This window comes from Cupressus sempervirens, chromosome 4 (genome assembly GCF_028749045.1).
Source record: "Cupressus sempervirens isolate cs-2001-9-10 chromosome 4, ASM2874904v1, whole genome shotgun sequence".
NCBI classification, from domain to species: domain Eukaryota; kingdom Viridiplantae; phylum Streptophyta; class Pinopsida; order Cupressales; family Cupressaceae; genus Cupressus; species Cupressus sempervirens.
Window position 1 is genome coordinate 727,179,552 of NC_143121.1, and position 72,089 is coordinate 727,251,640.

At 32.9% G+C, this 72,089-nt stretch overlaps 3 protein-coding genes across 3 annotated transcripts; all 3 read right to left on the bottom strand.

Annotated features, from left to right (window-relative positions):
* Window positions 1-29,930: 29,930 nt before the first annotated feature.
* LOC149563337 (uncharacterized) lies at window positions 29,931-31,018 on the bottom strand. Its single transcript, XM_089824002.1, has 2 exons — window positions 30,804-31,018; window positions 29,931-30,708 (listed from the first exon to the last, which is right to left on the bottom strand). Exons 1-2 carry the CDS (start codon window positions 30,922-30,924, stop codon window positions 30,377-30,379), a joined length of 453 nt encoding a protein of 150 aa, XP_089680128.1. The 5' UTR covers window positions 30,925-31,018; the 3' UTR covers window positions 29,931-30,376.
* Window positions 31,019-31,393: 375 nt separating this feature from the next.
* On the bottom strand, window positions 31,394-33,137 carry LOC149563338 (uncharacterized). The gene is made up of 3 exons (XM_089824003.1): window positions 32,407-33,137; window positions 31,963-32,261; window positions 31,394-31,820 (listed from the first exon to the last, which is right to left on the bottom strand). The coding sequence occupies exons 1-3, from the start codon at window positions 32,505-32,507 to the stop codon at window positions 31,783-31,785; spliced, it is 438 nt and encodes a 145-aa protein (XP_089680129.1). The 5' UTR covers window positions 32,508-33,137; the 3' UTR covers window positions 31,394-31,782.
* A 3,284-nt stretch (window positions 33,138-36,421) lies between these two features.
* Window positions 36,422-50,588, bottom strand: LOC149563339 (26S proteasome regulatory subunit 6B homolog). The gene is made up of 5 exons (XM_089826686.1): window positions 49,795-50,588; window positions 37,510-37,668; window positions 37,277-37,429; window positions 37,009-37,092; window positions 36,422-36,852 (listed from the first exon to the last, which is right to left on the bottom strand). The coding sequence occupies exons 1-5, from the start codon at window positions 50,512-50,514 to the stop codon at window positions 36,718-36,720; spliced, it is 1,251 nt and encodes a 416-aa protein (XP_089682812.1). The 5' UTR covers window positions 50,515-50,588; the 3' UTR covers window positions 36,422-36,717.
* Window positions 50,589-72,089: the final 21,501 nt, after the last annotated feature.

A 72,089-nucleotide genomic window follows, 5' to 3' on the forward strand; every position in this document is an offset into this window, starting at 1 on the left:
CTTGCTCCTTTTGAATATTTTCTTCTTCTGTACTTGGAGGCAGGGGATTAGCAGAGCCTTTATCGATAACTAAAACTAGCAATGGAGATGAAGGAGTTATCTTAGGACCCTATGATTCTGGTGACATTTGAGTCTAGTCTTCCTATTGGGGCTCATTTATTAGGGTATCCCTAATTTTGTCTCCCACTAATTCTGTCCCTACAGGCATAAAATCAAAATCTAACATCTTAAATATGTCAGTACCCTCCACATTTTGCTCATCAATCTATTGTTGCATTTCATCCTTTGATGTAGTTATCTGCAGAGGTTCTTCTGGAATTGGTGGCAATGTAGTAGAGGAATTTCTTCTTCTTTCTTGTTCTATGGCTCTTGCTAGCTGGGTTCTCCTATTTAAAGATATGTTGTCCTCATCATCCTCTTCTTCCTCTTCTTAGGGAATAGGTTTTGGAATAGATGGGAAAGGAACTACCCTCCTGATCACCCTTTGCCTCTTCTTGACCAGAGTCTTAATCTTTCTTCCTTTCTTGGGCATAGAAGGGGATGCCTATTCTATTTACTGCGGTGGAGAGACCTCTTGAACCTCAACTTCTATTTCTATTTGGCTAGGTGTAGCAGCTAGTGGCAATTTTGGTTCATCTTGAACTTGTGATGCCCCAATATCCTTAGACCCTTGTACATTTACTTCCTCTTTTTGTGGGGGTGTCGAGATTTCACCTTCTTCTGGCTCAATTCTTTGAAGAGAACTCCTTTTTATTTTTCCCTTTCCTTTTCTCTCCTAAGGGTGATAGAATCCAATTGGTCTATCAAGTTGGTATACCATTTTAGGCCTTATTGGTGACTGAGCTACAAAGGTATGGATGGTGACTTTCTTCCCTCTACCTTTGGTTGGGTAGGCCTACGCATGGAAAATCATTGTCTCAGGTATTGGATCAAGTTTAAATGGTTTCTTAGTCCAATCCTACATCATTTTGATGATGTGCCTCATCCTAATGTTAGAGTTCTCTTCTCTCTCAACCTCAGCATTCATTATGGATCTTTCCCCAATTTTATCTGTGTTGAACAAAGGATCAAGTAGCTATCCTGCGTCTTGTTGCAATGTCTTCAATGGAATCTTTATCTTTAGGGTCTTTTCTTCCAAGTACAAAGTCATCCTACAATAATCCCTTATTTGGACATCATAGTCATTTGTAGCATTCACCAATGATCTTCAATGGCTTCTTCATGTTGGAATTCCTTGCCTGACAGATATTGTACTCTCTCGATATTATGAAAACATGGCCATGGAGAATTGTACTCTTCTAAGGGATATTGATATCATTCACACTTAAAAGAAGGAATATCTTGCTTTTGTTTCACTTGAAAAGGTCCTATGGTTAAAGGCCACGTCCAACAACGTTTGTGTTATTTTATGACCCTTTTGTATGCAGACTCAATTGGTCAAGCAATCTCCAAGAGGACGAGTCTATCACAAGGGTACCTTGGAAGCTTCTTTGGGTTGACAGTGGTACCAACTACCCTTAGATATGTAAATTTTTTTAAGTGAATGTAGTATGCTTTGAGTACTATAATATATGCCACTACATTCTCTGATAACCACTTTGCATAATCTCCTTCTATGAATTGGATGATGGAAAATATAAATGCATCGTTCATAATTCTGTACTCTTTACTTTTCTCTGAGAGCTTCTTCTTCACCAACTAAGGGTAGATGATGTATGGCCATGTGTTTGGATCTTGCATGCTACCTCTTATGTACAACCTTGGATAATCTATTGCCCTTGTAGCTAAGTATACTAGATATGAGGTCATATAAAACTTCTTTTTATTCTTTATCTCCTCCAACTATTCACATAAATTTTCAATCAAAGTAGAGGCCCAATCAAGTGGCATTTTTTCCATCTTGATGGTCTCGATGAAATGCACCATGAAGATGTTTAAATGTTTGGCTCCTGGCAGACCCATAACTCTACTCAAAAGTATGATTGAGTACCCAATGTCTTCCTTCATATATCCTCTGGTCATGTCTACTTTGTTGGTTGTCTTTCCCAAAGGAGTCTTCTGTACAAGGTAAGAAGATTGGATGACCTTAGAAGCCTCTTTTAAGTGTTCTTTGTACCACCTTTCTGATACCTCATAAGTTATCTTGATAAATTGATCTGCATGTGGGAGATAGAATACCCTCTCAATGTTGTCAATTCAGAGATCGAGGACAATTTCTCCAGTCACACTCTTCACCATCCTTTCCTCTAGGAACAAGTGTTCTACAAGTGTCATCACGAGCTCTAAAGATTGCATTGATATTGGGTGTGATGCTACATTTACTAGTCCTAATCAGATAAGTGTTGAGACCATAGTGAACGTCTCAGTGGGTTTGTTGCAAATCTTAAGAAATTCTCCCAAATTTTTGTGTCCCAATTTCGTGTCTTTTATCTCTGAGTAATCATCCTAGAATCTCAATTTTGATGGAACTCCTTGGTACTTGAAGACTACAAGTTTCAATGCTATTTTCTCACCTAAAGGAGTTGAAGAGGATGTCATTATATTGTTATCTACATGAAAAGACATCCATTAGTCTATGATTGGAGGAAAAATGAATTAATGAAACCCTAAAGCTAGTCCCAAAAATTAGACATTCTAAAAAAACCTAAAGATCTTGTTTAACCCCTAGAATACCAAAACTTAGTGCACCTGGTGCACCTAGGAGGTGTGCCTGATGCACAAATCTTTGTTGGTTTTAAAGTTTTCTTTTAAAATCTAGGTGTGCACTAGCATACCTAGTTAAGTGTGCTAGTGCACTCCTAAATTGCAACGCAGGTATGTTTTTAGTTTTGTGTTTTGTTTTTAATATTTTGGGGTGCGCATCAGCACACCTGGGAAGGTGCACTGATGCACACCCATCTTCAGGGGTCTACAAGTTTTTAAAGTTTTTTTATGTTTTTAAAACAAAATTAGATGCGCATTAGTGCACCTTGGTAATTGTGCTAATGCGCACCTATTTTTGTGTGTGTTATGTTTCCTTTTATGAAATGGGGAGAGGGAAAAAAATGGTGCACATCAACACACCTAGGGAGGTGGACTGATGCACACCATGTTTTGGTGTTTTGTTTTTTATGTTAGTGGAGCGAGGAGAGAAGATGGGGAAGCTCACAGCGTACCGAGTGCACAGCTACAGAGATAGTGGGTGTGAGAAAAGACCAAAGAAAAAGGGATCACAAAAGTGATCAAAAAGAAACCAAGAGACAAGGTGAGGAGGGGGGATGCCCTCCCTTAAATAGATTATGCACACCTTTGGTGTAGCTACGCAGGTGTGCTATTGTGCAATTGTGTAGCTAAGCATTTTAAACAATTTCCTCCTTTTTGGGTGCACTAACACACCTTATGTGGTGTGCTTAGTGTGCCAAAACTTTCAATATTTAGCCTTTTTTATTGAATTTTTGATTGATTTTGATCTTTGAGCTTTTTGGCAGGACCTGGACATGAACTAGGGGTTCGTGAGGAACTTCAAGATGACTAAGATCCTGATTTTAGAAGTCCAAAAACCTTTGAAAAGTAGGCAGTCCCCATTTCTTGACAGGAAATGGGGTGTGTGTTATAGAACTACAACACCTCATTACCCATCCTATCAACAATCACATTTCCCTCATGGTAAACATGTGACACAAAGACCCTTTCAAAGGAAAGAAAAATATTTTTTGTTTCCTCCATCATATTCTTAATACTCCATGATGGAGGATTTTCTCCCCCTAGGTATTTAATAATAATATTTGAGTCCCCCTCCAACCATAGACATTTGAACCCTACCTCTTTAGCCAATTTAGTAATTTGAAGGGTGGCACAAGCCTCTGCATAATGATTTGTTTGGTATCCCAGGGGGAAAGTAACCACTGCAATACCATGCCCATGACTATATCTGATCACCCCTCTACATACCACCACTCTTGGGTTGCCTTTTGCTACACCATTAAAGTTGGCTTTTTGCCAACCTTCCGAGGGTAAAGACCAATGACACTCCTTTCTTCTTATCTGAGTATCAATACTTCTACCAATACCTGTGAAAGGGTTAGATCCTTTAATAAACATATAGTTTTCCATGAGGATATTTTGAATTTTACCAAACACAATTCTATTAGGAAAGCTAGCATCCCTAAAGATTCAATTATTGCATTCCTTCCATATACCCCATCCAAAATGAGACAAGGCCCATTTACTTATAGTTTAAAGCCTAGTTCCCTGCAAAGAATTATCCCTCTACCTAAAGAATTCAATAGTCAAGTTAGGAGCACACCAACTCAACCCAAAAGCTTGACTAAAAAAAGACCAAACCTCTCTAGTGAAGGAGCAATGTATAAACAGATGATCCATTGTCTTAGCCTGGTGTTTGCAAAGGACACATCTATTAGGAATAGGAAGACCCCTTTTGGTCAAGTTTTCTATAGTTAATATCCTATTCTAGAGTAAAATCCAAAAGAAAATATTGATTTTAGAGATAAGACTAGAGAACCAAGCCTTAGCCCAGTCTGGTCTTGAATCCTATATCATAATAGCTTGGTATCCTAAGGCCAAAAAATAGGTACCATCTAAATTATTCTCCCAAACAAGCTGGTCCTAATCCTTATTCATAGCCATAGAGTAAAGAATAGTCACTAGAGGTTTTAGGTCCTCTAATATGGTAGTAAGATCCCTCCAACCTTGGCCTTGTCTGTAATCAATTACAAATCTTCCAAACCTCTAGATGCAAATGCATGCCCATCTTTCAAAATTAGGAATGATGATAAGAAGTGATGCAATGGATGGTGGTGAGTTACAAGGTCCAAACAGAAAGAGCAAGGAATATGCAAGTTTCACAATGTTTTCAATAGAATGGAATAACCTACAAAGCCTCCAACACCTAAAATGCTTAACCAAAACCTATGCCCTATTTTGAGGTGATTGAAATGGTCTTAAGACATCAAATGTAAGATTATTCACCAGATTTTAGGGCCCTCAACAAAACCCAACACTCCAAACCCAAAACTAGCCTTTATAGGCGTTAAACCTTAAATCATAATAGCAGCAATGGTTTTTAGCCCTTAACTCCAAAGGACTTGGAAAATAAAAACCAGATTTAGATACCCTTTTCAAAGATACATAACATACATAAAAATTAAGGGTGGTTTTTTTGGACCAATATGGTTGTTCTTAACAATAGCCTTGTCTTTAAACACACAAAATAGGTCACTTTACAAAGGAAGTATATGATAAACATATCCCAAAAAATTTAAACCTTCTAAAGTCTCATAAAATTAGTTCAATCAAAATAATCTACAATCAATTTGACTCAATAAACCCTACAAGTGCAAAAGCCCCAAATTGGGCTTCAAAACCCTCAAAAACTAGGGCTTCTTAAATCTACACTTCCCCAACATTTTCTCTAGCAATTGATGGATGGAACACCTTCTCTTCAGCATATGTAGACACAATACAACATAAAAATAGCCCCTCCTTAAGGCCAAACTCCTACTATTGCAGCAAACCAAGAAATTTTAATGTTAAATGCTTCAAATCAGCATGGTGATCATCATTAAACTCTATCTCCTTCCTTCAAAATGCATGTCATAGGGTTAGTAAAGTATAATACAGATATAGTTAATGTCATTCCATGAGAACTAGGCAAAAATTCATGGAATGACCATCCTTGCAAGGGTTTTGTCAAGTTTCATTAAGAAAATCTGAAAATGTTGTTTGCAATCAGCACCAAGGAATGCAAGAATAATGAAAAGCTTCCAAACCAAGTGTGTAATGAAGTGTAGTAACACCAAAAAATGTCCTTGATTCATGCAAGGTTCAATAGCCTTCAAAAAACACACAAAACCAAGAAATAACTCATGAAAACAGTAGGGCATTCAGATGTAGGGTCGGGAGGAGAGGGCATTCAGATAAGGGCCTTCATTGGAGATTTCCTTTCAAATCTGTGATAGCCCATACAATGGCTTTTTTTCTTCTTCTTTTTCTGACATACAAAATGAGTTCTCTATAATATATAATATTCATTATAACCTTCCTAACCACCCTTGGTCATTTTAGGAATGGTTAGGAGCCTAAAAATAAAGAAAATAACTTTCCTTCCTAAATCCAACTAACCATTGTAATTCAAAAATCTGAATTTACAACATAATAAATTTTGGATTTTTAAATCATTTAAACTAATCTAACCTTGCCAAATGACTTATATAGTCTTATTGAGCATTCATAAATAGTAATCTATCCTGTTATGATCCCTTTTACATCCTTATGTCCATTTAGTCTCTTTTTGAGCCTTTAGGACCTAGGATTTATATATTTTGCAATTTTATGCCATAATAGGCTTTAAAACTCTTAGTTGATTCCACCATGATATAATTGGTTTGTCTTCATGCTTGGAGTCTTCTAGTTGTACTTGTTTCCCTAAAGTGCCCCTACACCAAGAAGCCCCTAAATCAACCAATTGTCCTACCAGAAAAGGGTATCCTTACCATTCACAAGACTCTATTTCACCCTACTATTAGCAACTTCTCTGGTGCATAGAAAACCATTCCATCTATTAGATCCTTTGGGAATAGACTCACCAAAGAGTAAGTTTTCAAAAGAAGCTCTTCAAAGGTATTTTTCTTCCGTGATGTCCATCCAGTCCCCCTTGCTAGAAAAGATTCTCCAAACCTATTTAGCTTAGAGGACTTTTTTGAAAGGTCACAATTTCCTTATCCCCAATACACCATTCTATTTTGGGAGGCACACATTATCCCACACCATCAAGGGTAAACACTTGTTGCCTTCTAATCCTAACCAAAGAAATTTTCATTGGATCTTCTCCAAGAGATCTACATACTTGCTTGGAATCCCAAAGAGACTTAACACATAGGTTGGAAGATTCTAAAGGGTAGATTTGACCAATTGAATCTGGCTATCTTGGTTAAGAGTGACTCCTTTCCAACCTACCAATTTTTTATTAAACCTATCTACTTTTTTATTCTAGAAATTTTCAAGGGGTCTTAGACCCATGGGGAGAACCAACTAATCAGAAGATAGGCTTCTGATTTTACAGCCCAAAATAGTAGCAATCTTCATCTAATGCTCAATTGGAGTATTCATGAAGAAAATAGAGCTCTTGTTCTAGTTGATAAGCTTCCTCGAGTCCCTAGAGTATGAGCTCAAGATCTTTTGCACCACCCTAGCTTCACCAACTGTGGTATTCCCTCCCTTTATAGTATCATCAAAAAAAAATTGGTAGGAGACAACTAGGGGGGTAAAAGATGGTTTGATTCCAAACAAAGCACCCAAAATTTTGTTTACAGAAACCATCCTTCCAAAATAGTAAGCCAAAATAATGAAAAGAATGGGAGAGATTGGATCTCCTTGCCTAATACCTCTGGAAGGTTTGAGAAAAGTTCAAGGGGAGCCATTGACTAGCACAACTAGGGAGGTTGTTGTCACCAACTAGCCAATAAGTTTGATGACCCTTGAATTAAACCCAAATGCCCTAAGAACATTGAAAAGAAAGGCCTAGTCCATACAATCATAAGCCTTAGACATTTCAAGCTTGAGGATGAAACCTTCATTCTTACCTTCTTCCAAAGAGTAGATAACTTCATGAATAGTCATAATAGAATCCAAGATTTGTTGCCTCTAGAAAAAACTAGATTGTTGAGGTGCTATTATGGAAGGGAGAAGCTTGATGATCCTTGAAGCTAGCACTTTAGAGGCAATATTCTAAAAAGAGTTATGCAGGCTTATAGGTTTCAATTGGTCCATAGAATGTGCCCCTACCACCTTTGGGATAATCACTAGGAAAATGGCATTGACCTCCTTGAGAAGACTTCTTGCACCAAAGTGTTCTTGTACTACTTTAGTGACATCCTATTGAACCACTTTCTAGAAAATCTAAAAGAAAAAAGATAGAAACCCATCCGAACCCGGGGAATTTTTAGCTACAATAGAAAATATAGCCTATTCAACTTCCTAAGGGGAGGGAATAGCCCCAATCATTGCATTCTCCTCAAGTTGGATCAGAGTTAGAATATTCAATAAGATTTCTAACTAATCTTGTTCCACTAGATTTAGGTCTTTCACAAAAAGATTAGTGAAGAAGGAAATAGCCTCAGCAACTATTTTATTTTCCTCTTCCATTACAACATCCCCCTTCTTGATGTTGGTAATTTTGTTATGAACTCTGATGCTTCAAAGTAGAGGTGTGGAAGAACCTAGTATTCTTATTGTTAGAGTAATTATTTGTTCTAACTTATTAATTAAATCACTTTGATTTAATTAATTAAGTTGCCTATTACTCTAGTTTTCTTAAGCTATCTTGTAGGTGCATATAATTAATATTTTATTAATTATATTGTGCAACCCTAGCTTTCTTAGGCTTTAGTTTCCCTTTTCGGGTTTCATGATTCCTTAATAAGGATTCACCTCTTTGTATTTTATTGATTCACTTATTGGATTATATGAGATATTGCTATTTGCATGTCCATAAGATGGATCTAGCTTTTTGGCCTCCTTGATTTTTCCTTGCCTCTGTTCTTTGCTTCATCCATGTGACAGGTTTTTGCATGCAGGTGTTCTTGGGAGATTAGTTTTTCACCTAATCTAACACTTATCCCCCTATTTCAACCAGATAGCCCTCGATCTTTGTTTCCAATAGGCCTCCTCTTGACTAATAACATTATGAAGTATAGAAAGGATAGATTTTTCCACCTCCAACCTCTCTTCATTATACCCTCCTTCTAAATAGCATGTTGAATGATGCCTAGGTCCTTCAAGATCTTGGCTTTGGAGTGAAAGATATTACCAAAATTAGACTTGTTCCACTTCCTAATGTTCAATTTAACATTTCTTAGTTTCTTAGCCAACTTGAACATAGCAGACCCCTCTATATGGATTTTCTACCATTCCAAGATATAGAGAGTGGGAGGTCCACATTTTCTCAAATTTGAAAGGGAAGTTACATTTGATATCAATTGGGTCTAAAGTGAGAGAAATGGGCGAGTAATATGGAACAGTCTTGGCCATTAAAGAAAGATTGCAATTATAAGAAGACATCTAGTCTAAAGAGATGAGAGCTCTATCCAAATGAACTTGAATGCAATCTCTTCCCTCTCTTCTATTAGACCAAGTGAAGAAACCTCCCTAAAGGTCAACATCCATAAAATCCAAATCATTGATAAAGTCGGAAAGGTCCAGCCTGTTGTCTAGATCTGGAGGCAAACCTCCTTGTTTTTCATCCTCCCTTAAAGGGGCATTGAAGTCCCCCAATACAATACACATTCCCACTTGGAATCTAATGAGGAGAATATTACCTTTACCATATAAAAATTAAGACTTGAAAAGATATGAGCTATAGAGAGTAAGAAAACCTCCCGAAGCCCCTTTCAATTTCATTGCAAAGCCCTCCAATCTACTACTAAAAGAGATTCTTTCCACCACTTCCTTTTTCATTTTTGTTTCTTGTATAAGGATGAAATTTGGCCTATGATCCCTTATCATATTTCTTGTTACCTCTTTTTTGTAGGGTCTATTTAGCCCACTTATGTTCTAGGATATGACCTTCATTTTTTATTTAATAGGTAGGTCTCTTGGATGGTCCTTTAGCTCACATCTACTAGGTTCCTTCTAGTCTCCTCTTTCTTGTTCTGACTATTACTATTTCTTCTAAGAGTCTTAGATTTTGCTCCAACATCAGCCTTCACTCTACTTCTTGTTACAACTAGGGAGACTGGGGAAGGGTCTTGACTCTTCTTTTTCTTTGTTATAGATGTCCATTTCCCCTAGCATTCATCAATACATGTCACAAACAAAGCCTCCATAAAAGTAAGTTGCCCTAGTGAAGAGGATCTAACCATTTCCACCACTCTTGAGATCTTCCCAAGACAAGCAATCCCCATACTGAGATTACCACCTCCCTTGAGGATTAAACCACCTGAGAGAGCTTCCTCCTCCCTCTCACCCCTAGCTTGGGTCATGGGGACATAAGATATATCCCTGCCTTTTTCTGGGTTAGCACCTGCTTTCCTAGGTTGATCCTCTTGGAATAATTCCCCCATAGGGCATGATTGACTTAAGTTTCCTAAATCATATAGCTTAGATGCCATCCTCTGCTTCTCAAACATTGGCCTTTTTTATTCCTCAAAAAAAGTTTTGGTGTCCATAGTTTTTGTCCCTGGGACTCCCTCATTTGCCAAAGAAGGAGCAACCTTTTTTTTCTCCTACCACTACTCTAAAACTAATTCCTTGTTAGTTATTTCCTTCAGTTTCCACACTTATTCTCTCTCTTTAGAGCTATCAATTTTGTCATTTATTATTCCCTTGGCCTTCCTTTTATTCTAATTTTGTTTCTTGGCTTTCTCCACCAAGACCCTAGGGCAAAGCTTGGCTACATGACCTACCTTCTTGCAATGAGAACAAGAAAATGGGACACTTTCAAAATCTAGCTTTTGAATATGGGTGCCCATCTTAGAGTGGAGGTACACCACTTCTAGCATATCTCTTCCTTTATTAACTCCAATGCATATTCTTGTATAAGTTAATCAGCTCCTCAACACCGTGACAAGATCTATAGATAAGAGCTCCCCAAAAAATTTATCTATGCCATTGAAAACATCCTCATACCAAAATTCAATTGGTAGTTCAGGTAAATGGACCTAGACAAGCACTTGAATAAAGAAGGAATCATTTAGATCCAGCTTTGAAGTCCATTTTTGCAAGGCTAGCGTCAAATGTCCAAAGGACCAGGATCCAACACACAGAATCCTTGTGAGATCCTCCACACATGAGAGCTCAAAGGAGAGGAATCCCTTATCCATAGCCACTATCTCCACATACCCTTTTAGTTCCCATTTGTTTCTCACATGGGTCCTCACAATGTCTATATTTGGCCTAGGGCCAATGAACTTCACAACTAGAGAGGACACCATAGAAGCTATGTTATGATCTACTAGTTCATCTAGGATTTTAATAGCAAACATACCCTTTTCTTTGTCTGAGATTTCTTTTATCTCTAAGAAGGAAGACTTACCTATAGGTTTTATCCCAAAGAGATAAGACCATCAACCTCGCAAACCCAAGATAGGGATCTTTTGAGCATTTTGCATGCCCAACATTGTCTGACCAAATTCCAAATCCTCCTTCCCTAGGGCCTGCCTTAATTCTCGTGAGCCCTTGTTCCCTGAGGGAAAAATATTCCCCAAGTCTTCCTCCTCCCAGCAAGCCCTAGAACCCTTCTCTACTCCATCTTGTATAGAACCACTTGATGTTGAATTCAAATTTCCTATCTATCCAATTCCTGCTCCCTCACCATGTGCCATTTAGAATTACCACACTTTTGGTTGTTTATACCAATTATTCATTAACATTTTTGGATGAAATTGATCCTAATGAAGTTATTTTGTTTTTGAAACTTGTTATAGGATTGGGATGAAACATCATTTTAATCATCTAGAGCCATAAGAATGGTGTTTTCAAATTTACTCACTTGAAGATGATAATTATGAAGTATTTATACACAATTGAATAAAAAAAGAAAAATCTTAGCTCTAATGTTTTTTTTGTAAATTAGAAATAAAAATATGTTGCACATTAATATTAGGCACATGATAACAAATATGAGCATGAAAATGCTTAAATCCACCAATGAAATTAGTCACTTGTTTTCAATGCATTGAATTAGTCAAACAATATTAGAACCAATATTATTTTGAAATTTGTTGGATGAAAGCATTAGAAATCTTTTGAAATGAGCCAATTGCATAAGAAGTATGGCATTGAAAGGAATCATCTTGAAAGGTTCTAGTAAACAATTTAGCCAGGAGAGAAATCACTCCACAATGTTTCAAAATCTTTCACAAAGGTCAAAGGATCACCTTTACTATTATACATCTCTAGGAAAGGAATTTCCATATATTAAGAAACACATCATGAATGTCCAACGACAAAAGACTATCAATGTCACAACTAGGAATGTTGAATTTGGATTGAGTCATGGATACAATTTGTTGTTGCAACAAAGATATGGTTTGAGCCAAACTACAAATTGTATAATTAGTAGAAAAAGTGGTAGGAGATATGTAATGCCCTACCCAGAGATCCTTGGAAAAAAGGATTAATATAAGACTATATATATATATATATATATATATATATATATATATATATATATATATATATATATATATATATATATATATATATATATATATATATATATATATATATATATATATATATATATATATATATATATATATATATATATATATATATATATAAACAAGTAAGAATGCACATTACATACAACTTACGAGGATCACAAAGATCACAACGGAAGACTAAACAACCATCCATATCACAATGGATCTCCAAATGCCACTATTGACTAAAAAGGAAAACCACGGAAGGATGCAAATAAATACAAATATGAAAATATACCAAATTTGAAATGAAACTCCAAGGTATTCAAGAACACCATAAAGGGTATCCAAAACACCTCTAAAAAACATTCAAACAAATTTAAATTTGTCTGTTGTTTGCACAAATAGGATTTTCCAAAACTTAGGCAATACTTTAAATCAGTATAGCATGATACTTTCCAGTATCGTATGATCTTTCTAATGAAGGCATGTAATACAATTAGGGTTTGGGAAACACTTCTCAAGAAGGTGTGCAATACTTTACAAGAATCATATGACCTTTCTTTAATAGGCATGCAATACTTTCTAGTATCACATGATATTACTCTAAGAGCCATGCAATACTTAAAAGTATCACCCAATGTTGATGCATGATTTCCAAGGAATAACAAGAATTACTCTAAGGATGAACCAAGGGATAAAACAAGAACTAAAAACCTCCATAGTATGGAGTACTAGATCCATAGTCGAGGTATAGGCACTTGAACACAATAGCTATAAGACAGAACTACATCTAACCATCTAACATAGTAGAGAAGGGAAAGTACAGAAGGAAACATTGCGGTGTACTAAAAAACATCACAATAAAATGAAACAACATCACAATGAACAAAACAACCAAACTAAGTATGCAATTCCTCCCAACCATAATAGTGTCATAAGACCATCATGGGTCCTAGCCATCCCCCACACGTACCATCCCAAACTACCAACCAGATCGTCAGTGCTATCTTATGAGGACATCACTACTAAAACATACTACAACATAAGAATAAGGAAATTTAACATGCAAGAAGTAAAGCATAAGATAATCCTACAAGTCAAACTCATCATCTACCATATACTTAACATTAAAATAAGGAAATGTGTCAATACTAAAATCATCTAACATGATATACAAGCATTCTAATGAAAAAATAAATCACAAGAAAGAATACTCTAAAACCTGAAGTACCAAGTGAAAACATCTAGCAACAGTCACACTGGGATAGTAGACCATCTCTGTACACTAGTCCCTGACAATGGTGAAGGTAACTATGCCTCCCAACCACGTGGAACATATAGGTCCACTCCCACTATGTTGATGGAGATAATGATCCAACCACAAACACACAATAAAGAAAACATCCATGGCTAACACTCACGTTAGACAATATGATGACTAAAACCAAGATCATAGACGATGCATAAACTATAGGTCCTGGTCAAACACTTAATGGGCTATTAAGTAGGGGCTAACATTTGAGTGTCTAACATCATGGAGAGTCACTTGGCATCGATAAGCCCAAGCTCAAATCATGCAACTCAACTCCTCAATAGAAGGCTCTTGCACATACATTTTATTATCTTAAGTTTTATTGTTGCTCTCAGATTGGTTTTGATAAGTGAGTGTCAACACACTTGAGTTATTTACTTAGTTCATGCCAAACAAGTAATATATGTTGAGCACAACATGTATAATAGATCATGATGAGTCCACAGTGAGTGTCAAGCCACTCAAGTGTCAAGTAGATGGTGTATGATGAGTGATTCAAGAGCCGAGTGAATAGTGGATGTCGAGTGATGCAGATGTTGAGTCACAGTAGAAAGATTAACCTATGTCAAGCATCAGAGCTTTAAATGTCGAGTAAGACAATTTTGACATATTTTTATGTAAAAGGCACAAACAACGATGTAAATTATTTTTGAGCTGATTTAAGGATGAATTACAATATTTTGGAGATAAGGACAAATCTCAAGTTGGATTCCCTATGTAATTACATGCAGCCAATTAGAAAATGGGAAGGATTAAGTGGAAAAATGGATGAATCTTAGTTGTAGATTCATACCCAACCCTAAGTCACCAAAGTCTTCTTAAGGAGGAAAAACCCTAAATTTTCAATAAATGTTGGAGCGTAGAGAGAAGTTTGTATGCAGAGAATTAATGGTGACTAAGGAGCTATGAAGTGAGACTACATTGCAGAATCAATAAGAGCAGAATAGAGGACAGAGAAGTGTATACAACAAAGAGACATCTGATCAAGAAGGATAAAGAAGACAATTGTTTAGAGGTGATCTGTTATCAAGCAATCAAGTGCTAACCATAGGATCAAAACTGAGACATTTTAACAGGTGATTTTAGTCAAAATCTCTTAACATAGTAGTCCTAACAGGCTGTATTGAAATCCTTTAGCAAGGTGTTTACTTAGTTGTAAGTTAAAGTCCTTTAGCAAGTCACACTTCTAACAGGGTGTTGAAATCCTCTAACAAGGTGAGACCTAATAGTCTTTGTAAGCCTTTAATAGGGTAGACCTTTCACAGGGTAGATCATGTTTCATGGTCAAAACATTGTAACCTTAATTGGATACACTTTATTACTGTTGTAGTGAAGATTTGTGGGTGTCATCCCCACCCTAGTTTTACCTTCTCACTTGGAGGGTTTTTGGGTAATCATATCTGGTGTTATATGTGTATGAATGTTTACTTTCTTACATGATTTAGATGTATGTGATTTACATGTTATTTTAGTTTACACATTGAATGCATGAGATGGATGTGTGGTGAAAGTTTTATGGGTCAAAGTTTAAACTGCTGATTCACACCCCCCCCCCCCCCCCCCCCCCCCCGTCTTAGAAGTTTACCTTTCCTATTGTAATTCCAACATTTATTACTACTGAGTATTTCTTTAAATATCACTTGATTAAAACTTTTGGGTGCCAACCCTCAGGAAATAGGCACTGAGTTATGGAAAAGAAGACCCCCTCTATATGCTACCCTACCCTACCCTACCCATCCTCATCCAACAATGAGTGCCCGTAGGCATGCATAGTCCCAACCCAACCCCAATAATCATAACTCTCAGAAGTACCATGGAAGATCGGGCCTCACAAGTCACCCAAAAAATGTACACACACGTACTCATGTGTGGTGTACTACCATCACAAAGATCATAACACAAGGACTGGATGAGAATACAATGTAGAAATATGCTCAACAGAAAATAGACTCGAGAGGAAAGATGTGATACACATCCCAATGTAACATAAAAGTGCAAAAATAGTTTGACTAACATCCAAGTAGATGATCCAAGTCCACGACCAACATCATGCCAATAAAACCCAAGAAAATAGGTTGGCATGCAAAATGAGGTAAAAACCCTAAAATCTAGAAAACTTTGAAATTGAAACCCATTTGGTCTTTGGACACAAAAACCTCAAAAATCCAATAAAATTTGGGTTCGAATGCCGTATGCAAAAAATGGCTAGCATAATGGTGCGAAACCCCAAACCCCAATCCTAAAAATAGGGAAAATGTTCATACCTGACCAACCAGGCAAAACCAGCAAACAAAAATGGAGGGGAACACTAGTTCTCAACCTCCTAACAAACTACTACTAGAAGCAGAAGCTAAAATGAAGCAAAAAAAAGAAAATGGGAAAGCCCCACCTGACAACCAAAAGGGATAAAATAGAAAATAGCGAGGTAAAATAAATAACTCGCAGATACTACCAAAAAAGGCAAAGCAAGGTCTCCCCAAGTTGGATCCAATGAGTTTGTCCTCACAAAGATCCTAGGCCCATAGCTCTCACAAAAAATAGAAAACCAATCATTCATAAAAGGATTTCAGGAAAAAAAAAGCTCTCCAATTTCTACATTGCGAAATTGAAAAGTGAGAAAACAAATCCCTTTTTCAATACTTATTCACTTTTTGAGTGAATAATTGATTAGGGCAAATAGCCAGTTAGACTAGCTAAACTCCAAATCAACCCAAACAAAAATAAGTTATCCCTCATAATAGGAATTCACCTAAGGCAAAGCTGCCAGAAATTAAATTTAATAAAATTTAAAACCCAAAAACCCAAAATCACTGAAATCTTATTAACACTTTCACAGTAATGCGAACCTCTAAAATGCACAGACATGCTCACTAGTCAAATCACATAATGCATATGAGTTTAGATTTAATAATCACCAAAAGGTTTAATCTAAATAATTAATTAAGGATATGTCGACCATACAAGGACAACATTTGTAAAATATGAATAGCTGAAGCATTAACTCCATGTGCCACTGCCGGAGATACAAATCATGCACACTAAAACACATGATCAAGATCAATTGCATATAATAACATAGCTGAAATAGTAAATGCATTAAATAACTAATTTAACCATTTATTCAATTATACCTAAATAATCCATTTACATCACTCTCATTCACATAAAGAATAAAGAGATAAGAATGAAGTAAATAACCATAGCATAAAATCCATCACATAACCTAATCAGAAAATACGTCCAAATACTAGATAATCATATATCATCATAGACATATTGTCATCTCAAAATGGCATCAACATGAAAATATGATAAATTGAACAACATAGCAGTAAAGCATCTATGGTACTGAAATCAAAGTATAACATGTGACGCTCAGGTCATCTCAAAGTACATATAATAAGAGTAGCAAGTATCTCTCGAATCAAAATGAACAAGGTATAGACTGCAACGACGAGAAGCACTACAAGATATATATGAAATGTTTGGACCATTTTGATAAATAGAATGAATGGTTGAATATAAAACTGAAACATTATTATAAGTGGGAATTGATGAAGGTAAGGAAACACATGGAACACTTGAAAGAATAGTAGATATAATTAGATTAGGAATGTTAACATCTCTAGGATTGATATTTAGGATGGAAGTAGTGATGATGGGTGGAGCATGTAAGTGGACACACTAGAAATAAAGACAAAAATGGACATAGAGGTCTCGACACTAGTACTAGGTAGAATGAAACCTATGTCCTATGCATAATCTATAATAGTCTTGACATGTTATTAATGAGATGAGAGGTATTACATAATTATTAGCATTGTGTTCATTATTATGAATTATCTTCTTGAAACCCTCTGCAACAAAGATGAGCTTGAGATTATAGTTTTCTTCTCCTAATCATTGCTCAAATTTTTCTAAGTCATCAAAAAGTTTTTAAGCTTGCATAGGAGGGAATATTAAAGTCTCATCTTCATCACGCGGCGAGTGGTAATATTGGTTCTCAATTATAAGAGGAATATAATTAGTAGGCATGTTGGTCTCACCAAGAATCCTAGGAAATATGGAGGACGCAAAATCAAAGGAACCCACACATCTACAACTTATCCTAATCAAAGTACTATAAGTAGGACTCAAGTTAAATAACACTTATGTGCACATGAGAATTAGACAAATACAGATCTAATGAACATATAATATTTGAAAGAGATATGAAAATAACGAAGAAAAATTAATAAAAAACACATGTAAACATCAAGCATATTCATATGTAATGTAAGGGTAAAGCACAAACCTATGTTACCCTTTTGCAAAGGAAAAGGCTAACAAAAGTAGAATTGTGCACCTTCAATGACATAAAACTAGTATTATTATTTAGAATTTGAAAATGAAGTTCAAACTAATGAAATGTGTAGAAATGGATGAAGTTTAGGATTATAATTTTTAATAATTATTTGGACTAAGAATTGATATATTTTTCTAATTTTTTTAGATAATTTTTTAGTTGCTGAAAAATGCTAAAAAATAGGGGTTTAGTTCCCATCACGAAACTATATGGAAATAAACTTATTTCCATTTAAACTCAGACTATGTTATAGATAACATATATAGCTAGAATAATCAAAAATGATTTTAGACCTATATTTTCTCTTATATAATGATTCAAATTTCAACTTGCATGAAATTGACGGTTTTTATCTCTCACCACAGTTTTCAAAACAAATATATTCTAACCAGAAGGAAACCATATATTCTGAAAGATGACTCTCTCCTCTAGAACTTCATATAATATTTAAATTATTTTGATATGATTTAATATTTTTTCTTCTAAAAATTGACTTATTTTTTAGTATTAAAATACGTGCTTGTAGAATTTTTAATTACAATATATTATATCTAATTAAAACACTATAAATTATACATGAGAATATTCTTGACTATGAGCTCTATAAAATGGTGTTTATATGTTACTAAAATAATATCATAGAAAATAGTAAGAGTTATTGAAATGCCAGTTTTCTGAAATAATTTTATTTCTTTAGTAATTGGATACAAACTAGTATAAAACATGCATTTAATAAACATTTCTAATTGGAAGAGTGTGAGACCATATATAACTTAGCTAGAATGAATTTGTCTAGATCATATATTTGAGCAAAATTTATTTTTGGATAGAAATACTCAAATTCAATCGTTCTGATAAGTCAGCTTGAAAAGTACACAACTTTGTACTTTTACCTGTAAATCATAAAAATTAGATCCAAATGCATACAATAGAGATCATGTAAATAGGATCTGATATTAAAATTATTTGAGAAGGGACGACTTCACCAATAATTATGATTGAAAAAAAGAAGCGACACATATAGGTAAAATTGCCTTTCCTTTTTATAATCACACATTTGAAAGGAAGACACTCCATTAGAACCAAGAGCAAGCTGAAGTGTTAGGTGAGACAATGATCTTTCTCTCAAAAGTGTAATGATATGAAAATGATGAAATGGTGTTATGTTAGTGATGAATTACACAAGTTACAAAAAAATAGAAATAAGAAACCGATGCAAACTAATAGAGAGTTTAAATGTATAGAAACAAAAACCACTGTACAATTCTTATATGTGGCTTAAATTTGGGGCCAAAACATAGGGTACAAGGTAGAAAAGATTTAGTGTATGTCTCATTCGATATACATGATTATTATCTTTTAATATCTCAATTTACATGTTATTAATGTGATGAGTAGTTTGCATGTTCCATTGGTAAAAAATTCAAATTTTCCATTGGTAAAAACTTCAAATTGTGCAAGTTGTGAATTAGCTACTCACAATCTTATAGTGGGATGACCCAGTTGTGCACTATCTTTATCCACATGATTGGTTTAGTGTTAATCCAACCTTTGTTAGTTGGCCTTGTCTATTGTCCTTTATTTATCGATATGTTTGCTTTGAGATTAGAGGATGAATTATTAGAATATTGATTAGTTTTTTGTTAGGTCTTGTGACATGTGAATATTTATTGGTTACACTATATGAGAATAGTTTTTAAAAATGATAGATTGGTAGTGTAGGATTGATTCTAATGGTTCTTTTGGCAATTGTATCATCTTACATTAGAGATCTTTGTTTCACTTATTTTTATTGATATGCAAGTTGTCTATAGATGTGGATGATATTCACTTCAAATATGATGATCATGATGCCACGTGTGACTCGATGTCACCATTCAATAGAAGTTGTTGGTGATTGTGTGGGCTCATCGTTGGATGATGGATGAGTTTCTTTAGTGTTAAAAGGTCTTTCACTTATGCAGGTTCACTAGTTAAAGATGTCATCTTCAATGAAATTGGAGACATTAACAACTTAGAGCCATAGAGGAATTGTAGTCATTGATTATAGTGTCATGACTTGTCAACTTTGACTAGTGATTCTTGGTATAGAGTATATTTATTATTGTCAAGATGCACTCTTGATTGCTAGCTTAGAGTTTTGGCACAATACAGTACTCTTTGGACCATGATATATTCACTTGGATTTTCTGATCTCTTAGGAGACAATGGTTAGATTTTCATGTCATGTTTTCACTCTTACAAATATTGAAAAATAAATGTTAAAAGATATGTCATTGAGATATGGAACAATAATGTCAAATATTGGCTATTTATATATCAGACCAAACGCAAGAAAAACACTATGGGCAATAGGAAGACTTAAAGCAATCTTCAAGAGGAATATTTCATAATGAAATAAGAACTCCAAAATGATCCAAAACACAATAAATAAATGATAAACTAATCTCGATCAAAAACTAAACGAGGAATCTACATGTTACTAAAACCCAAGGACTAAAGGTAAGAGATGTGATTTGGTTATGTAATGGAGAGACGACTTCAAAATTCTTCTTGATATAAATTAATAGCCTGAGAATAATCTCATATGTGGACCCAAAACAAATCGAATATCAATTTAATACTTTTAAATAAATATATTCGTTGCTAAAGGAGACAACTCTCAACATCATAATGTTAGAAGCCTCTGTAAAAGATTAATACTTTATAAAATCTCTAAACTAGCATTTGTGTTGGAATTATTTAGAATAACTGAGAGGGGAGGTGAATCAGTTATCCAAGGTCCAGATGTACAATTAAAAATTTTCACAACTTAGTGAACCCATATCCATAAAACATTTTCATCACGCATGCATCCATTAGATTATGAAATCACTTAAACTTGTAGGTTACTGCCAAATCAATTTGTAGAAATGTAAACATGAAACATAACAGATTCAATAACACATTTGACACAATGATTTAATATGGAAACCCAATTTGGGAAAAACCACCAGTAACATGCTACTCATTCTCACTCTTCTAAAGTGATGCCTTGTGAAAATCCAACCTTGTTAAAGGTTACAATGTACACTATTAAATGTGACCCAATTAAAGGATTTCAATCACGTAGTTAAGAGTGAGCCTTGTTAGAGGACTTCAAATCATTCACTTGGAATGTCACCCAGTTAAAGGATTTATAAATGACTATTAGGTCAACCTTAATCCAAAAGATTTACCCGAGACTGATACAATGATTAGAGAGTAACAGTAAGTCTTGATCTAACAAAAATTTACAACTTCATTTGTAGATTTCAAATCTTTATTTTAGTCCTTCATTTTGCTTGGCTTTCACACTCTTCAGCTCTGACAGCTTGTTCACCCTTCAAGCATCCATACCCTTAAGCCTTTTTACTTTGTTTGTCAATATAGTCTCTTCTCTTAGGTCACTGAATGAAGCAAATACCCTAGACTCCTTGTCTTCCTTAGGTTCTCACACATGACAACCCTTGCTTCTGACTAGCCATCTCTATAAATAGAGAATTAAGATATTTTGTAGTTCATCCTCTGTCATCCATTTTAGGGTTAGGTTAGATTAGGTAGAATTCAATGAATCTACCCCTCATTTCATTTCATTCCCTTTTAGAAACTTCTCCTTCAATCCTCTTTGCATTCGTCTCAAAATGGTTCATCTTGAATTTTGTGCCACCAACTCATCAATCTTATCTTCCACATGGTTCACACAATCCAAGAAATCAAATTTGTTGGCTCGTAGTCATCGAAATCTTGATCTTTCTCATAATGCTGACACTAGGCATTAGCTAACTTCTGATGCTCAACACATACTATGTTGCTTAGCATCCTTTGTCAAAACACTTGGCACGAACTAAAATTTATTGGTGCTTGACATCAACTAAAATTTACTTGGCTTACACTATTTCACTCAGCATACACTGAAATTGACTTTGCTCGGCTCCAACTAATTTTCTACTCGGCTTGCACTAACTTTGCTTGGCACCTACTACCCACTCGGTCAAGCTTGGCAAACAAAATTTGTTTAACTTGTTCTTCTAAACTTACTCAATGTAACCAACCTTTGCAACCCTAAGTAGATTATCAATGCACTATAATATCACTGACTTAACTGATTCTTGTATTTCTTTTCATATCATAACTCAACCTTTCCTCTAGGTTCTATTGTTACCTCATTCGATCAAAAATCATTTTCATCAATCAAATAAATGATAGTACTTAAATCATATCAGCAATTGTCTTACCAGCAAGTAGCAGGTTTGATATCAGTGACAAAACAATGATTGAAACCCATTTATCATACTTGTATCAATCTATTTTCAACAATTTACACCGAATGAGGTGCAAAGGTGTAGCTGATAGTGATATATGCAAATTATTTTTTGTCGTAATTTCTAAACATCACAAATTAAGTTATGAAGATATGATGAATTCAATTCTTGTGAGTAAATCTCACTCCTAATATATAAGGGCTAAGAATTTGATTTGAATATCTCCATAGTTGTTATTTTACAAATTTAGACCTTGGAAAAAAGAGTAATAATTTCATCTTGCTAATTCTAGGCTTTTGTGTAGGTCGATATAGTTGTCTTCACTTTTGTTAGAGATGATTCAATCAAAAAATAATAATGAAAGACCGAAAATTCTATTAACAAAAGCTAAATCGTATAAAATAAAAGTTTCTAAAGCTTAATCAACAAATGCAACCTACAAATTATTTTGTATTACTAAGCAAATAACTTTAAGGTTTCATATTTCTAAAAAAAATCATCAATCTTAATAAATTGCAATATAAATATGAAAACATAAATCTGAATTTAAAAATTTTGTTGAATAATAATTTTCAAATTACTTGATTTGGAACAACATTTAATTTTTTTAAATATATATAATTTTATTTTTTTAAAAACATTTCTCATAAAATAACAATATAATATTTATTTTGTACTAAATAATTTTTTAATTTTTAAGGACTTTTTACGACTAATAATATAATACAAAATTAATATATTCTCATTGAAAATTATTTCAAATTTAATACCAATTTTAGATAAATACTAATCATATTTAATACAATGTGTTATAAAATGATCATCATTTTTAAATAAAAAATAAAGAACAATAATTCCTCAATTTTTTTATCTAATTATATTTTAAAATGTCTAATTAAAATCAACTTATCTTTAACTATTTCTTACATCAAATATGCAATAATTTATATATCAACTAAACAACTACACTTTCTTGTATTTTTCCTACAACATCCTAATATGTTTCAAATTCATTGTTAAATAACTAGCAATCGCACCTTAGTGTGCAATAGGTACTTCGTAGAAGTATGGAAGGTCATATAATAATTTGTTCATGTGTATTTTTTTCCCTCTTATCCTCTCAATATCTCAGCTCTCTGTCTATATATCTCTATTTATCTCCCATCCTCTTAATCTATTTTCATCTCCATTTCTAGCTCCCCCCTCCTCCACACCCCCACACCACCTAGTTCCCCCCTCCTCCACTGCCGTCACACCCCCCTACCCACCCATGCCCCTCCTCCCTTCCATATCCCTCTTCTTGTCAATCTCAATCTCCATCTCCATCTCCACAGCTCTGTCTATCTCCTTAAGCTATAGATTGCACCACAGACTATTGGTCTTGGGTATTTTTTAACAAACAACATGCTCAATAAACCACGAGTACATTCTTGGGTCCCAAGTTCCCATTGAATCACTATTCCAAGTTTTTTGATCTACCATGGATGCTCTTTTGATGTTACTTTTAAGTGCGCTTTCCATGATTTTCATCTGCACTCTTCCTCATTCTCCAAATCATCTCTCGTGTCATTATCAACACAAACAATACGAATTGCTCGCGCAATTCAAAACCACTACAATTTCCACGAATTCCACTTGTTGCTTGACTAGACTCCCTTTCAACACTTATGTAATTGGACTAGTCTTATTTGTCACTCCAAATCTCACTCTATATCTTCTATATATTTACCTCAAGCAAGTTTTTTGGCACCATTTCTCATGTATTGGGAATCTCTTTTCTCTGAGAACCCTCGATGTCTTGGGCAATTACCTAACTAGCACTCTTGTGGAATCTCATTGGTACTATTAAATGTATCTTTTGGAGTGTAAATTTGATTATAGGATGCTAATTGGTTGTATGCTTTCTACTCAATCATTGACTACACTCAATAGTGTATGAAACAACTTGGTAATAAGAGGTACCTATCTTGCATGAGGAGTTACATGTTTGGGAATTTTTGGTGAGATGGTTCATATATTTCAATCTATTGCTCACCTTATATGATCACTATTCTAGAATGGAACTTCAAAATAGGCATACATATATAGGATTATTAAAAAAATAGTATATTAGAAAAGAAAAGACACCTACTCAATCCTTGTAGACATAATGAATACAAGGTAATAGAGGCACAATATGGATTTTGGGATTGTCCACGTATGGATATAAGGGCAAGGGACGGGTAGCATTGCATGTTTTTTCTCACACCTAAAATTTAATTTGCTAGAAAAGATTCCAAAATCTCTTAAAATAAATTAAGCAATTGATATAAAAATCAAATACACTAGTTATTTATTTCAATTACTACTTATAAAAAAATAAAATACACTTTTCAACACCTTTTTAATATCCGTTCATGGTTTTTCTCACACTCAAATTTGAATTTGTTTGAAAAACACACAAAATTTTATAAAAGAAACTAAGCAATAGATATAAAAGTCAAATACACTAGTTATTTATTTCATTTAATAATTATATAAGAAATCAAATCATACACTTTTCAACTTCATCTTACACTTTTTTATAGGCACTAGCTCTGGCAGGGCCAAAATACACCCCCCATTGTCGGACTTGATGACATGGAAACTCATCATAAAAATTTAATCATCATAAATAAAAATATATTTATATCATTAATCTTTCATAAAATTACATTGAATTAAAAGGAACATGGAAATAGTGACATAACGCTTCACATAATGGATGCTTCAATTGGAGTCTAGAGAAATTGACTAAGAGTTGGGTAGTAAAAACGGATGGAGTTTCCCATGTCATCATCCCATGACCATGCGAAGCGCAACAATGGGGGGTGCATTTTGGCCCTTCCATAGCTAGTGCCTTTTTTATATCCATTCATAGTTATTGAACAATTATAGATCATTGCTACCTCGATTTTATAGAATCAAATTATTTTTATAAAAAGTAAAACTATATAACTTCATTTAACACATTTTTAATCATTTTAATCGAATCTAATTTGTAAAATTGTCATACTAAAACTATGTAAAATAATTTCATTATAAAAATATTAAAAAACACAAAATATATAATTCAACTTCATTTTATACCTTTTTAATCATTTCAATCAAATCTAATTTGTGAAATTGTCATGCCAAAATTATATAACCATTTTAATTCATCAACTATTTTATTTTTCAACTCCGATCTATTTTTTTTATTTCAATAGAATATATTACCAATCATGTATAATTGTTTTTTTCCTCATAAAATAATATAAAAGTCCTTAATTTTTTTTTTTTTTTAATTCTTTTTTCTCTTGCATCTATTTTTCGGAACAAACATATATATAACCAATGCAACATATACATGTTACTAATAACTCTGCCATTTTTGAGCGATGAGAAACTCAAGGTATAATATGTTCCCCTTTTCCTCATCTATGATAATCATAGAACTCTTATCAAGCCATTATTAAACGAGATCCCTATACCAAAAAGACAAACTTGAAAATAAATAAAAACATTTTAATCACATTAACAATAGAAAATTTTAATAAGAAAACCAAGGCCAATAATCAAGAGTTGCTAAGTATATGAAAATCAATATTTGCCTAAATTAGCTAGTAGAATGTTAGCGACCTCACATAATGATTCAACCACGTCTCATGGAATGCATTTGATTGCGAGAATTTGTAGAAAATGCATTGTTCAGAACAAAGATAAACTCTGAAAGTGCCCTCATCTTGAGAAAAAACATGGAAGCAAAAATATGCCGCTCAACAATTAAAAAATTGGAACCCCTTTAGGAGATCGGGCTAATCCCCATCCAAAATGCACTAAAGACAAAACAAAGTCAAACTACTTTTTTTCCACATTCACTAAAACTTAGTGATTTTTTTCCACTTTTTTTTTGTTGTTTTAGACTACAAACTATGCAAATCATGAAGATCAAACATTGAAATTTTCAAAAAAATGCATGATGTTTTGGATTTTTTGAAAATTGGTCAACTATACAGTTTGGATGGAGGATAGCCGCGTCCCTAAGAGATATTGGTTGGATTGGTAAAACATGAACCAATATGACTATTCGATCAATGATGGAGTATAATTGCTTTATAGCGGAGTCAAGAGGCAAAGCTCTCGTCAACAGAGCGACAAAAGCCTCCTTTTCAGTAAGGAATGGTAGTGGAACGATCAAGATGAAGCAAAGGGATATGACAACACTACCACCAAATAGGTTGTCAGCCTTTGAACTTTTGAGTGCTTATCATTTACGATCACATGAGGGAGAGAGTTTGCCAAGACTGTCCCTGCGCTCCCCTAACTTTATCATCTTGCTTCCTTCTCTATCTTACATATCTTTAAAGGCATATCACCGATTCAATTGAATGGCCAATTCAACCAAGTTGTCAAAGTCTAAAATCCAGGAAAAGTAACATCTGTATCATGAAAATCAACGAAAAAACACAAAGGCATCACCGATTCCAATTCAATTGAATCGCCAATTAAACCAAGTTGTCAAAGTCTAAAATCCAGGAAAAGTAACATCTGTATCATGAAAATCAACCAAAAAACACTCAATTCGAAAGGGCTACACGAAATCCAGGAAAAGCAACATTTGTATCATGAAAATCAACAAAAAATGCAAAGGCATCACCAATTCCGATTCAATTGAATCGCCAATTCAACCAAGTTGTCAAAGTCTAAAATCCAAGAAAAGTAATATCTGTATCATGAAAATCAACCAAAAAACACTCAATTCGAAAGGGCTATACGAAATCCAGGAAAAGTAACATTTGTATCATGAAAATCAACGAAAAAACACAAAGGCATCACTGATTGCCAATTCAACCAAGTTGTCAAAGTCTAAAATCCAAGTAACATCTGTATCATGAAAATCAACCAAAAAAAAACACTCAATTCGAAAGGGCTACACGATTTTCCACTCAAAAAGGGCAAAGTGATATCAACGCTTCCTGTAGATGTAGATCTAGTCATATAATTACTGTCATAGCACGAAATGACCGTAAAATTGAGAGCAACAGTGGCTGAAACGAGGCCAGCCGACACTCTCAATGGTTGCATAAGCCTGATAAAATTTGAACATTCATGTTCTCCCCACTACAGACGCAGCTCTCTTCGCAGTTGCATATTCTGAAATGGTGAGGACAGCTGTGAAGAGCAGCAGAAAATTGGAGACATCGAGTAAGGAGGCCCTCTTCCCACAACCTTGGAAGACAGATCCGTCCTTTCTGTCAGCATAGCATCAACTACCATCATTTCATTTCCCAATTTCCAAATTGATGTTGGATCATGCGGCTTTGTTCATTTTTGGATCCCCAAATTTTGTTGTGGGATTGTCTTGGCTGGGAATTATTGGTCAAGTTTGTTATGTGATGTGTGTATATTAATTAATATTCCATCAGCTTTCCTCATTGTTGTTGAAGAGTCACGCTCCAATATTAACTCATTTTTTTACAATGTGCTGAGATTAGTGAGACGGTCATAAAGGATCTATGCCCATCTCTGTAAACACTAATATGGACTACACATCATATTTACTCAGTGACCCATTATTTATGTAAAGTAACATACGATATAGATGACAAATCTAGTCTCATAATCTCTACCTGAGGACAAATCGCAAATATGATGGACATTTATAATAAAGATGACACAGATCTATAAATTATTATGCCTAAAAGTCCTCAAGTAGCTACTGATATTCTATCGCCTAAGTAATGGAAAATGAGTGCAACGTTGGGATCCTAAAAATGAACAAGGACGCATAGCGTCAAGTTCCTGCCGAAAGCTTGTAAGATCAAAGTATTAGAATATTAAAAATGTATGCAATATAGCTAGGTCCCGTAGTTGTATCTTGCTTCCGCTGTTGCCTTTACAGAAAAAGATCCAAATTCTTATGTTCGTGCCCTTTCAATAGTAGGGGATAGACAGATTCTGACCCAGGCTTACAGAGAGGAGGGCATCCATTTTATATATTATATACGTTATACAACCAGTCATCTTAGTAGAATGTCAAATGATTTCTTAATACTTATGTATGTTTAGCTTAAGTCATATATAATTCAAGTATTTAGATTCTCCTTTAAGCAAAATTAAATTGTAATTTACAATGTTCAATTGGCAACTTTTACAAAAGAATTTTATTCTAAGACTTATATGTTTATATCACTATTTTATGACTTTTATTAAAGTTATTTTTAATTTTTGTAATTAACAAATATAAAGATACAAAAAAATGATATAAAGCTTTATTCCTTTATTTGTTAAACTAATTCACATTATAAAACTAGATTTTTCAAATATTTACATTGTAGAAAAGTCTAAAGTTAAGGAGAAATATATTTTAATTTAATTTTTCAAGAAAATATATGTCAAAACATGAAGAAGATATTCTTACATATTGTCAAACTTATTTATTTCATTTCAGCAAGTTGTCTTATCATATTAATGGTAGCAAAGATATTCTTATATATTGTCAAACTTATTTATTTCATTTGAGTGAGTTGTCTATCATATTAATGTTAGCTATAAAGTTTCAACCCAAAAAAAATTAAAGTGAAAAAATAAAAACTAACTCATGACTGTAGCAAGGATGCAACCAATAAGATTAGAAATAAATACTTTTTTGCAAATTAGTAAAATATCAATATATTTTAGAACTATATAGAGTTAAAAGTTTTTGAAAAATAAAAGAATATGATTGGATACTTTAATTGGAAAGTAGCATTTCACTGAATGCTATAGTATCCTGCCTTCGGCAGGAACTAATAAAGCAGTCTTCTCTACAGTAAAAAAGAAACCAATGTACATGATGACTTCAATGGTCGTCAATGCTTGAGGAGAAATGTTAAAATTTGGCAGAGCATCTCATATAAGGGAATGCCAATATTTCAAAGTTATATATATTTATATGTTATTGAATTTTTCTAGACACCTAGCTTATGGGCTAATTATGTATCATTTCATTTGGTCATGCACAAACAACGAGGATGCAGTCTTTCACATTTAACATACATATCTATACAAGCATTCATCACAATTATATTAAACTGAAAGCCACATTTCGGTATCCTTGCATGGATCTGCGAACCATGTCTTAGAGATGCCACATTAGCGCAAACTGGAAGAATAGTAGAGAAGGTAAAGTTATCAGGTAGTACGGTTGTTCCTTGTTAGGACTTGGTCTGTTTTCAAACATTCAAACATAAAATAATAATAATGATAGATCCAAAATGTGTTGCAACAGTAACATGCTTTTTGTTACGATAAGCATTATTAGAGGGTAATTTTTTGTTTGGATGGTAATCTGCTGGTTGTAGGCCAGTTTGTCTTGTAAGGACTAGCCCCCTTGTTTTGGCTGCTTTATTATTAAAAACAGTAACATGCTTTTTGGTTTCATCAATGATTTTTGTCAATTTGTTGTAGTAGCAGTTGTAATAAAGTTCTTCAGCTACTACAGTGTAGGTTTTTTTTAGTCCGATATTCATGTAGATAGGTGGATTGGTTGGTTAGGAGAGAGGGATCAATAGTCATATGGGCTAACTTTATCAACATATCTGTTGCATGGGACCTTATTTTCAGAAATATAAAGTGGGCATTGAACCACCTATCTAATAAAGAGACATTCTTCGAAGCATAGTTGGAAAACTTGCCAAATGCAAAAACTCGCCAAGCCCCCCCAAAGTTTAATCGGAAAAAACTCGGCGATTTAAAAAAAAAACTTGGGAACCTAAAAAACCGCTGAAATTTAATTAAAAATACATTTATTTTGCAAAATTTAATGAGAATATGCATCTAATAAGTTAATTAAAGACAATACAAAAGAAAGAAACAAAGTTTAGATATATATAAATGCATAATGCGTACAAAATTGCATTCTCATGCAGAATGCTCATGGTAGGAAGCAAAATAGTAAATTACTAAATAGTTTCAATCTGTCAAACTAGAAGTAAATACTAAAAGTCTAAATACATCAATACAATGTCAATCACATCTTTCTCTTTCCACTTGCACTAGCAGGAAAGCGAGGGGGTCTAGTCATAAAAGAAGTGCCCCGCACTGGGATAGGGCGTGAGCTGCGTGATTGTGAACTCTGTGGCTGTGCCCCCTCGCTCGATGTCCCTACTGACTGGCTCGGCGTCCTAGAAGAGGATGCATCTCCTCCTAATGGTAATGCTTGATCCTCGCCTGAATCATCATCATCCTCGTCGTCATCCTCAATGTCATCCATAGTGAACTGAAAATCAATGTTAGCCTCCCCCTCCATGGCCTACCTCTCCAAATCAGCGATCTCATCTGGTGTAAACAATGGACTTGGCTCCTGTGCTCTCCAATCAGAATAAGGATCTATCTCATCTAGATCAAGCAGACCAGGTAGTTCTAAGAGTTGTGCCTTTTTTATGCGCAACTTAAGATTATAGTGCACATAAACAAGGTCATTAAGTCGTTTTTGAGCCATTCTGTTTCTTTTTTTTGTATGGATAGACTCAAATAAGCTCCAATTGCGCTCACAATGGGATGAGCTACAAGGTTGGGATAGGACTCTGAGAGCAAATTTCCTTAAATTGGGGGTATTGCCACCCCAACTTGCCCACCAAGCATCTGCAAAACAAAATTAAAAAAGTTATAAAGCAATAAAAAAAAAATTAGAAGCACAACTTATCAATTAGCAAAAGTTTTAAAGTTTGATGCTTTACTTGGTGCTTGAGTAGATCTTGCTCTCTTTGCTAGCATAGAAGAGAACAAAGGACCCCTTGATTCCACATAGATTTGTTGTTTGGTCACAATAAGGTCTCTCTCCTCTTCACTTGATATCATTCTCTAAATGCATTTAGAGAGACCTTCCATGACCTCTCCATTAGGATCTGAGTAGGAATCATCAGCCCTAAAACAAATAGAAAATGATATCAAGTCTTACTACACAACCTTAAAAAGTAAAGTAAAATAAAGACTTATTAAAATCCCAACTTCAAGGACAATCAATTATCATAGTACCTGAATTTGGGATTGAGAAAGTAGCCTGCTACATGAATAGGTTGGTGGAGCATATTGTTCCACCTCCTATCAATTATTTCCCAAATGGGATCAAATATGAGACTGTCCCCATGATAGTAACTTCTAACAGCCTCTTTCGCCCTATCCATGGCCTCATAAAGACCTCCCATTGGGGATTTTTGCCCATCACATGTGCGCAAGACTAGAACCAGGGGCAAAGACATCTATATTTGAAATTTGAAAAATAAAAAATTAGTTAATAACATAGTAAGTTATAAATTGATAATGAAACTTGAATAAACTAAAAATATAATGAAGTTACCTCCACAATCTCCTTAGCCTTTGCAAAAAAGCTATCATCAAAGACTATTCGTGCCACAGCCTCTCCTTCGGGCTTCTTTGAGTAAGGTGAAGCAACCCAATCAACACACACAAACATTTGCTTCAAAGCCAATATGTGGTCAAGAATACTTTGCAACGTCAAGAAGACCGTTGCAAACTTTGTCATAGCAGGACTCATCAAATCTTTGCCTTTAGTGGCTTTTCTCATCAAACTGAGAACCCAGGGTGATTATAGATATATTTTGTGACTCACCTAGCATCTTCCACAATTGGACTCACCCAATCAAGTTTTCCTATGTCCTCCAAAAGAAGGTCAAGGACATTTGTTGCACAAGGTGATCAAAAAAGTTTGACATGCCTCTCTTGGAGGATTCTACCTAAAAGATTAGCAAAAAATCAATAATTAGTAACAAACTTTCCATATTTAGTGTTTACAAATTACATCAAATCTAAATTGAATAATACCATAGCATTACATTCATGGTTCATATTGATTCAAATATAAAAAATTAAATCTACCTGCTGCCACATATGCTACTGCATGATCTGTAATTATTTGCACCACATTCTCTATTCCCACCTCCATGACAACATTCTCCAACATTAAAGCCAATGTGGCTGCATTTTTCACTTTGTTGGAGGCATCGACAGATTCCAAAAACACCACATCATCTTTGCAAGCAATCAAGAAGTTAATAATGGTTCTACTTCTTCCATCTGTCCACCCATCAAATAAAATGGTGCAACCATACTTCTTCCACTCTTTCTTTTGGTCTTCTATCAACAATGTTGCCCTACCAACCGCTTTGTCAAGCAACCTACAAATTTTAGGTGTAATATTAAATAAAGTGTAAGTGTTAGTAAAAAATTAGGAAATAAGTTATAACAATTAAGATTTAAAATATAACAATGAACTAAAGTGAATTACAATTATTTACAATTACTAAATAGTGAAATACTAACCTTCCACTCATATCTTTGCGATTAGGCGGCTTGTACCCTTTGCTTGATATTGTCATTGCATTCACCATATTGACCCAATAGGGACTATCAGCGACATTCATTGAGATATTGTTGAAAAATCAAAAATCAGCAGCTGCAATATCAGTTTGCTCATGCACCTCCTTAAACCATGCAGTGCCCTCTAATGATGGTTGTGCTCCAAGTGTGTTCCTGGACACAAAATAACCACCTATCCCTGATGGGGATCCGGATGGTGATGATGAAGAAGTAGGAGATGTAGAAGAAGTGGAATCGGTAAAAGAGAAATTTTGTTTGCGGATCCGTGGGCCACGAAGAGATCTTGGTATGTTCTCAAATGCTTCTTCTTCATCTTGCATATCAAAAGGAGCTCCTTCAGATTCAGCTATGGCTACCCTCATAGCTAATTTTGCCTTCTCCCTATTCAATTTTTTCTCTTCAGCAGCTACAAGTAGGGCATTGATGAATCTTTTTTCTTCTTCAGTTACCTTGAGAAAAGAATTTGAGTCATGTTTCTTTATGCCTGCAAGGTGATATTTGAGGTGGTTTATGCCTCCAGAAATAATTCTTTCATAGGGAATGCATATCACCTTCCCAATATCATTTGGACTTAGAGCTTCATAGGCATACCGCCATACCTTATCTCTTGCATTTTTAGGCCGAGTGCCTATATATCGAAATGGGCATGGTGTTTGTGGCCACTCTTCTTGCGGGTTTGTCATTTTTTTAATGGTTGACCACTGCCCTACACATAAATATATAGAAAAATGAATAAACAAAGTTAGAACTTAGAATCTAGGGTTTCAAATGATTCAAACTTCAAACTTCAACCGTATCCTTAGCAAACAACAAATTTCAACCATATCCTTAGAAGCTAGGGTTTCAAATGATTCAAAATGATTTTAAATGATTTGAAAACATTTACAAACAACAAAAACAAACGAACATTTGTTATAAAACTATAAAATGTTTTCAAACTATGATAAGATGAATATACTTGGAAAGAAATTTGTCTTCTAAAATCGATTAGAATCCTCTACAATCCACTCAAATCTGCCTTGAATCACTTGCAATCAGCCAAGAATGCCTCCAAACCTTCTTCTCTTCACTCCTCAAGGCTCTAAACAATGCAAATACAAGAAAGAATGAGAAAAAAAACACTCACTGCCACTTTAATCCATCACAGGCCACGTTCACCAGTAAATCGCGAGTTTTCATAAAAACTCGCCGAGTTTTTGCCGATTACTCGGCGAGTTTTTACCAGATTGCCGAATTTTTAAATCGGCAAGTTAACTGGTGAAAAACTCGCCGAGCTAGGAAACTCGGTGAGTTTTCCATCTATGCTTCGAAGTTAGCTTGTCAAATTGGCCACTTTGCACAATCAAAGGGGAACATTGGACTCCAGCTCGCTCAACTCCTAGTGGTATATCCAAGCGAGTATGTTGGTATAGTCCGCTAGGTAGAGCTTGAAAGTGCCAAATTTTTTGTGGGGTGAATTGCTCTAAGAAAACCGCTGGTAACCATGTGCTGACTGTTGATGTGAGGTAGAAAGCTAAAATTAAGCTTCTCCACCGCCTTTTCTACTCAGTCATCATCGGCAGTGCATATAATGAAGTCTTTCTTTATATTTGGGTTGCTTCTGCATGGAATGATCAATGTCCCAATTCCTCTCCCTTGGTTTTCATATTTTATGATCAAATCTTTCACAGACCCTGCAGGTATCCTATTTGCTGCCTTCTTTAATTTTCTGCCCGATGTCTCTGCTGTCTCCCCAAAATTTGTCACTACCACATGAGGTTTTGAAGGGTGTGAGGGCTATTTAAAATTTCTTGAGGCGGTTCTTATTCTGGGTGGTGATGTGTCAGTTTAGATTTTCATTAATGGCCAGCGGATTGTTTTAACCATTGTTCCATCTCAGTTGTTATTATTGCAGAAACAGTAATAAAGACAAGCCCACCGTGTTTTGTAAATATTGGCAAAGAAAAGGAACGCTGAAAAGAAGTCGACCCCCCGAAAAAGCATGTGAGACGAGGATTTCTGCCAGAGGTTATTTCCAAATATTGCCTATCGGTTAAACATGCAGAATTGTCGAACAAAGAGATCTCTAAGGATGAAATTACAAAGGCCATTCAAGTAAATGATAAATCTCCGAGGGCAGAGGACCTACTTGAAATTCTAAAAGAAAATTTATGTGTGGCTAAGTGATGACCTGTGGCAAATCTAAAAATAAACTATTGAAACAGACTCTTTGCAGTAACATCAATAAGGGTATAATCAAATCATTATGTGAAGAATGAGATAAGTCTAATTTAAAATTGGGTACCTATGACTCTTCTCGATTTTTCATACTAGATCTTGGCAAAAAATTTACCATTGAGACCGTTTGACATTCTCCCTTCTTTCGTCAGTAGCACTCAAACAGGCTTCATTAAAGGCAGATACATCTTGAAAAAATCCTAGCGAACTAGGAAGCAATTGGATTTGGCATTGGTCCTCTAAACAGAATATAACTTGCTACTGTTGGATTTCAAGGAGGCTTATAATAGGGTAAAATTGCCCTTATAATGACTCTTGAATCGTTTGGATTCCCACATGGTTTCAGATGGTTAACACCTTAATAAAAGATACCATTGCAAAAGTAGATGTCAATAGTTCATTATCAGAGCAATTCACTCTGCAGAAACCTATAAGGTAGGATATTCTCTTGTCCCAACCTTGTTTGTGGTTTTGAAAATGCTATTACCGTCTTTTAAGGGATTTGTTCATGAACCCAAGGATCAAAGGACTGTCTGTCCAAATCAATGAAGACCCCTGCAACATTCAATTTGTAGATGATACCACTCTTTTGTTAAGCTCAGAAAATATGAAACTCACTTGTGTTCCTCCAGAGCAAAGTTATCCACAACAAAATATTTGAATGCCTGTATACTGAAAAGGCATGTAATTTTTTTGTTCAGACCTATGCTGGGGAAAACATAGGTGGGTAAACTGGCAAAATACTCCATTCGGATTTATCAGTGTGTGATATATCCTTTAATCTCTTTTAGCTCACTTTATATACTATGGTTCTTATGGAAAAATGTGAAATGGGGAATGTATCCAAGGCAATAGGAGATCTCTTACAGAGTCTATTAAAAGAATAATTTTCCATTATATCTCTGTGCAGGTTACTATGATGATGGAGATTTCAACAGATAAGTTCTCAAATTGCTAAAGATGGGTACTGTAGAAAACAACAAAACAGAAATAATGTATGCAAGACGCTGCTTATTTAACACACAGATAAGATTCCATTCCTGAGCGGATACGTGGAGCTCCAGAAGAAGCGCGCCGAGAAATATGCAGTTGAGACATTACAGAGAGACTAGGGCTAACAACAAGAAGCACAATACACTATAAACCTAGGAAAGAATTTCCCAGTTAAGTGGTAATATCCAATGTAGACCTTTCTTTATTGATCCACCACTAGGGTGGAATGACATGATACATACAATGAAAACAAGCACTTTTGATTGACAGTTGCATTTTATGGATAATATTGATATATTAAGTTCATCATGGAATTTTGCTATGGCATAGTATACTTCATTGCTTCTGCAGACTTTACACAGTCAGATTTTTATAATGAACAATAATATTCTGTTGCTTGCAATGGACTTTGCAGTCTGACATTCTATTACATAGACCTCGCATAGCCAGCCATGGTAGTACTCTTTCTGTGGCCATGCGTGGTCCAGCAGTCTAAATGATTTAACATTCTGGGACAGTCTTTAATGATGCAATTTTTTTACTATTAGAAAACTATAAGCAATTCAAAAAAATGACTTCTGTAGAGAATTCGATTAATTAATTTTGTTGTCTTTGGCTTACACTTCTACAAAATAATAACAGAACATGTTGTCCAAAGGAGTAAATTGAGAGAACCTATAAAATATTTATTTAGAATATAATAACGCCAATCTCAAATCAACCAATTGATAAAAATTTGAATCACAAATCAACATTAATCAAGATTACATTTATGCATTCCACGTGATTTGAAGATCTTACAAACAAATATTTCATGTTTCCATAATTACACAGCTGGTGAAATAAAAACTTAATGAAGCTTACTAATGTGCCAATTGTTTTCTGGCTAAATATGTTCTGTATGTTCCGGACACAAATTTTCTTTTTCTGTATGAGTAATCAGCCATCAAATTGGATATATTAAAGTCTTCAACTGAATGAACTGAAATTGCAAACAGCTTTAGCTGCTTGCCATCAAACTTTCCGAACATCAAAAACTTTTCCCTACTTGTAAAATTCAAAATCTGTGTCAGGTTTCTTCACATTGGCCCTATAACCCTTCTCAAAATCCTTAGGAAGAATCACATAACGATTTTTCCGAACTGCATGCATTCCAGCTTCTTGGCATATGGCAGTTATCTGCATTGTTAATGGTTGACAAAATGTGTAAGCAATATGAAGCTGTAAATGGCTGCAGATAATCATCTACTCAATAACACACCTCCACCACAGCTGGCCCAATTATGTATGGAATAGATGAAGTTAACGACTAATTGGAAGTTTAAACAGACTTACCTCTGCAGCACTAATTTTGTCAGGCCGAGATACATAGTCTTCAAGGTCAACTTCATCACTAAGATTCATTTTTGCTGTGCAGACCTTTTCAGTGTTCCCACAATATGTTAAACATGTTTAGTACACGTGGCCTTGAATAAGCTTACTATTTTCACTTACATTAGTAAGAAAAGCCCCAGAAAATATGGTCAAATATAAGAAGCTACAGCAGAATTTAGCTTCTGAAAGAACATTATGACAAGCAATACCATTTATCATTATTGCTTACCTGGAAAACAAGACGTTTCTGCCTCCTATCAGGCAGCGGGAATTCGATTTTCCTATCAAGCCTGCCTGGACGGATAAGTGCGGGATCTAATGTATCTGCTCGATTTGTTGCCATAATCACTTTCACATTCACTGTTTGGTCAAATCCATCCATCTGAAAAAGTATGACTTATCACTACAAATTATGCAGTATATATCATCATTATAAATCCAACATGTCATCAGAACACAAACCTGATTCAAGAGTTCCATCAAAATTCGTTGAACTTCCCTGTCAGCCCCAGTTTGTGCATCAAACCTTGCTGTTGCAATTGCATCTACTTCATCAATGAAAATTATAGCAGGTGCATTTTCTTTTGCTAGACGAAAGACATCACGAACCATTCTTGGTCCCTAAGAATGAAGAAAGGGATGAATACTACAATAAGCAACAAGATAAAATTTAAAAAGAGGGAGCTAAAAATCAGCACCATTCATAGGTCCTCTCAAAGTTAAAAAGAAAGACAATAACAGAGGATATTTCGTAAAGTGATCATTGTACACGGAGCTGTAGACAAACTATTCATTATAGTTTAATATGCATTGAGCATAATCCATTGTTTTAAAAAGTATTCCCTTTGTCCTTGGTCCTTATACAGGGCAACCTTGGAAATGTCAGAGGAGCTAGAATAATATCAGATATAGATCTATGTAATGTCCCCAACTCAAATCAAGACGCTTAGTTGTAATTTGGTTATCCTTTCCTTTGATTTACCCAATAGGAAGAAGAAATAGAGCATCATTGAGTAAGATGTCCTTGGCTTGTTCTACTTCCTAATTCCTAATTTTAAATTGAAAACATCTTTTTAGGCGATCTTAAGTGATACCTAGCCAAGCGACTTAAGTTGTCCCCTCTTTTATGTATTTAACTAACTGAATTAAAACATGTGACAAAAGTCAAGGTAGGCCCCAGCTTCAAGAGTTCTTATTCATTCACGTTTTAGGTTTTTATTTGGAGCCTTGGATTAAGAGGTGGACTACCAAGGGAGGATTGATTCATCTTTTTAGAAGTTGTTATTGTAGACACCCTCAGGGCTCATTTTGAGGGGCATTATGTAATGATTGATTCACAGAATCACATATTGATATGGCAACTTGGCTGGAGGGGATAAAACCTAGAGTACCCCTGTTTTTGTGTGACATATGGGCTCACCCTCGACAGAAGAGTGTGTTTAGGCAGAAAAACAGGTTTGTGAAACCCTAGATCACTATCATTCAGAGCTGCAAGTACAGATACAGTTGGTGGCAAAAACAGAGGAAGATAACAGCAAAGAAGCTTCAGATTGGTGATCATCTTAAGTTGTTTTTACTCATTTATGATCACTTGGTGGTATGGCTGTCAAGGAGCAGTTGGGGAGATTGTTTGGAAGTCATTTTGGAAGCCTAGTGCTGCCATCTCTGGATATCTAAGGTTTCGTAAAACCCAGAAACAATTCTGAGGTGTTTTTGTGAGTAGATCACTTGTTTGTATAAATTTGTCTCTATCTCAGAAAAAATTAAAGAAAAATCAATCAACTGCTTTTCTGAAAATTATTGGTAGTCATATGGTTCTATGTTGTAACTTTTAGGAACCCAGCATTAATCAGAACTCTCTATCTTAATTCTAAATCAGTTCTCAGATTTGATCAGAATTCTGATTTGTCATGAAAAAAAAATTATGCAAATAAATTTTCAGACACTCTGTGCCCTAGTTGGCAGAATTTTTGTCATTTTTCTATTACCCTTGGGCATATTACAATCCAATAGTTGATTGGCATATAACATTTCTATTTGGAACATCATAAATTTTAAGCAATGATTAAGTGAAAAAACTATTGAAATTCAAATAGCTTATCAGGGAGGACCAGTCACTCTGATTAGCACCATGACTGTTGTGTCATAATCGACCTCCTTTATAAATGATGGGCATGAAAAATTCATACAACTACATAATGCAGTTAACAAAACTATCGTCAATGAAAACTACCTTCCCTAATTCATATAGATAAGCATTATAGTTGATAGAACAGATAACGCTACAGACAAACCCATACAAACAAGATTTGAACAAAAAAAATCTCTGACTCAACCCTGTCCCACTAATAAGGTTATGAATCTTCATCTAGAGCGCATTGGCATGTAACATTCAACATATCAAAGATACTGAATTTAGGCATGCAATGCAATCATCAAATCAAACAATTATTCAAATCCGATATAAATGAATGCCAAGTACCAACAGAAAACAAAACATCTCCTATTCAATCCATGCCTTACAACACAGTTTGTGGATAACATAGTGCACTGGCATAAACTGAAAGCTTTCATGGTTCTAGTTCATGTTCAATGGTTTGAGTTCTAGTTTGTGGTTCTAGTTAATCCACATATTTGGTTCTGCTCAATGGTTCTAGTTTGTGTTGCGAGTTTGATCTGTTCAAGTATTTCAATTTGGTATGTTAAACATCATTTCAAGTTCTCTATGTATAGTATGCAACACTCCCCTGCCCACCAATGTTCCCTTAAATTTCAAGAACCAGAAATATAAGATGCAAAAGGAAATGCAAATAAATAAGACAAACAGATAACTCCAGAAATGATCCTGGGAAAAGACCTCCTCAACAAGGGAAACAACCCAGCCCACAGAAAAAAAAAGACAAACAGAGAACTCCAGAAATGATCCTGGGAAAAGACGACCTCAACAAGGGAAACAACCGAGCCCACAGAAAAATGTTCCTTTATTGAGATCCTTGAAACAAATTACAAAAGCTACACTTGAAAATACTTCAATATTATGATGTAACATCCCAATTTCCCGCGTCTAAATTAACATCTAACATAAGCATAAAATACAGTTATAACTTCGATTTCATAAGGAGGCAGTTACATCATTCATGTTCATGTGAAGAAGATTTACCGTTGAAGTCAGTTAAACAATAATTTCTTATCTAAATACTTGAAATACCTTTTAATGAACTTCAGAAATTGAAATCACATACCTCGGAAAACTGAGACTGAAAATCATATAAGTATGCTTCTGCAACCACCCGGTTAGTCCACAAATGCACTATAACAATTTCTCGAATTGACTGCTATCTCAAAGATCATTTGATGAATACAACTAAATGACACTATAACATAAATTAGGGCATCACATATCATCTTACCAATTAGGGCATCAATTACCTTCGGTCTATTTAGGGCTTCTGATACCGCTTTACCACTTAGGGCTTCCGCGACCATGGAATTCAATTAGGGCATCCACGACGACGGATTTCTATCTAGGGTTTTCACGATGACGGATTCAATTTAGGACTTCCGCGACCACGGATTCAACTAGGGCTTTCGATACCACGGATTCAGTTAGGGCATCCAATACCACTATAACAATTAAGATTCCAATTGTCACACAATCAATTAGGGTCTTGGATTTCTTTTCCTTTGATTGCTTATCTGTGACAGTTTCTCAAGATTAGATAAATACTTATATTCAATATTCATTTATATGAAAGTAAAATGATGATAACAATGAAATACTTCAATTAAATCTTACCTTCTCATAAACAAAAATGATAATACCTGTAATCTGATAAACAATTGAATGCATGGTTTATCTCTCTCTGACGCATATCCGACATCTTGAGAGAGGTGAAACATTGTCAGGGGCTTTACCACCCAACCTCGGACCACAATATGTCCCCACACGATCTCCAATAAGAAAGGCCCTCCCTACCCGGAATTGACAAAGAACATCTTACCATCCACTGGGCATCCTGATATATAACACTCTTGACTATACATTCACAACTCTGCCTATATTCTATATAGCTTGATGGAGACTTTATATGTGCCTTCAACACTTAATCACGCATTTGATCGTTTCCTCATGGACCATTTCAGTTGCTCTGTATGCAAATCTTCTAAATCCCTACCTTATATAGCTCGCAGACTTCATTCGATACTTGTAAGTTTTAGTTGTCTGTATGTTTGGTTCGTGATGAATAATACCTATGACTAATGTGTTGCCATATTTTAATAGCTACCGAGATCTTTATATACCCCAGTCACCACAGTAATGACAAGTATGCGATATTCTCAGTCCTCAGGTATACGAGTCGCTAAATGCGGCTTAGCATTGGTATGATGCCCCCATTTAGCTCCTATACCCAATTGTTGTGGTTGATCCTTTGTCCACTAAAAGTCGCAATTTGTGTTGATAATGAAACGATGGCATGGTGTGAACTCTCACGATAATCATGTGCAATATGAATCAACATTTGTATATCAATTATGGAATTTGCTATTGGACTGTAATATATTCTTCGAACAGGACATGAGCGTACCATTATCGTGCCCTATGAAGAGGTGTCGAATCCTTGCATAACCGCTATTCTTTGCCACTAGTAGCTCCTATTCACCTTCCGTTCCTGAACTGTTACCCACAGCATGATAAGGAAATTCGATGAACATGAAATTAATCGCTGAGTTATGTTATCTTGGTCTGGCGGTAATAGTTTGAAAGACTGAAGAAAAAGATCTCATAATGAAACAACTATAGGAGTCTAATAAATTAATAATAAAGTGCCCGACTCTAAGGCTTCTCACCGTTACAAGAAACTATATGAATTCCACTCAAATCAAATACTTTTAAAAGGGAAATAAAGTTTGAAAAAAAAGATAATTACACAATTCAAATTATCAAACAATTAAATCGATCTCCCCGCCAAGTATTATCATTAAAAAGGAATATTAAATCGAAAAGCAAAGAGTTGGAAAGTTATAATTTGGGAATTATAATAATTGAAATGTTATTATAATTCGAACATTATTAAAGTCTTATAGGCAACATTACTTTATTAATTATTAAATTATAATAATGCCAAATCATTTCATATTTAAAAGCACGCAATTAAATATTTATTAAAAATAATATAACAAAAGATAAATTAAAATCCTTTAAGATACGTTTTATATTTAAACTCGATTATTTTAATTAAATTATTAAATAACTCATGCGAATCCTGCAGATGTAATTCTTTTTCAGATCGCTGGGTCTTTTATCTGTCTGCCCAGTGATGGTGATGCCCTACCAAATTCTTTTCTGACAATGCTTCCACCCCTTCAACATGCTCACTGCAAGGAATTCCTACTTAATTAAATTATAAATTATTTAATCTTAAATAATCATAACAATTAACCTTTCATCTTAATTCCATGAATTTGCAATTAACAATCAACTAACATGTCATCTTCACTTGAAATCATAACGACCAACTATCTTACCATTTCGTCAGATTATATCAAATTAAACTGCCAACTGATTTCATGCGAACCTCAACGGCTATATTTCAAGCTAGGTCAAAAATTGGGATGTAACATATGATAATTCTTTGATCAAAGTTCTTAAAATAAGCATCACTGCAATCAAATTGTGATACACTACATACCAAAATTTCAGAACTTAGTAACTCTCTAGATACAAAAACTTTCGAACGTGAACATTATGTATGCACAGAAAACGTATAATATCAATATTTTCTGCTCTTTCACTGATTGAGATGGCAAAGACGACACCTGAAAAAAATGATCTAGCTTGCACACAATCAATCAATTATTCAATCTCCTGAATGGAACAACATAACTGCCAGGCCTGACTTGAATTCTAATCATAAAACACACCAGTGAAATAGACCGTCACCACACGGGCAAGAGAGCGAACTGAATGTGAATGATCATCTCATAAACAATGAACATCTATTAATGCTGTAAAGAATGGTGGATGTCTCAAGTAAGATATAAAGCGTAGAGTCGACTAATAACAAAATAATAAAAGACCATCCACAAGAAGACTGGATTAACTGAAAGCTTCACACAGTTCGCTTTTATATTATATCATAGTACACTTTTCTTTGAACCATTTCACTTAAATAATGGTATTTAATTTCCACGTGTTTGGTTCTGTCATGAAAGACTGGATTAACTGAAAGCTTCACACAACATTGGTTAACACACATAATCATTATAGGTTCCAAAGGCTGCCCAAACAAAATTGCTAGGAATTTATGAAGCCACACAACTTCTCTTGCAGCCACAAATGTTGCAACATATTGTGCTTCAACTGTAATATGAGCAACACAAGATTGTTTTCCATTGCACTAAGAAATCATGGTTGAACCTAGGCTGAAACAACATCCTAAAATACTCTACCTGTCAAGCACACATCCATCCCAATCTAAATCAGAAAACCCCTACAAGTTCAGCTCTACATATGAAAAATGTTTCAAGCCATATCCCAATGTACCACGTACATATCTCAATATGTGTTTGGCTGCCATAAGGTGAATTTGCCTTGGTTCACACATGAATTGACTCAACGTATTGACTGCACAACATATGTCAAGGCTTGTGTTACATTTGACAATGAGATCATCATTAATAGTGAGAAACAAGTCATCGACATAAAGCACAAGAATCAACACTTTGTCATCATTTACCTTGATGGATAAATTTGGATCTGCATCTTCTTTTGAAAACCCAAACTTAGGAGATAGTGATCAATTCTATTATACCAAGCATGGGTTGCTTGTGGAAGGCCATACAATGCCTTTTTTAGGCTGCACAAATGAGACTATCATGAATCACAAATCCTTCTAGCTGCTCAATGTATATTTCCTCTTCAATTACTCCATTAAGAAAATTGTTTTCACATCCATCTAATGAAGTTTTTTCAATCCTTCGTTGCTGCAATAGCTATGACGATTCTGATGGAAGTGTAACAAGCTACTAGTGCAAAGGTTTCTTCATTGTCTATCCCTTGCTTTTGTTAAAAACCTCAAGCTACAAATCTAGCTATTTTTCTATACTTTCATGAGTTGTCTGCTTAATTTTAAACAACCATTTACATGAAACAAATGATTTACCTTTTGGTCTTGGACCAATATCTCATACATCATTTTTAATGATGGGTTGATATTCCTCCATTGTGGCATCCTTTCACACTTGCTGACTTGAAGCTTCTTCAACAGTGGAAGGTTCAATGCTATAATGTAACTCATCAATGCTATACTTACGAGGTCTTTTACCCTCTCTGAAAGTACCACAAGGGGTTGCATATTGTTCAACTTCTTCCAAAGTGTTCTTGGCCCACAAAGGTCTTCTCTTGTTGACTGATGTATTACTGGGACTTATTGAAGTTTCACTAGGACCCATTGGATCAATTAGATCAGCTGAATCTTCTAAACTTGTACTCTCCCTCTGAATCTCTGAAGGTGGACCAAGATCAGTCATTACAATATCCTGAGGATGTTCAAAAAATTTCTATCAAATTTCATGTTAAATTCTTTTGGTTTCTCGCAAGTTGCATCATCAAAAGAAACATCCCTTGTGATTTCAATTTGTTTTTGACCTGGAATGTAGATTTTGTATGCTTTTGAAGAATCACTATAGCCAACAATGACATCTCTCTTTCCTGATGGTTCTAACTTTGATCTTTTCTCTTTTGGAATATGAAAATAAATCAGGCATCCAAAATTTCTACAATAGCTAATATCGGGCTTGATACCTGTAAAAGCTTCTTCATCGTATTGTCATGAATCTAGTGAAGATTACAATTCTGAATATGAACTACACTCCAGCAAGCCACAGTCCAAACAAAAGTATGAAGGCATTGATCATGAATCATAGCCTTTTCTGCCTCAGAAATTGTCATGTTCTTTCTTTCAGCTACACCATTTTGTTAAGGATTATAACGGACACGTAACTCCCTCTTAACCCCAACTTCAACACAAAAGTTAGGAAAGATGCCAAAAACATATTCTCCACCATTATTAGACCTTAAAATCTTGATCTTCTTGTTAGGGAAATTTTCAACAAGTGCTTTGAATTCTTTGAAATGGAACACATTACATCAGATTCTTTAGATTTCAGAAAATAAGTCCAACGCTTGCAAGAAAATTGTCTATGAAGGCAATATAATACAAAAAAACACTAAGTGAAGCACTTGACAGAGGACCACATAAATCGGAATGAACTAAATCTAGTATTTATTTTGCTCTAGTTTAACTACTTTGAAAAGTACTTTTAGTGTTCTTACCTAGAGTGATCCCTTGCAAACTCCTTCCTCATTCTAGTTCATCTCCGATGACCAATCACAACCTTGTCTATAGAAGGTAAAGTTCTAAAATTTAAAAGTCTAAACCTCTTATTGCAAAGTTCACTCGAATTTGAAGTAGCGTGAGCTAAAGCTTGAATGGGATGGGCTAAAAGATTTTAGAGATTGTCATGACAAACTTCAATCTCACAAGTTGATTGAATCTTTGAGTTCTTCCATGCAAGAAACTTTCCATCAGCAAAGGCAACATGATAGCCTTTATCCTTTAATGTTGATATACAAATCAGATTTCTTTGATGTCATGAACAAAGAGCACATCACTCAAGTGAAGAGGAATTTCAGAATCTGGTTGAAAAAAAGTAGAACCAACACTCTTCACAAATAACTTGCATCATCACCAATAATGACTTGAAGATGTGAATCCTTTTCTTTCAAGCTGAAGAGATGCTCTCAGTAACCAAGAATATGACGAGATGCTTCACGGTTAATCAACCATGTCTGACTATTTGTGGGAACGTCAATAGAGTGCAGAAATAAATAAAAATCTTTCAGAGTTTTCATTTGACTCGTTCTAAGGAAAAGAATTTTCTACATTTGCAGAAGCTCCTTAAGGCTTTGATCTAGAGGTACAATCTCTCGTGAAGTGTCCATTTTTGTCGCACCTGATGCACTAGATCCTAGAAAGATCCCTTTTCTTTTTCTTGATATCGGGGGCTGACACAAAGTTTTGACCTCTGAATCTTTTGAAGTTCCCTTTTCCTTTTGTAGTGTGGGATGCAAGTACATGATCATCTTCAAGATGGCTTTTACATCCATTTCCTCATGCTTCTAATTTGCAATCTTCTTGAATGTAATCAGCTCTTAATCTATCAAATTTTGGAAGCTCATCTCTACAACTGACACCTTGAATGAAAAACTCCCAAGAGTGGGGAAGTCCATTCATAGCAGGCATAACCAGAACCTTATCAGCAAACACTCTCCCATTGCACTAAGTTGTCCCTTTACTCAGTAATCTTCATAAATATGAAACAATTGATTCACATAGAGCAGTTAACGTCTCAGGGCTAGAGCTCTACTGGTATTGTTGAACTCTTACAAGTCCTTGAGAGTCTGAAACATCTCCTTGGCTAATTCCACTTTTGAGATAACATGAAACAAATGATCCTTAACTGAATCGATAATAATCTTCTTAGCCGCAATCTTAATTCTTTTTCCATTGAGTTTTTTTCAGCTTCTTCAAATGGCTCTGCAACATCAGAATTAACATAACCCAAAAGGTCATTCTCTTCAAATGCAATCAGAACCCTACACTTCCATGAAGAGAAATTTGAAGACCCGTCTAATCTATCTATATCTTTCAAAAACCATTCTCACACACTGAAAAATGAACAACTGAAGGAGAATCAAATAACACAAATAACTTGATACTTCTCATTCTGGATCAAAATTCTTAGACTTGCTCTGATACCATGTTAAATTTCAATAACCAAAAATATAAAATGCAAATAAATAAGACAAATAGAGAACTCCAAACATTATCTTGGGAAAACTCCTCCTCTGCGAGGGAAACAACCCAGCCCATAAAAAAAGTTACTTTATTGAGATGATCTTATTCTTTTTCCATTGAGTTTTTCAGCTTCTTCAAATGGCTCTGCAACATCAGAATTAACATAACCCAAAAGGTCATTCTCTTCAATTGTAATCAGAACCCTACACTTCCATGAAGAGAAATTTGAAGACCCTACACTTCCATGAAGAGAAATTTGAAGACCCATAGACCCATCTAATCTATCTTCAACTTTCAAAAACCATTCTCACACACTGAAAAATGAACAACTGAAGGAGAATCAAATAACATAAATAACTTGATACTTCTGGTTCTGGATCAAAATTCTTAGACTTGCTCTGATACCATGTTAGATTTCAAGAACCAAAAATATAAAATGCAAATAAATAAGACAAATAGAGAACTCCACACATTATCTTGGGAAAACCCCTCCTCTGCAAGGGAAACAACCCAGCCCATAGAAAAAAGTTCCTTTATTGAGATGATCTTATTCTTTTTCCATTGAGTTTTTTCAGCTTCTTCAAATGGCTCTGCAACATCAGAATTAACATAACCCAAAAGGTCATTCTCTAACTGCAATCAGAACCTAAACTTCCATGAAGAGAAAGTTGAAGACCCATAGACCAATCTAATCTATCTTCAACTTTCAAAAACCATTCTCACACACTGAAAAATGAACAATTGAAGGAGGATCAAATAACACAAATAACTTGATACTTCTGGTCCTGGATCAAAATTCTTAGACTTGCTCTGATACCATGTTAAATTTCAAGAACCAAAAATATAAAATGCAAATAAATAAGACAAATAAAGAACTCCACACATTATCTTGGGAAAACCCCTCCTCTGCAAGGGAAACAACCCAGCCCATAGAAAATAGTTCCTTTATTGAGATCCTTGAAACAAATTACAAAAGCTTTGCACTTGAAAAATACTTCAATGTTATGATAACTCTTTGATCAAAGTTCTAAAAATAAAGTATCACAGCGATCAAATTAAGATACACTAGATACCAAAATCTCAGAACTTAGTAACACTCTAGAAACAAAAGCTTTTGAACATGAATATTATGTATGGCATATGCACAGGAAACATATAACATGAATATGTTCTGCTCTTTCACTGATTGAGATAGCAAAGACGACACTCGAAAAAAATAAAAGACCTAGCTAGCACACAATGAATTGATTATTCAATCTCCTGAACAGAACAACATAACCGCCAGCCCCAACTTGAATTTTAATCATAAAACATACCCCTGAAAATAGGTCATTGCCACTCGGGCAAGAGAGCAAATTGACTATGAATGGTCAACTCATGAATCATAAGCGACATCTATCAATGTCGTAAAGAATGACAGAAGTCTCAAATAAGATATAAAACAATACAAACAAATTACTGACAATGATTGACTGTTGACATGGAGTCTACTCATAACAGAATAATAAATCCAGATCTATTAGATTTCCACAATTCAGGAGAAATTGTTCTGATAGTTTCTGGATTAGATTGTGTACAAATTTTCATCAACGTTTCGGATCACACTACGTGATCCATCATCAGGATATGCATGAGAACATAAGGAAAAAGTGTAAAATTGCAGACCTAAACCAAATAAGAAGGGAGGAAAGGGGAGGGAAATAATAAAAGACCATAGACGAGGAGACAAGGCACGAGCATCTGATGTAGCTGCCAGCAAAGAAGCATAAAAGAGGACAGGTCCAATTCAGTGATGAAATGGCACTGAGGAGACTAACACCGTATGACAATACGTAGTCGATAGAGAATAGATAGAATTCTGTGAATGTAATATAAGAGACATACAGACAAAAAGAGTTGTATACACATGACAACACTGCAATGCTGGGAATTAATGAACCACAATAGATTTCTGAGATGCACGATCATACATGCTCAAAGACTACATAACCCACTCGTGAACATTTACCACTAAACTTATCCGCCAAAGTTAGAGAGTTGCAATATCATATGCTCCTTTATAGTGAAAGTAAACATTGTTTTTCCTTGATTGACCCCTCTGTAATCTCCTTCTTTTGAAAAAACCATTTAAAGCTGAATACGAATTGGTTTTACAGGTGGTATGTATAACCCATCTGTGAATATTTGCTACAAAAATTATCCCCCTAAAGCAGGCAAAGGGGCGCACGTCATACTTCCAAAGGTATTTCTGAAATCCACATTTTCATTTTGAATTGAATAGACAAAAATTCACCCAAGTGTAATAAATAAGGTTTGATAATATCAAATTCAATTCCAAAAGTTCCGAAAAGTGTGGAAGACTAGCGAGCAATTGCGACTAAATTCTCGCTAAAACATGATAAGTCGTGCCTCTCGAGGGCACATCTAATTTGGGGCTAGACTAAGCGTTGCAGTATCATAAACTGCTCCTTTGTAGTGAAATTAAACATTGTTTTTCTATCGCTTGATCACGGCTCTCTCCTGTTTCGAACAAACCATTTTAAGCTTCATATGGTTTGGTCTAAAGAGTGGGTAAAAATAACCCATTTGCTGCTAAAATTATCCCCCCAAGGTAGGCAAAGGGGCATACGTCATTCTTACAGAGGTGTTTCTGAAACAAAGATTTTCATTTTGAGATAAACGCACAAAATTCACCTTAACATAATAACTAGGGTTTGATAATGTCAAATTCAATTCCAAAATTTCGAAATGGAGGAAGATTGGCATACAAACTGGCAACTAAATTCTCTCTAAAACATAGATAAGGCATGTCTCTCGAAGGCAAATCTAATTTTTAAAAGCAATTATGCATTTTCCCAATATTACTTCTGATATGATACAACCATACCTCTCCAAGGTACTTCTGCACGAACTCCGAACCAACAACGCGAATGAAGGCAGCTGTGGTATGGTGAGCAACGGCCTTGGCCAACATGGTCTTGCCGGTGCCAGGCGGTCCGTAGAGCAGCACACCGCGGGGAGGATCAATGCCGATCTGCTTATAAAGATCATGGTGTGTAAGCGGCAATTCCACCGCCTCGCGGATCTCCTGCTTTTGAATATCGCATCCGCCGATATCAGAATAGGTCACATCGGGCTTCTCGGACTGCGAAAGAAGTGAAATTGAGGAATCGGCCTCCGGCGGCAGAACATCAACCAGGGCATTGGAGTGACGGTGCAGGGCAACAGAGGCAGAGGCCTTTAGAACCTCCCTGTTAATGGTGCTCAGGATTCGCACATAATAGTTAGAGCCGGTGGTGGAACCAACTATGCCGTTATTCTGGTCTACCATTTCCATAAACTGCCCTATTACCAGCGGCACGGATTGTATCCGTTTGACCTCCTCCTGCGCCCTCAGCAGCTCCCTCTTCAGATTCTTCTGTTCTTCCTTCACGTACTCTTCCTGTATGTCAATGAACTCCAGTTGTCTCTCCAAAGTTTTCATCTTGCTGTAGACGTCCTCCTCCTCCATGCCCTCTGAAGAGCTCGAACCCTGCAACCATCGCCGAGGGCTTGATGGCCCCTCCGCCACACTCTTTGGCTCCATTACTACTGCTGATGCCGCCATTTCTTTTCCTGACGCTCTCCTCTCGTACCCTCTTTTATATTTCTCTTTCCAAAACCTTCAATTGAAAATCTTACCATTCTTCTTCTTGTGGGAAGTACCATAAATATTGCAGTCTAGCGGCTCAGTTTAAAAGTAGTCATTTTAAAGTCTAATTATGGTTTTTAATTATTTTAAAAATTAGAAAAGAGATGCAGATATAACAAGAGACGCAATGCGTCATAGTTCCTGCCTAACGCATAATGGTTGTAGAGGTGTAGATGAGTGAGAATAAGGTTAAATAGTTCTAAATTAACATTGTGAATGCATTAATTTTTGTGTAGAAATGCACTTGTGATCTAATAGAATGGCTCATATTTTGTTGTTAAATTCTCGTCGTAGAAATGCAGTTGTGATCTAAAAGGATGGCTCATATTTTGTTGTTAAGTTTTCGTGTTATATTATTATATATTTGGGCATTTAAGCCCAATAATAAGAGACCAAAGTCCTCAACTACGTATTATTCTCATCTTGATTAACAAATGGAAGTCACACTATTTTTAAACATTAGATAGAGATAAATAACAATATAGAACAATAACAACATAAACGTATATGCAGAGGAAAAAATGATAGATAATATATAGGAGGAAGAGGAAGAGAGATAAAATGGTAAGATAGAGCGATACCAACATAAGTTGAGAGAAAGAGAGAGAATTAAATATAATTATTTTTCTTAATAAAACAAATAGTCAAAATAAAATCATGGTTATAATGAAAAATTAAAATATATTATATTTTAATTAATGAAACTTAGAATTTGATTTTTATATTAAAACTCACATTTGTATAAGAAAAAATGAAATGTATTGAAATATAAAAATATTTTATAAGTAAAACTAATTGTTTAATTTTACACAAAGGTTTAGTATTTAATGTTTTGTATTTCCAATGTTTTCATTAAATTAAGTAATTTTTAATTATGAAATAATATCTATATAATTTAATATGTACATTTGTAAATAATAAATAGATGTAATATATATAAATTTGATGTTGATGAATAAATATGATGTAATAAATAAGAAATAAAATATAACTATTTAATTTTAATACATAGTTAATAATAATTTACATATCTTTTAGAATTGAATTATTTCTTTTTTGTGGTTATTTCTTTATGTTTTTTAATGTGAAATATAATTATTAATTTAATATTAAAAATATATTTAAGTTTTAAATATATTTAAGCTAAATGATAAATTGTTTAAATATAAAATATTAATAATAATAAATGATATAATTTACAAATTGTAATACTTATCAATTATACATATTACAAACACTATTATAAAATATAATTAAAAAATAATATTGTTTAATTTATTTTTACAAAAGTAAAATAATAGTAATAATTTCACTACTTTTATTAAAAAATCAAAGTTATAAAAAAAATAGAAATTCAAATACAAGCTATTGAGAATTAATATTGATTAGACATGTTGTGTGAGGTGTGGAAGATAAAATAATAATAAAAAAAAAAATCTTATCAACTTATCACAAAGATAAAGTTGTAATTAATGCAAAATGAAGTTGGTAGAAATTTCTTCTATTTTTGTTAAAGAAAATTAATTTTCTCCCCCACCAAAAATAGTATGGACCAATAGAATGAGTGGAAAATGTGATTTACAAAATAATGAAAAACTAAGAAAAGATATAAACATTTGAAGTTTCATATAATCTTTTAAAATTTCTGATTTGATTGGTCAGTATTAATGTTAGAATATTTTTCAACAAATAGAAAAGGAAAAATTCAAAAATAGTTTTTTTAACAAGAGACGCAATGCGTCATAGTTCCTTAACGCATAATGGTTGTAGAGGTGTAGATGAGTGAGAATAAGGTTAAATAGTTCTAAATTAACATTGTGAATGCATTAATTTTTGCCTAGAAATGCACTTGTGATCTAATAGGATGGCTCATATTTTGTTGTTAAATTCTCGTCGTAGAAATGCAGTTGTGATCTAAAAGGATGGCTCATATTTTGTTGTTAAGTTTTCGTGTTATATTATTATATATTTGGGCATTTAAGCCCAATAATAAGAGACCAAAGTCCCCAACTACGTATTATTCTCATCTTGATTATCAAATGGAAGTCACACTATTTTTAAACATTAGATAGAGATAAATAACAATATAGAACAATAACAACATAAACGTATATGCAGAGGAAAAAATGATAGATAATATATAGGAGGAAGAGGAAGAGAGATAAAATGGTAAGATAGAGCGATACCAACATAAGTAGAGAGAGAGAGAGAGAGAGAGAGAGAGAGAGAATTAAATATAATTATTTTTCTTAATAAAACAAATAGTCAAAATAAAATCATGGTTATAATGAAAAATTAAAATATATTATATTTTAATTAATGAAACTTAGAATTTGATTTTTATATTAAAACTCACATTTGTATAAGAAAAAATGAAATGTATTGAAATATAAAAATATTTTATAAGTAAAACTAATTGTTTAATTTTACACAAAGGTTTAGTATTTAATGTTTTGTATTTCCAATGTTTTCATTAAATTAAGTAATTTTTAATTATGAAATAATATCTATATAATTTAATATGTACATTTGTAAATAATAAATAGATGTAATATATATAAATTTGATGTTGATGAATAAATATGATGTAATAAATAAGAAATAAAATATAACTATTTAATTTTAATACATAGTTAATAATAATTTACATATCTTTTAGAATTGAATTATTTCTTTTTTGTGGTTATTTCTTTATGTTTTTTAATGTGAAATATAATTATTAATTTAATATTAAAAATATATTTAAGTTTTAAATATATTTAAGCTAAATGATAAATTGTTTAAATATAAAATATTAATAATAATAAATGATATAATTTACAAATTGTAATACTTATCAATTATACATATTACAAACACTATTATAAAATATAATTAAAAAATAATATTGTTTAATTTATTTTTACAAAAGTAAAATAATAGTAATAATTTCACTACTTTTATTAAAAAATCAAAGTTATAAAAAAAATAGAAATTCAAATACAAGCTATTGAGAATTAATATTGATTAGACATGTTGTGTGAGGTGTGGAAGATAAAATAATAATTAAAAAAAAAATCTTATCAACTTATCACAAAGATAAAGTTGTAATTAATGCAAAATGAAGTTGGTAGAAATTTCTTCTATTTTTGTTAAAGAAAATTAATTTTCTCCCCCACCAAAAATAGTATGGACCAATAGAATGAGTGGAAAATGTGATTTACAAAATAATGAAAAACTAAGAAAAGATATAAACATTTGAAGTTTCATATAATCTTTTAAAATTTCTGATTTGATTGGTCAGTATTAATGTTAGAATATTTTTCAACAAATAGAAAAGGAAAAATTCAAAAATAGTTTTTTTAACAAGAGACACAATGCATCATAGTTCCTTAACGCATAATGGTTGTAGAGGTGTAGATGAGTGAGAATAAGGTTAAATAGTTCTAAATTAACATTGTGAATGCATTAATTTTTGCCTAGAAATGCACTTGTGATCTAATAGGATGGCTCATATTTTGTTGTTAAATTCTCGTCGTAGAAATGCAGTTGTGATCTAAAAGGATGGCTCATATTTTGTTGTTAAGTTTTCGTGTTATATTATTATATATTTGGGCATTTAAGCCCAATAATAAGAGACCAAAGTCCCCAACTACGTATTATTCTCATCTTGATTATCAAATGGAAGTCACACTATTTTTAAACATTAGATAGAGATAAATAACAATATAGAACAATAACAACATAAACGTATATGCAGAGGAAAAAATGATAGATAATATATAGGAGGAAGAGGAAGAGAGATAAAATGGTAAGATAGAGCGATACCAACATAAGTTGAGAGAGAGAGAGAGAGAGAGAGAGAGAGAATTAAATATAATTATTTTTCTTAATAAAACAAATAGTCAAAATAAAATCATGGTTATAATGAAAAATTAAAATATATTATATTTTAATTAATGAAACTTAGAATTTGATTTTTATATTAAAACTCACATTTGTATAAGAAAAAATGAAATGTATTGAAATATAAAAATATTTTATAAGTAAAACTAATTGTTTAATTTTACACAAAGGTTTAGTATTTAATGTTTTGTATTTCCAATGTTTTCATTAAATTAAGTAATTTTTAATTATGAAATAATATCTATATAATTTAATATATACATTTGTAAATAATAAATAGATGTAATATATATAAATTTGATGTTGATGAATAAATATGATGTAATAAATAAGAATTAAAATATAACTATTTAATTTTAATACATAGTTAATAATAATTTACATATCTTTTAGAATTGAATTATTTCTTTTTTGTGGTTATTTCTTTATGTTTTTTAATGTGAAATATAATTATTAATTTAATATTAAAAATATATTTAAGTTTTAAATATATTTAAGCTAAATGATAAATTGTTTAAATATAAAATATTAATAATAATAAATGATATAATTTACAAATTGTAATACTTATCAATTATACATATTACAAACACTATTATAAAATATAATTAAAAAATAATATTGTTTAATTTATTTTTACAAAAGTAAAATAATAGTAATAATTTCACTACTTTTATTAAAAATCAAAGTTATAAAAAAAATAGAAATTCAAATACAAGCTATTGAGAATTAATATTGATTAGACATGTTGTGTGAGGTGTGGAAGATAAAATAATTTTAAAAAAAAAAAATCTTATCAACTTATCACAAAGATAAAGTTGTAATTAATGCAAAATGAAGTTGGTAGAAATTTCTTCTATTTTTGTTAAAGAAAATTAATTTTCTCCCCCACCAAAAATAGTATGGACCAATAGAATGAGTGGAAAATGTGATTTACAAAATAATGAAAAATTAGGAAAAGATATAAACATTTGAAGTTTATATAATCTTTTAAAATTTCTGATTTGATTGGTCAGTATTAATGTGATATTAGAATGACATGAATGCATAAGTAATCCTACCCATGGCAGGAACTAATAATATAGATAAATAAAAGGAAATAGAAACAAGAGACACAATGTGTAATAGTTCCTACCTAATGCATAATGGTTGTAAAGGTGTAGATGAGTAAGAATAAGGTTAAATAGTTCTAAATTAACATTGTGAATGCATTAATTTTTGCGTATAAATGCACTTGTGATCTAATAGGATGGCTCATATTTTGTTGTTAAATTCTCATCCTAAAAATCCAGTTGTGATCTGAAAGGATGGCTCATATTTTGTTGTTAAGTTTTCTTATTATATTATTATGTGTTTGGACATTTAAGCCTAATAATAAGAGGCCAAAGTCCCCATCTATGTATTATTCTCATCTTGATTATCAAATGGAAGTCACATTATTTTTAATCATTAGATAGAGATAAATAGCAGTATAGAACAATAACAACATAAACATTTATGCAGAGAAAAAAATGATAGATAATATATAGGAGGAAGAGGAAGAGAGATAAAATAATAAGATAGAGCGATATCAACATAAGATTTGTGTGTGTGTGTGTGTGTGTGTGTGTGTGTGTGTGTGTGTGTGTGTGAGAGAGAGAGAGAGAGAGAGAGAGAGAATTAAATATAATTATTTTTCTTAATAAAACAAATAGTCAAAATAAAATCATGGTTGTAATGAAAAATTAAAATATATTATATTTTAATTAATGAAACTAAGAATTTAATTTTTATATTAAAACTCACATGTGTATAAGAAAAAATGAAATGTATTGAAATATAAAAATATTTTATAAATAAAACTAATTGTTTAATTTTACACAGTTAGAGAAGGTTTACTATTTAATGTTTTGTATTTCCAATTTTTTCAAAAAATTAAATAATTTTTAATTATGAAACAATATCTATATAATATGATATGTACATTTGTAAATAATAAATAGATGTAATACATATAAATTTGATGTTGATGAATAAATATGATGTAATAAATAAGAAATAGAATATAATTATTTAATTGTAATACATAGTTTATAAAAAACTTAATAATAATTTACATATCTTTTAAAATTGAATTATTTCTTTTTTGTGGTTATTTTCTTTACTATGTTTTTTATTGTAAAATATAATTATTAATTTAATATTAAAATATATATTTAAACTAAATGATAAATTGTTTAAATATAAAATATTAATAATAATAAATGATATAATTTACAAATTGTAACACTTATCAATTATATATATTACAAACACTATTATAAAATATAATTAAAAGTAAATATTTTTTATTTTATTTTTATAAAAGTAAAATAATAGTAATAATTTAACTAATTTTATTAAAAAATCAAAGTTTTAAAAAAATTATAAATTTGAATACAAAGATATAACATATTGAAATTATATTGTTATTCACAATTAATGTTGATTAGATATGATGTGTGAGGTGGAAGTTAAAATGATTGAAAAAAAATATATCTTATCAACTTGTCACAAAGATAAAGTTGTAATTAATGCATTCATTAATGTAAGATGAAATTGTTAGAAAATATTTGTATTTTTGTTGAAGAAAGTTAGTTTTTTCCCCCACCAAAAATAGTATGGACCAATAGAATTAATGAAAAATGTGATTTATAAAATAATGAAAAATTAGAAAAAGATACAAACATTTGAAGTTTCATATAATCTTTTAAATTCTTTGATTTGATTGGTTAGTGTTAATGTGTTATTAGGATGACATGAATGCATAAGTATTCCTGCCATAGGCAGGAACTAATAAAGAGTATGAAACATTGAAATAAAGAATGAGAGGAGAAAATGAAAATCAAGAATGGGATAGATAAGGGCCTATTTGGTTGACGGAATTGGAATGGAGAATAGGAAAACGTATTCCTATTTTAGCCCCAAAATGAGCTTTCATCTATTCCAAAAAATACTTTTTATTGGAATGGGCCATTCCAATACTCAATCTCACTATGCCAAATTTAATAAGTTGTCGGATCCGCAGTTGCGCGCGAGTGTTTTTTCGGGTAGAAGCAAAACTCCCGCTCATTGTTGATACAATGGTTATTTGTCATTCTGTTGGGTGATTTTCATTGCTGGTGATTTTCATTGGTAAGTCACTGTGTTTGTGTTCTACCCATTAGAAATGGAATTGTTTTGGGTGGTATATCTTCTCATATTCACCTACATTGTTGATATGTTTTAGGTTCAGACATCTAAAACTTCAAAGCAAAATTTTATTCAGCATTTGAGCTAGGGCTATGTCAACAGATCTCATGGTGTTTCAAGAATAAGGTGTATTTTTTTTGTTATTCCCTAACGTAGTTTTTGTTTTTCCTTCACTTGAATTCAATGCAGTTAGGGCTTTTTTCATAAACAACTTTCCTTCACTTGAAATCAATGCGATTAGGGCTTTTTTGCCAAACGACTTTCTCTATTTTTACAAGTTTTATGACGGACCCCAAGTAAAGGATACTGAGGTGCATAGGAATGAAACACGTAAGATAAAAGAGTTCTCACAAGTCGAAGGGTTTCCATTGGAATTGAGTGGTCTGCCAAAATGTATGCCTTTAACAATCATCTACTTAGGCAACATAAAAATGGTTTATGTACATCAACATGCTTATAATTTTATTTTTATTTGTGAATCTGTGTTTGTGTTTTCATGTTCACAATGTTAATCCATGATCAGTAATTTAAAATACATTTTACATTCTAAAAAATCTAATACAAAATAAGTTAGAAGTATTCTTTGCATATGTTGTAATCATTGCATTCCAGGAAACCATGTCTATGGTAGGCATTTTATCAAATGGTTCGGGTGCCTTCTCTATGTTACCACATTGTGCATACATGCTCAACAGGGTATTCACCATGGTAACTTCAGAGTGAAACCCACATCTTGTTATATTGCCATGGATTTGCATACCATGTTTTACAAATTCCACCTCAAAACATAGATATACAAGTGGAATTATTAGTTAAGGTATTGATATTTATTACACAAGTGGAATTATTAGTTAATGGACTGTTGAATATATATTGCACAGATCCAAATGTCTTTTTATGCCCAAGGATTTTAACTAGATTTTAAATATCCCTTCATAGGCATGTTTGTCCAAGTGAAGCTTGGAATCAACTATGCCAAAAATATTGTAATTTGTCCTGTAGATGTGAATATATACTTGGAAAATATGGGGAAGACTATAGCATCATTAATATGTCAATATATTCTTGGAAAATGTGGGGAAGACTATAGCATGATAAACAGAGAACCAATATGTGAATAAGGTAACCACATACATTATGAGTGCAAAGCCAACTGCCATATTGGATACATAAAACCAAGGTGTGGTTAGTGGACTTCCAAGATATGAATAGATAGTTGACCAATCCAATCCATCAACACACGGACCTAGTCCATGAAGACCTAAACAAACTTTCTATTCTAATGACAGATCAAGGAAATATCTAGCACAACTATGAAAATGATGTCAGTAGGGGGAAAAGATAACTAGGAAGCAGGTAATAACAAAAACAACATGTTAAAGCTATCAGAAAGAATTGGATGCATGTTATACGTCATTAATTTGTTTCTCCTCCTTTTCCTGATGTGTTCTGTAGCAAAATCATTGTTTCAAAGAGTTCCCAATTCTAGGCATAAAAAGTTGTCTAAACAATATTGAATGGCATAAAGAAAGCCAAAGAAATGAAAGTGGGTGAGGAAACTAGAAACTTTTTTGAATGGGCTACCTGTAAGGAAATCGATTTCACTACACATTAAATTTCAATAAATTGTAAAAATCTGGTAACATTGATATAATATACTTCCCAACTATTATACTCTAGTGTGCTCATCTCTCATAGTTTAACTTTTGGTTGTTGCTTAGTCCAATAATTCAACCAAAAGACAAGTGAAGAAATCAAAATAGAAAAAATGAATCATCAAAACTATAATCATGTACTAAAAAAATGGCAGTCTTGATGTCATCTCTGGTAGTTTTGATCTCCATGGATTCATCTTCATACAAAGAAAGCAGCACATCCACAAAATCCTCACACTCTAATCTGTGGCCCATTTTCCTCCTTTCCACATGTTCATCCACAATCCTCTCATGATACCCACTCAAAATCTATGCAATCTCAGCCTCTCTCTTTGTAAACCGATATGAGCCATAATCAAAAGATGTTATTTTGTATGGGCTCATAATGTGATTATGGTGGTTTGCAAATATGTTGTCATGTGTTTTGAGGACTTGCTTAGCCATGTGTGAGGAAGATAATACAATGATTGGTTTAGAATCCAAATAGATGGTCATAATTGGGCCATATTTGTGGGTAAGAGTGGCTAGAGATTTGTGAGGAAGATGGAGATCAACTGAAGGTTGCCAATGATGGGTAATGGTGTTGGGGCAGGGGGCATTTTTGACAGAAGTTTTCTTAGATTTCTCAGTGCAATGAGTAGCACAATCCATGCTGATTAAAAGATTTCCGTTGGGAGCTTAAGGTAGATAATCCCTACAATCATCCTTATTTATACTATTTTGCAAGAGTAGTTTGTAACTAGGTTTATACTTATGGGCTATAGGGCTAAGGCATTTTGTCAAGCCCCTGGACTTCCTTTTACCCTCTTCCTTTGTATTTGGGCATTCTCTTGTGTGGAAGTTGGTGATGTCCTTGCATCCACCAACAAGAGCCTACCAACGTTCATATTTTACAGGCAACCACTAACGTTCGATCAAATATTTATAGCAAACATTGAATAAAGAAATTAATTTAAATATCTATATTGGAAAACTGATACTTGATTGGTTGTTTCCTTTTGGTTTAATCATTGTTTAATTGTAAGCCTTGGCAATAGTTCCATGCCATGGCAGGAACTAATAAGGTGATTTGTGTCTATATTTAGGAAGTCTCATTCTAATGCATTCATTGAAACTTTTTTTAAACTTTTTTTTTAATGAATCATTGTAGTTTTTAATTATGTAATGACCTGTAATATGTATGTTTTGAAGAGTCATACAATTTTTAAAGTTGTTTATTTTGTATTATTTGTTTGCAGCTAGCCTCATATTTTAACCATTGTTAGGTCCATTTGAAGGAAAACTAGATGCGGCATTTTTCTTTCTAGACAATGATTTTATTGCATGATATGCCATTAGCAAAATCCTTTAATGATATTTTTTTTTTACTTTGAACAATGTGTTAAGGTTGTATTTTTAATTTATAATAATTTTACATAAATTGACATCTATTTTTGTTTAGACATAAAATAAAGATTAAAGAGAGTATGAACACAACACAAAAGTTTGCACCAAACATTTTCCCAAGCCTTCAAAGCTACAGAAACCAGCGCTCATCTCTAACAAACTAGTCTATTTTTCTCTATAGATTGCCCAAAAACATTTTCCCTATCAATATGTCCAAAAATATCTATGAAGTAACCTGTCTGTCGGCAGGCAGAATACAGGTGATTTTTTTGTCTCAAATTCTTTATATCATGGTGTTTCAACACTAGACAGAGTCTTCAGTTTAAAAACTATACACTTAATTGCTAGTGTCACTGTGAGACTGAGACTTTAACTTCTTGTGTAGCATTCAAATCTCTATTGGTTGTGCTTATGTGAACTATGTTATATAGAAGAGCCATAGGGAGTTGTTGTAGAACCTTGAGAATTTGTTGAATGTCCGCTTGGACCTTGTGGATTTTGAAAGGATAATATCTCGTGGCTTTGTAATCCCTATCCATCCAGCATGTGCCATATAGTGAGTAGTCTATTGGGGATAAAATTCAAACATAATTATATCAATGTATGTTGGAAAACATCATCATCCTACATTCTCTGTTAAATTTGCAGACATCTCTCAGAATTTTGTTTGTAAGGAATATTAGTATGTTTTGATGTACAATAGTTTTCAAATGTTAAGGGTCATAGATTGATGTACAACAATCTTCCAAAACTAATTGTTGGTTTCCTTTGGCATTTGAACTCTTTCATCTTTTGTTGTTTCTATTTTTATCTACAACCTAAGTTTTAAATTTTAATAGTTTTAACAGTTGGGTATTTCAAAATTATGACAAACATCTTTCTCTTACCTGTATTCATAAGCAGTAACTTTGTTGTTATGTTTTTGTAGATCATTCGATGGATCTTATTGATGATATAGAAGCTTAAGGATCCATAGTGAGGAAGATCAAGATCATATGCATACTTGTTGTTTTGCTTTCCATCCTTGCAGTAGTCATAGTAGCATCTTCCCAAGAGGCTAGAAGACATAGGCGTAAGCGAAGAAGAGTTGGATGTCCTTTTTATAAGTGTATTATCCATTCTAATAACACAAATTGCCATGACCAACTACACATGAGTAGAGTAGCCTTTTTCTGCTTGGCCAAAATTCTAAGACAAAAAGGGAGCATTCAAGATACAATAAACATAACATTGGAAGAACAACTAGTGATGTTCCTCCACACCCTTGGTTACAATCTAAGGAATCAAAAGATTGGCCATAACTTTGGTCACTTAGGAGAGACAGTGAGTCGACACTTCCACAAGGTCTTAAAAGCTATCTTAGCACTTCATAATGATTGTCTTTTACCCCCTCTTGCAACCATTCCTCCAGAAATTGCTAGGAAGGACCAGTTTGATCCATATTTCAAGGTAAATATCCTAGTGACATGTATTTTGTTGCTAGAAACTTAATTATATTAATTTGTATTTGATAATAATATTTCTTATTATACGATTGCATTGGTGCACTTGATGAAACTCATATGCCAGTTACTGCTGATGTGGACATCCAAGCAAAATATCACGATAGAAAAGGCAATTTGTCACAAAATGTTTTGGGTGTCTGTTCATTTAACTATAAGTTTCAATACATTCTTGTTGGTTGGGAAGGGTCTGCTACGGATAGTCGGGTGCTTGCTTTAGCTCTCTCTAGATTAGATCCACTTGTGATTCCCCCTGGTATATGAATTCATATTTGAGATTATTATATTGTGATTATAATAAATCAAATTTTGTTTTCTCTATTTTGACTTTAACCCATATGCGCAGGAAAGTTCTATTTAGTGGATGTCAACTATCCAAATGTACCAAGATTCCTTGCTCCTTATACGCGTTACCATCTTAAAGAGTTATGTAGAACAAACCCGATCAACAGTCCCCAAAAGCTATTTAACCACTGACACTCCTCTCTTAGGAATGTGATATAATGTTTGGTATTTTCAAGCTACATTTTTCTATCCTGAGGCATGCAACATTCTATAATCTATTTACCCAAACAAAGATTGTTTTGGCATGTGGAATACTACATAACTTCATTACAATGGAGGATGGTCTTCCATCTGAAGTGGAAATTGAAGAGGAAGATGATCGCGTTGGGATAAATGTGCCAATTCTTGAGACTTATGGGATGAATCAGTGAGATAGAGATGACTGGGGGAGATTTCGAGATGAAATAGCCCAAAGGATGTGGGAAGACTACAACTCTCAAACTTAGTTGTACCGCAAAACTTGAACATTGATTTTCACTTTGTAGTAAGTAGGAATCACACTCTATAGCATATGGGTATTGCACTCTTGAGTGAGTTTTTGGTGTACTAATATTAATTTTGATAGTGAAATATTTCTATGAATATGGATTTGTGGCTTTAGTATGTATGTTTTTTACTTGTATGAATGAAGTTATCAAACTATGGTATGTGATTTGTAGCTCATGAATGCTTATCTCCATTGCAACGTTATATGTTCTACAACTTGGGCCTACAAGTTTTTTGATGCTTATCTCCATTGCAGCCTTATAAAAATAGTGGGGATTCTTTCAAAATTGAAGTTGTGTTACCAAATGCATCATGATTAATCTCTTAAAATATAGTATTCTATTTTAATTTAATTCACAACTTATTTGTGATCAAAATTGATAGTTAAGAAATCTAGATGAGAACTTGAGCTGCGAACAAGCATTTGAGCCTACATAAACAAAGGTAGGACACCTAGAAGTTTTAGTAGTGTTTGACACCCAAATATTATGGTTGAAAGGAATTTCAAAGATTAGTTTTTTTTATAACTAATAACTACATAAAATTTCTCTTGCTGAGAACAGATTCTATTTGTTTAAATGTGTAGAATAATGGGAAGCAAGGGGCAACCATTGTGTAATCATAGAGGGGCCATGTGGAGGCACATGCCTTCATGTTTTTGTGGTTCCCATGCTATGAAAATCTACAAAATCTAGCCACATATCTGTTGTCTTTCAATTTTTGTTGTTCCTCTAGGAGGAATCTATTAGCTAAGTGTCCACAGTTTTCAAAATTATTCTATTAAAAATATTGTTATCTTTTTTAGTTAATCTATGCACACATCCAAACAATTTTCTTCCATGGTCAACTAATTCTAATTTTTTGGTTTTTTGTTCGCATTTTTCATTTGCTTCTTTGTATTTTCAAAATTTTAGTAGCTGCTCACTTTAATCTCCATTTATCTTTGTTGAGTTGGTTGCTACGTTTGCTTCTCTCTCTCTCCCCCTCTCACCCCCTCTCCTTTTGTTACTTCTTTTGTGCAAATTTTACCAGCTACTTGTTAAAGAATATACAACCATTTACAATAAAAGAGCCATCAACTCAATCTTTTCCTTTGTCCTTTTTAATTTTCTCCTCCTAAGGCACTTGCTGCAATTCCTATACATAGTTGTTTTGACATGGATGAACTTAATATGATGCATATAAACTTGAGGTTTTCTCTTTCGAAATAGATATGTGAACAATCCGTCTCTCTATGGTAGCTTGCTTGTGGTAATTGATCACATGATATGCCGATACGAAAGGTGGAAAATTTAGGTGCCAAAGTCAAACAAGGAGCACAGGATTTAAAGTTGTCCATTTTATTGAAAGTTATCTTTGGCTGCAAGCTTCAGACTGATTAGTTCATCTTTTCATATATTTTATTTGTAATAGTTAAGATTAAGATGAAAAAAGTTCAATTCAGAGAAAACAATTGTTACTCCATTTGCTCAAGTTCATTATTCTTCAGAATTGGAGAAGGTTTCCTCCAAATAATTACTAAAAACATGGTCACTCCACTAAACATACATGTACAAGTTTGCATGCCTTTTTTTCATCTATTGTGCTTCATATTAAAAGTAGTAGAGATAAGGTGTTGTTCCTTTACACAAAATCTCAAAGGGTGCAAAGAAAGCACAATAGGCAGTAGTAGCACATTAACAGTAAGCTACATATGAATGTCAAAAACATCAAACTAATACAGATAGCAGCATCATAAAAAAGAAACCAGTATCTCATGAAACCATATCTAGCAAACCTTTTAACATAATAAAATCTTAAAAGGAGGCCACTTTGGACTATCACCAGCATTGACATTTAAGCCACTCAAAGTATCAAAATCATAAACAACAAGGTAAGAGTCTTATCATAAGGCTCACTATGGCCACCATTCAAAGTATTAAAATCATAAACAACAACTGAGTAAGAGTCTTAGATTTTTTGAAATCACACAAGGTTGTGATATCCAGACTCTTCACCATGCCACATAAAGGCTCCAAATCTGACTTGCCACATGAAGGTTGAATTTCCAAAGTTGCATTTTGAGACCTTACCACATGGGCATGTCAGTTTCAACCTTGACCCAGAGTTTGTCACATGACATGGTGATTTCCAAAAATAATTTGTGGCACTTGCCATATCTTCTTGCTAAATCTGAAGGCAAGTTGCCATATAAACCTACGAATTCCAAATTTCCATAAAATCACCTGCCACATGACTATGAAATTGTTGAATTTCTCAAAATCTACAAAATCTAGCCACATATCTAGGCACTCAATGGAAAGCATCCCTCATGGATAAGCTATCAAACAACCCCACCACTCTTTGTGTTTTTAACTAATAACTGCATTAAAAAATTTCCCTGCTGAAAGGAATTTCAAAAGTTAGATTTTTTATAATAGGCTGACACCCAAATATTATGGTCCAAGGTTTGTAATAAAGTTGTGAAGTACATGAACATGTTATATTTCCTTATGTCAATCATTATTTTGTTGAAGGATATAATACCTTAATGGATGTGATTGTTGGTAAAGGACTAAGAAAAATAGCTTACACTATGATGCCCTCATGAGATGCTGATTTTTTTTATGAAGTTTTGCAGTTCACATTAGATTGTTGAATATGTCATTCACTCATCTCTTAATAAGCATGGAAGAGGAAGTTCGTGTTACTGCAGTTGCTTCTTCCACTAAAATCTCCCAAGTTGTGTGGACAAAAGCGATGGAGACAAAACTGATAGATTTGCTCCTTGAGCAAATTCAACTAGGAAGAAAAGCTGAAGAGGAGTTTTAAAAAATAGCTTGGACTATAGTAGAAAAGAAGTTCAATGAAGAGATGAATTTGAATCTTATAAGGGATAACTTTAAGAAAAAATTAAAAACATGGAAACAAAGTTATAGAATGATGAAAGAGTTGAAAAACATGAGTGGATTTGCATGGAATGAAAGTATGCAATGTGTGGATGTTGATGATAGTGTCTGGGAGGAGCTGCTGAAGGTAATGTTCTATAGACATTTTTAAAGTAAGTTATATATTGCTTTATCAATTGTAATAAAAGGCATATCTAATTCCTTCAATTTTCCATCATGTAGAGAAAATATTTCAAAAATGCTAGAGTATACAAGAGACAACCATTCACCTATTTCAATGAGTTAGCAATCATTGTTGGGAACGACATGGCTGAAGGAAATGCAACTGCAACAACTCAAGAGATTGAAGAGCACCTACTTGATGAGGCTATTGATCTTGACAATGATGGAGGGTTCAATATGCCTATGGATGGTACTCCAGATTTTGATGAAGATTTTCATAATGCAAACAGTTCTACTCCATTCGTTAGACAAAATCCATCTACATCATCAACAAGGAGGCCAAAGAAAAGGAAGGCAAGCATGGCTTCTTGTTTAGATTTCATATGTGAAAGTATCCATAATATAGATGAGGGAATGGGTAGGGCTCACAATGTCAATGTTGATACAAGGGAAACAAAGCGTGATATATCAAGTGCATATGCTACCCTTAAAGCCATGCTTGGACTTAGTCCGCAAAAATTAATTGTGGCATATAACTATTTTACTTCTGAACCTACAAAAGCTTGGGCATTCGTAGAGATGACTGAAGAGGAGCGGGCAAAATATATTAGATATAAATTTGGAGGAGTTATATGATTTTCTAGCACTTTAATTGGAGAATTTTGTGTTGATTGTAATAAAACTTTTTATACATCTACATTAGAAATATTTGTGTTCAAATACTCGACCATTGAGGAGATCCTAATTTTTGAGACTATTTATGAACCTACAATCTATTTGAAGTAATCAAAATATATTGGATTTATCATGTTATCCTATTTTACAAATCCTTGTTGTTGGCATTGTGTTAATGAAGACCTCATGCTTGTAGCTTCTTCATTTCATTTTATGATTTGTGAAATTTGTGCAAGCTACAGATATCTATTGTAAGCAATTGGAATATTGTTCCTTGTTAAAGTGGAGTTTATATATGCTTAATTTTTCATATGTTTCTCAAGGTACTGTATACTGTTCAATGGTATGTAAAATACCAGTGCTTAATTTTTCATATGCTTAATATTGTTCATTGGTATGTAAAATATATATAAAATAGTGTTGTATTTTCTCTACAGCAAGAGGTGACTTCTATTATATTGTTGTGTTGTTTTTCTCTATCAGTTACGACTGCTATAAATACAAGCCTAATTCCATATTGTCTTAGGATTTTTATTTGTAATATTATATGCCATCCTAGCTTCTTCAAGATGATTTCTGATTTGTGGCATTTGTGACTTCTATTTATATTGTTGTGATGTTTTTCTCTATCAGTTACGAGTGCTATAAATACAAGCCTAATTCCATATTGTCTTAGGATTTTTAGTTGTAATAGTATATGCCATACTGGCTTCTTCAAGATGATTTTTTATTTGTGGTATTTGTGACTTCTAGTAATATTGTTGTGTTGTTTTTCTCTATCAGTTACGGCTACTGTAAATAGGAGCCTAATTCTATACTATCTTAGGATTTTTAGTTGTAATATTATATGCCATACTAGCTTCTTCAAGATGATTTATGCTTTGTGGCATTTGTGCCATGCTATGGATATATATTGTAGGCATGGATTTCAATTTCTAAGATAGTAGAATGTATATATACACTTGGAGTGTTGTTTCTTTGATTTATTTTGATTGGATTTTTACTGTTGGATAATACACCAGTTAATTATGATAGAATGCTTGCATATTTCTCTTTTCCCAAGTCGAGCAAGTTTATCAGCAATCAATTTATGAAAATATGATTTTTTTATAGTAATCTTTATATATGCTTATTTTTTCAATTCTTTCTCCATATGTAAAATATATATAAAATATTGTATGGGGACTTGTTATAAGGTTTTAACTATTTTCTTTCCACAAAGAGATTCCACTTCTACAACATCTCATTGTATCAGGTTCATTTTTGTGCTATCATCCAGCCAAATGATCATTGGAATCCCCTAAACACAACAGAAACAAAGCAAAACAAAGTTAGAACTATCTTTCAAACATTATAGTCAAGTATATAGATTTTGTATTAGTGGAAAGGCAAAACATTTGTCGAAGCTATATTGGGGAAACACACTTTGTGGCACGCTTTTTTGAATCCAGAAACATCAATTTTATTTTAAAAATTACATCTTTATGTCTCATATGAATCTTTGTTGGTATATCTGTTATTCTCTAGTAGATGTTTGGGTGTTAGAGGAGTGATTCTTGTTAAATTATTATTATTATATGTTAATCAAACTTGTAATTGTTACAAGGGTCTTGTTGATGTTCCTAGCATTCTACAACTATCTATTTTCATAAATGTTATTGTCAAACTATTGAAATTTGCTAATTCACTATTTGTTCATTATTTATATATAAGGTTGATGGCTTCTTTGCCGATGTGTATTTGTGGTGTTGGCCCTGTTTTAATGAAGACCTCATGCATTGAGAATAATCCAGGACGTAAATGTATGTGTTGTCCAAATAAATGAAAGGTTTTCACTACTTTTTTATTTATTTAATTTTATGTAATATCAAAATTATTGTGGCAAGCTAATGTTGTTTTCGAATATAGGGTGAGAATGGTTGTGGATACTTTCAGTGGGTCGATGTTGGCCCGTCTACATCAACTGCATCAAAATCTAGAGAAGATGAAATAAATGATTGCAAGATGTGCATGGTTAGAGAGACTGTTGCCAGAGAGATTGGTTCCATGGTGAAAGCCAAAATCATGTTTCACCATAGACTTAATTATGTTCTAACTGCTATAATTGCACTATTGGTTATGTTGGTTATAATTGTAGTATTGAAATGAGCATTTTGTTGTTTTGTACTTAATTATGATAACGAAGACTAAGTTTTTTATATTTTTGTATATAAATGATGAACGAATTTTACTAGTTTCATGAGTATTTTATTATGTATAACATTTTTTTATTATTATATCTATTTGTTTAAAATATTCTAATATATTAAATATCTTTATCAATTTAAATGAATTAAAAAAACCAAAAAATATATAATTAACCAATTAAAAAATAAAAAATACAAAATACAAAATAAATTTAATTTGATTCAAGTTCCAATTGTGTACAACTAAACAAGGGATTAACATATTCCCAATCGAATTCCAGGTGAACCAAACAAGACTGGGATTACCATTTTCCATTCCCATTCCCCATTTCCATTCATATTCCTAATATTCCATTCCTATTCTCCATTCCTATGCCTGCAACCAAACGGGCCCTAAGACTATGAAAATGGTAATATAGAGTGAAAGGGGATAAGGAGAGCAAGTTAGAAGAGATAAAGATAACTTTGTTAAAAGTTATTTGTAATATAGCTAATTGGTGTCACCATAAAAATTTATCAAAATTAAATGAGTGTTAATTTATTTATATTAAGTATTCTAGTAGACATTTCAATTTTTTTAATGTAAGTAAGTATTAGGTATTCTATTAGACATAAAATATAAAATATAAGTCTTGCCATAAATTTCATGTATAGATTTTTGATTGCTTTTTAAAAACATTTACAAACTATAAAATGTAGAAAAATATGAATATGAAAATAAATGAGTATTGTAATAAAATTAAAATAAATAATTTAATAATAAATATTGATTTATATAAAATTAATTTCTCAAATTTAATTTAGGTATTTTAATAATTTTTTCACTATTCAAATATTTTAAATATTTTTTTCTCTATATTGTCCTCCAATATTTTAAGATTTTTTTAATATTTATATTTTTAATATATTATAATTTAAAATTAATTTATTTTCTAACTTTTAATAGAGAAGATTCAAAATTCATAAAATTAACTTATTTGTATTATTGTATTTTTAGTTGTACTTAATTAGTGATTAATATTTTTAATTTCAACTAGTTAGATGCAAGTATTTTTATTTCTTATTGCCACTTTTCATTTTTATAAAGTATATATGTGAGTTTTTTAGTTTCTAAATTCATTAAAATTATTTTAGTGCATTTTGATTGGCTGATATATTTTGGGTGTTATAGGAGCAAATTTTCAATAAACACTACCCGTATTATGAGCAATATTTTAGGAGGCTCAATATATTAATATACATAAATTTTAATTCTTTTAGATTAATTATCTCTCTTATAGTCCTAAGATTCGTCTTAATTTATTATTTCATATTAAGTGTTTTACCTTATTTACACTCTAAATATATTTTTTCTACAAACTATATTCCACACCAATTCATCAATTTTTCATACTTCATTTTATTTATATATAAAATACATAACTATTTTGAATACTATTATATATTACTTTTCATCTTAATTTATTATTTATATTAAGTGTTTTACCCTATTTACACTCTAAATATATTTTTTCTACAAACTATATTCCACACTAATTTATCAAATTTTCATACTTTATTTTATTTATAGATAATAAATACATAAGTATTTTGAATACTATTATATATTACTTCGATATTAATTCAATTGTTTCAATTTTTTATTTGACTATTATATAATCATTTTAGTTAAATGAATTTTTGAAATCAAACTTTTATTACTTATATTCTATTTCTATTGATTACAACTTACAACAAATACAAGCCACTATGTGGCACTTGTTTATTTTTGGAAAATGTCATTATTTAATTTTTATCATTGTTTTCTTTTTCTCTCTCCATTCTTTTCATTTTCCAAACTATTCATCTATCTTTCTTTATCATCTCTTTTTTTTAAAGAGTGTCAACTATTATGAATACAATTACTTTTATGATATCTAAATGTACCTATTTTAAATATTTTAATTAAATTTATTTTATATATATACAAAAATTTGAACTTTTAATATAATTTAAAATATTAATATTAATAGCTTTTTTTTTTTTTTCTTCTAAAAATTAGATTTTAAAATAATTGAAGACAATGTAAAAGGAAGAAAACATTTAAATTAATTCTTAATTTTAAAAAAAAAATTAAATCATTTTAAAATTATCTAAATTTTTTTAGTTACATTCATCCATTCAATGTTTTAGATGCAATTAATTAAGATTAATTAAGCAAGACCATCGATGAAAAATGTTTGTGGTGTTAGATATGTTAGAATAGAAAGTCAGGTCATAATTTTTAGACAGGTGTATTATAATAATAAAATAATAGGAGCAATACAACTTGTCATACCACACACTAATAAATGTACATTAACTAGTATTATTCACTACTTCACATTAATAAATGTAAATTAATTAGCTTGCATAGTCCGAGTCAAAAAATATGTATTTTTTGCTAGGGAAATTTAATTTTCATCCCTACTAAAATTAGTAAATTACTGTAATGCAATCAAAGTGAAGAAAAATAGGTTTTAAATAATCATGTAAAATGGAAAATAGCTATGAACATTAGAATTTGGATTTAATTATTTAAAATTCTAGAATATGATTGGTTAATCTAATTGAAGAAATGAAACTACATGGATGCATAAGTATCCTACCTTTGGCAAGAACTAATAATAATTATATACAAATATCTTATCAGTTCTTAAAAATTGTGATATAGCTATTAGAATTTAATTGTGTAGTTTTTTAGTCAAACTCATTGACTCATGTTTAATGAGTACTGATTCACACACGAATTCATCTCTCATGACAATAAATGGAACACTTAGCAATCATTAGATCTAGGTGATGCTCACAAAGGTGAAGCACCAGGACTTCCCGAGAGGTCACCCATCCTAGTACTATTGTCAATAATTATATGCATAAAAATCTTATTATTAGTTATTAAAAATTTATAAATACTTGTATACAAATGTATTAATGATTATTCAAAAGTTGTCACTACTAAAAATAAAGAAGACAATTATTATTTCGTGTCTTTTATAAAATAGATAACTAATGTTGCAGTGAGCTCCTAATTATTAATTTACGTAGGAAGAGAATTTTGAGATTCTAAAATTTAAGACTTTTATTCTTAAA

Excerpts from the sequence above, each read along its gene's own strand:
- LOC149563337 (XM_089824002.1), bottom strand. The coding sequence starts at position 30,924 with ATGATATCAAGTGAAGAGGAGAGAGACCTTATTGTGACCAAACAACAA. Across the intron at positions 30,709-30,803 it reads AAGATCTACTCAAGCACCAA|ATGCTTGGTGGGCAAGTTGG; the intron begins GTAAAGCATCAA and ends TTTGTTTTGCAG.
- LOC149563339 (XM_089826686.1), bottom strand. The coding sequence starts at position 50,514 with ATGGCGGCATCAGCAGTAGTAATGGAGCCAAAGAGTGTGGCGGAGGGG. Across the intron at positions 37,669-49,794 it reads TGCAGAAGTACCTTGGAGAG|GGACCAAGAATGGTTCGTGA; the intron begins GTATGGTTGTAT and ends CTTCATTCTTAG. Across the intron at positions 36,853-37,008 it reads ACAAAATTAGTGCTGCAGAG|ATAACTGCCATATGCCAAGA; the intron begins GTAAGTCTGTTT and ends TTAACAATGCAG.
- LOC149563338 (XM_089824003.1), bottom strand. The coding sequence starts at position 32,507 with ATGAATGTCGCTGATAGTCCCTATTGGGTCAATATGGTGAATGCAATG. Across the intron at positions 32,262-32,406 it reads CGCAAAGATATGAGTGGAAG|GTTGCTTGACAAAGCGGTTG; the intron begins GTTAGTATTTCA and ends TAAAATTTGTAG. Across the intron at positions 31,821-31,962 it reads AGTAGCATATGTGGCAGCAG|GTAGAATCCTCCAAGAGAGG; the intron begins GTAGATTTAATT and ends CTAATCTTTTAG.